This window comes from Paramisgurnus dabryanus, chromosome 8 (assembly GCF_030506205.2).
Source record: "Paramisgurnus dabryanus chromosome 8, PD_genome_1.1, whole genome shotgun sequence".
Classification (NCBI taxonomy): domain Eukaryota; kingdom Metazoa; phylum Chordata; class Actinopteri; order Cypriniformes; family Cobitidae; genus Paramisgurnus; species Paramisgurnus dabryanus.
In genome coordinates, this window is record NC_133344.1 from 38942977 (window position 1) to 39015065 (window position 72089).

At 38.7% G+C, this 72089-nt stretch overlaps 1 protein-coding gene across 1 annotated transcript; it reads left to right on the top strand.

The window, feature by feature from the left end:
* Nucleotides 1-28128: 28128 nt before the first annotated feature.
* On the top strand, nucleotides 28129-34211 carry LOC135770544 (extracellular calcium-sensing receptor-like). Its single transcript, XM_065280206.2, has 7 exons — nucleotides 28129-28147; nucleotides 29935-30172; nucleotides 31385-31676; nucleotides 31841-32635; nucleotides 32704-32931; nucleotides 33101-33224; nucleotides 33316-34211. Exons 1-7 carry the CDS (start codon nucleotides 28129-28131, stop codon nucleotides 34209-34211), a joined length of 2592 nt encoding a protein of 863 aa, XP_065136278.2.
* Nucleotides 34212-72089: the final 37878 nt, after the last annotated feature.

The window sequence follows — 72089 nt, forward strand, 5'->3', positions numbered from 1 at the left end:
GATGAGCAGTTTAAAGTACCTAAGAAAATCTCTTGATTTCAGACAAAACATATAACAGTTATCAGCAAAAAAGCTGTGTTCTCATTTAGTGAAATCTCTCCCTCTCTTTCGACGAGCATTGATAACTAGAACACTAACATAAAATTGAGTGGTGCTTGCAGTGGCAATACTCAGCTCTCAAAATGTTACAGTGTTGTTAATGAGTCAAAAGAGCCCACCCCCGTGTCTCTACGATGTTCTGACGCAGAGTTATAGCTCTTGCAAAACGGTTGATAAGGTATTCTCCTTGGTTGCTAGGGAGTGAATTGGCAGCCACCAGTGATTATAGTCAAAGCCATGAAAGGAATAATCCATGATGACTCATGGTTTTAGATGTGCTGTTGCAGTAGATTTAGGCAAAAATAGCTACTTTCTATCTCCAAACCACTAGGTGGCGCTATGACAGAATCGTGCATGCAACCTCAGGTCATGACTGCGTTACATCTAGCTAGTTTCATGACTATACACTTTAGTTCGGCAAAGAAATAGTTGTATGACCATAGGGCTTGCTTGATATGAAAGATTTTGTTCAATTATAGGGCCACCTAGTGGTTCAGGCATACCAATTTTTTTGTGTGGCCTCAGACTCTGCTCATACATCAGCATATCAAATCTGGTGAAAAAATCTCTTTTTGTTGCGAAGTTATAACCATTTATGTGTAAAAAACACAAAATCTAAAGGTAATTTTTAGTTTTTTGCAATTTTCGGCCATTTCTGATGAAAATTTTAATTTAACGCCAATAGAACTTTTTGTTCAGAAGGTAATGCAATGTTCTTCCTACGGTGTTTTCGAGTCGATCGGAATAACGCTCGCGGAGATATTCGCGCGTGTTTTTTAAGTGCTGTTTTGCTACGCAGGGATAACCGTAAGGCGAAATCTGGCATGTTTGGTATCGTTGTACTCGGCAACTATTCAAGACTCCTAAAAATCAAGTCCCGTCAAAATACGTTGATCACAGCCAAAGTTATAGGTGTTTAAATAATCTGTCTGGCCACTAGGTGGCGCTGCGACGAAACTGTGCATGCACACTCAGTTCATGACTGGCATCACAAGTACCAAGTGTCGTGTCAATAGGCCTAAGTTTGATGAAGATACAGCCTAAAATCAGTTTTTTTGCACTCTACGTAAAATTTGTTGACACGCTATACGACAACGGATTGGTTTATGAAAATTCTTTTAATAACTTTTTGCCGTGAGGGTCTCTAGATGCTACATACCAATTTTCGCGCCAATCGGGTAAAAACTCTAGGACGAGTTCGCAAAAGTAGGTTTTACGAATAATTCAAAATGGCGGAAAAATTTTCATGACGGAAAATGACGTCATAGGGTCCAATCGAATCGTCTTGAGCCAAGGAATCATAGGAAACAAGAATTTTGTTTCTAGGGCTTATGGATCAGAAGTTATAATCAAAAACATAAGTTCAACTTTGGACTGTTGGTGGCGCTAGCGGGTTAGAGATAGAGACTCCAAATTTGCTGTGGGGACACATTGGACTGTCCTATATCAGTGTGCCAAATTTCATAACTTTCCTACTTACGGTTCTATGGGCTGCCATAGACCGCAATGACGGAAGAAGAAGAAGAAGAAGAAGAAGAAGAAGCAGAATAATTATTATAATAATAATAAGAAAACTAACAAATACAATAGGGGTCTTCGCCCCTTCGGGGCTTGACCCCTAAATATAGCTGCAAGCAGCAATCACCGGGGTCAAGCCAAAAAGGGCACAGCAGAAAGTAAAGTTGACTTCGGATGAGCAGTTTAAAGTACCTAGGAAAATCTCTTGATTTCAGACAAAACAATATAACAGTTATCAGCAAAAAAGCTGTTCTCATTTAGTGAAATCTCTCCCTCTCTTTCGACGAGCATTGATAACTAGAACACTGACGTAAAAATGAGTGGTGCTTGCAGTGGCAATACTCAGCTCACAAAATGTTACAGTGGTGTTAATGAGTCAAAAGAGCCCACCCCCGTGTCTCTACGATGTTCTGACGCAGAGATATAGCTCTTGCAAAAACGGTTGATAAGGTATTCTCATTGGTTGCTAGGGAGTGAATTGGCAACCACCAGTGATTATAGTCAAAGCCATGAAAGGAATAATCCATGATGACTCATGGTTTTAGATGTGTTGTTGCAGTAGTTTTAGGCAAAAAATGCCATATTTCTATCTCAAAACCAGTAGGTGGCGCAATGACAAAATTGTGCATGCAACCTCAGGTCATAACTGTGTTACATCTAGCTAGTTTTATGACTATACACTTTATTTTAGGGAAGAAACAGTTGTATGACCATAGGGTGGCTTGATTTCAAAGGTTTTTTTCAATTATAAGGCCAACTAGTGGTGCAAGCATACATTTTTTTTGTGTAACCTCAGACTGTGGTCGTACATCAGCGTATCAAATCTGGTGAAAAAATCTCTTTTCGTTGCGAAGTTATAACCATTTATGTGTAAAAAATGCAAAATTTAAAGGTAATTTTTCGTTTTTTTTGCATTTTTCGGCCATTTCTGATAAAAATTTTAATATAACGCCAATAGAACTTTTTGTTCAGAAGGTAACGCAATGTTCTTCCTATGGTGTTTTCGAGTCGATCGGAATAACGCTCGGCGAGATATTCGCGCATGTTTTTTAAGTGCTATTTTGCTGCACAGGGTTAACCGTATGACGAATCCTGGCATGTTTGGTATCGTTGGACTCGGCGACTACTCAGGACTCCAAAAAATCAAGTCCCGTGAAAATACTTTTATCGCAGTCAAAGTTATAGGCGTATAGAACATTCGTCTGGCCACTAGGTGGCGCTGCAACGAAACTGTGCATGCACCCTCAATTCCTGACTGGCATCTCAAGTACCAAGTGTCGTGTCAAAAGGCTTAAGTTTGGCGAAGATACAGCCTAAACTCTGTTTTTTTGCGCTCTATGTAAAATTCGTTGACGCGCTATACGAGAACGGATTGGTTTATCGAAATTCTTTTAATAACTTTTTGCCTTGAGTGTCTCTAGATGCTGCATACCGATTTTCGTGGCAATCGGGTAAAAACTCTAGGACGAGTTCGCAAAAGTAGGTTTTGCGAATAATTCAAAATGGCGGAAAAATTTTAATGACGGAAAATAACGTCATAGGGTCTAATCGAATCGTCTTGAGCCAAGGAATCAGAGGAAACAAGAATTTCGTTTCTAGGACTTACGGATCAGAAGTTATAAGCAAAAACGTAAGTGCAACTTTGGACTGTTGGTGGCGCTAGCGGGTTTGAGATAGAGACTCCAAATTTGCTATGGGGACACATTGGACTGTCCTTTATCAGTGTGCCAAATTTCATAACTTTCCTAGGTACGGTTCTATGGGCTGCCATAGACCGCAATGGCGGAAGAAGAAGAAGAAGAAGAAGCAGAATAATAATAATAATAAGAAAACTAACAAATACAATAGGGGTCTTCGCCCCTTCGGGGCTTGACCCCTAAATATAGCTGCAAGCAGCGATACCGGGGTCAAGCCGAAAAGGGCACAGAAGGGTGTAAAGTTGAGTTTGGATAAGCAGACCGAAGAACCTAGGTAAACCTAATGATTTCAGATGAAAAAACGCAAAAATAATCAACAAAAATAATCTCTGTTCTTGTCTACTGCAATCGTCGTTCTGTTATTGACAGTCATGGAACATTAGAGCACTGAAGAACATGTGAGTGATATTTGCAGTGGCAAAACATGTGTCTGTCACAACATGTTACAACAAGTTAAATGAGTCAAAATACACCATCCCCATGTGTCTACAATGTTCTGATGCAGAGAAAAAGCTCTTGCAAAAACGGTTGATAAGGTATTCTCATTGGTTGCTAGAGAGTAAATGAACATGCACCAGTGATTATAGTTCAATTCATGAAAGGAATAATCCATGAAGACTCATGGTTTTAGATGTGTTTTTGCAGTAGTTATAGGCAAAAATAGCCATTTTCTATCTCAAAACCACTAGGTGGCGCTATGACAAAACTGTGCATGCAACCTTAGGTCATGACTGTGTTACATCTAGCTAGTTTCATGACTATACACTTTAGTTAAGCAATAAAATAGTTGTATGACCATAGGGCTTGCTTGATATGAAAGATTTTGTTCAATTATAGGGCCACCTAGTGGTGGAGGCATACCATTTTTTTTTTTGTGGCCTCAGACTGTGGTCGTACATCTGCGTATCAAATCTGGTGAAAAAATCTCTTTTCGTTGCGAAGTTATAACCATTTATGTGTAAAAAATGCAAAATTTAAAGGTAATTTTTCGTTTTTTTGCATTTTTCGGCCATTTCTGATGAAAATTTTAATATAACGCCAATAGAACTTTTTGTTCAGAAGGTAATGCAATATTCTTCCTATGGTGTTTTCGTGTCGATCGGAATAACGCTCGCGGAGTTATTCGCGCGTGTTTTTTAAGTGCTATTTTGATGCACAGGGCTAACCGTAAGGCGAATCCTGGCATGTTTGGTATCGTTGGACTCGGCGACTACTCAGGACTCCAAAAAATCAAGTCCCGTGAAAATACTTTTATCGCAGCCAAAGTTATAGGCGTATAGAACATTCGTCTGACCACTAGGTGGCGCTGCAACGAAACTGTGCATGCACCCTCAGTTCCTGACTGGCATCTCGAGTACCAAGTGTCGTGTCAATAGGCCTAAGTTTGGCGAAGATACAGCCTAAAATCAGTTTTTTTGCGCTCTATGTAAAATTCGTTGACGCGCTATATGAGAACGGATTGGTTTATCGAAATTCTTTTAATAACTTTTTGCCTTGAGTGTCTCTAGATGCTGCATACCGATTTTCGTGGCAATCGGGTAAAAACTCTAGGAGGAGTTCGCAAAAGTAGGTTTTACGAATATTTCAAAATGGCGGAAAAATTTTCATGACGGAAAATAACGTCATAGGGTCTAATCGAATCGTCTTGAACCAAGGAATCAGAGGAAACAAGAATTTCGTTTCTAGGACTTACGGATCAGAAGTTATAAGCAAAAACGTAAGTGCAACTTTGGACTGTTGGTGGCGCTAGCGGGTTTGAGATAGAGACTCCAAAATTGCTAGGGATATTATTTGGACTGTCCTCTGTCAGTGTGCCAAATTTCATAACTTTCCTATGTACGGTTCTATGGGCTGCCATAGACCGCAATGGAACAGGAAGAAGAATAATATTTAAAAAGAAAAAGAAAAAGAAAAAGAAAAAGAAAAAGAAAACTAACGGATACAATAGGGGTCTTCGCCCATTCTGGGCTTGACCCCTAATAAATATAGCTGCAAGCAGCAATGCCGGGGTCAAGCCAAAAAGGGCACAGAAGAAAGTAAAGTTGAATTCGGATGATCAGTTTAAAGAACCTAGGAAAATCTCTTGATTTCAGACTAAATAATATAAAAGTTATCAGCAAAAAAGCTGTGTTTTCATTCAGTGTAATCTCTCCCTCTCCTCTCGAGGAGCATTGACAACTAGAACACTGAAGAAAATGTGAGTGGTCCTTGCAGTGGCAATTTTCAGCTCACAAAATGTTACAGTGGTGTTAATGAGTCAAAAGAGACCACCTCCATGTCTCTACGATGTTCTGATGCAGAGATATAGCTCTTGTAAATAGGATTGATCAGATATCCTAATTGGTTGCTAAGGAGTTAATTGTCATGCACCAATGATCTCCAAGCCATGAAAGAATAATACATGATGACCCAAGATTTTAGATGTACTGTTGGAGTAGTTTTAGGCAAAAATACCATATTTCTATCTCAAAACCACTAGGTGGCGCAATGACAAAGTTGTGCATGCAACGTCAGTTCATAACTGTGTTACATCTAGCTAGTTTTATAACTATACACTTTAGTTTAGTGAAGAAATAGTTGTATGACCATAGGGCTTGCTTGATATGAAAGATTTTGTTCAATTATAGGGCCACCTAGTGGTTCAGGCATACCAATTTTTTGTGTGGCCTCAGACTCTGCTCATACATCAGCGTATCAAATCTGGTGAAGAAATGTCTTTTCGTTGCGAAGTTATAACCATTTATGTATAAAAACACAAATTGTAAAAGGTAATTTTTCGTTTTTTGCAATTTTCGACCATTTCTGATGAAAATTTTAATATAATGCCAATAGAACTTTTTGTTCAGAAGGTAATGCAATGTTCTTCCTATGGTGTTTTCGAGTCGATCGGAATAACGCTCGCGGAGATATTCGCGCATGTTTTTTAAGTGCTGTTTTGCTGCGCAGGGCTAACCGTAAGGCGAAATCTGGCATGTTTGGTATCGTTGGACTCGGCGACTATTCAGGACTCCTAAAAATCAAGTCCCGTTAAAATACGTTGATCACAGCCAAAGTTATAGGTGTAAAAAACATCTGTCTGGCCACTAGGTGGCGCTGCGACGAAACTGTGCATGCACACTCAGTTCCTGACTGGCATCACAAGTACCAAGTGTCGTGTCAATAGGCCAAAGTTTGACGAAGATACAGCCTAAAATCAGTTTTTTTGCGCTCTACGTAAAATTTGTTGACGCTCTATACGACAACGGATTGGTTTATCAAAATTCTTTTAATAACTTTTTGCCGTGAGGGTCTCTAGATGCTACATACCAATTTTCGCGGCAATCGGGTAAAAACTCTAGGACGAGTTCGCAAAAGTAGGTTTTACGAATAAATCAAAATGGCGGAAAAATTTTCATGACGGAAAATGACGTCATAGGGTCCAATCGAATCGTCTTGAGCCAAGGAATCAGAGGAAACAAGAATTTCATTTCTAGGACGTACGGATCAGAAGTTATAAGCAAAAACGTAAGTGCAAATTTGGACTGTTGGTGGCGCTAGCGGGTTTGAGATAGAGACTCCAAATTTGCTGTGGGGACACATTGGACTGTCCTTTATCAGTCTGCCAAATTTCATAACTTTCCTACGTACGGTTCTATGGGCTGCCATAGACCGCAATGGCGGAAGAATAATAATAATAATAATAATAATAATAATAATAAGAAAACTAACAAATACAATAGGGGTCTTCGCCCCTTCGGGGCTTGACCCCTAAATATAGCTGCAAGCAGCAATCACCGGGGTCAAGCCAAAAAGGGCACAGTAGAAAGTAAAGTTGACTTCGGATGAGCAGTTTAAAGTACCTAGGAAAATCTCTTGATTTCAGACAAAACAATATAACAGTTATCAGCAAAAAAGCTGTTCTCATTTAGTGAAATCTCTCCCTCTCTTTCGACGAGCATTGATAACTAGAACACTGACGTAAAAATGAGTGGTGCTTGCAGTGGCAATACTCAGCTCACAAAATGTTACAGTGGTGTTAATGAGTCAAAAGAGCCCACCCCCGTGTCTCTACGATGTTCTGACGCAGAGATATAGCTCTTGCAAAAACGGTTGATAAGGTATTCTCATTGGTTGCTAGGGAGTGAATTGGCAACCACCAGTGATTATAGTCAAAGCCATGAAAGGAATAATCCATGATGACTCATGGTTTTAGATGTGTTGTTGCAGTAGTTTTAGGCAAAAAATGCCATATTTCTATCTCAAAACCAGTAGGTGGCGCAATGACAAAATTGTGCATGCAACCTCAGGTCATAACTGTGTTACATCTAGCTAGTTTTATGAATATACACTTTAGTTTAGTGAAGAAACAGTTGTATGACCATAGGGTGGCTTGATTTCAAAGGTTTTGTTCAATTATAAGGCCAACTAGTGGTGCAAGCATAAAATTATTTTTGTGTAGCCTCAGACTGTGGTCGTACATCAGCGTATCAAATCTGGTGAAAAAATCTCTTTTCGTTGCGAAGTTATAGCCATTTATGTGTAAAAAATGCAAAATTTAAGGTAATTTTTCGTTTTTTGCATTTTTCGGCAATTTCTGATAAAAATTTTAATGTAACGCCAATAGAACTTTTTGTTCAGAAGGTAACGCAATGTTCTTCCTATGGTGTTTTCAAGTCGATCGGAAAAACGCTCGCGGAGATATTCACGCGTGTTTTTTAAGCGCTATTTTGCTGCGCAGGGTTAACCGTAAGGCGAATTCTGGCATGTTTGGTATCGTTGGACTCGGCAACTATTCAGAACTCCAAAGAAACAAGTCCCGTGAAAATACGTCAATCTGAGCCAAAGTTATAGGCGTTTAAAACATAAGTCTGGCCACTAGGTGGCGCTGCCACGAAATTGTGCATGCACACTCAGTTCCTCACTGTCATCTCAAGTACCAAGTGTCGTGTCAATAGGCCTAAGTTTGACGAAGATACAGCCTAAAATCTGTTATTTTGCACTCAACGTAAAATTCGTTGACGCGCTATACGACAACGGATTGGTTTATCTAAATTCTTTTAATAACTTTTTGCCTTGAGTGTCTCTAAATGCTGCATACCGATTTTCGTGGCAATCGGGCAAAAACTCTAGGACGAGTTCGCAAAAGTAGGTTTTACGAATAATTCAAAATGGCGGAAAAATTTTCATGACGGAAAATGACGTCATAGGGTCTAATCGAATCGGCTTGAGCCAAGGAATCAGAGGAGACAAGAATTTCGTTTCTAGGACTTACGGATCAGAAGTTATAAGCAAAAACGTAAGTGCAACTTTGGACTGTTGGTGGCGCTAGCGGGCTTGAGATAGAAACTCCAAATTTGCTGTGGATATTATTTGGACTGTCCTCTGTCAGTGTGCCAAATTTCATAACTTTCCTATGTACGGTTCTAGGGGCTGCCATAGACCGCAATGGCGGAGGAATAATAATAATAATAATAATAATAATAAAAAGAAAACTAACGGATACAATAGGGGTCTTCGCCCATTCTGGGCTTGACCCCTAATAATAAATATAGCTGCAAGCAGCAATACCGGGGTCAAGCCGAAAAGGGCCCAAAAGGATGTATAATTGAGATTGGATAAGCAGACTGAAGAACCTAGTTAAACCAAGTTTAATTAGTGAAAAGAGCCCACCCCCGTGTCTCTACGGTGTTCCGATGCAGAGATATAGCTTTTGCAAAAACGATTGATAAGGTATTCTCATTGGTTGCTAGGGAGTGAATTGGCAACCATCAGTGATTATAGTCAAAGCCATGAAAGGAATAATCCATGATGACTCATGGTTTTAGAAGTGTTGTTGCAGTAGTTTTAGGCAAAAAATGCGTTATTCTATCTCAAAACCAGTAGGTGGCGCAATGACAAAATTGTGCATGCAACCTCAGGTCATAACTGTGTTACATCTAGCTAGTTTTATGACTATACACTTTAGTTTAGTGAAGAAACAGTTGTATGACCATAGGGCTGGCTTGATATCAAAGGTTTTGTTCAATTATAGGGCCACCTAGTGGTGCAAGCATACAATTTTTTTTGTGTGGCCTCAAAATATGCTCATACATCAGGGTATCAAATATGGTAAAAAAATCTCTTTGCGTTACGAAGTTATAGCCATTTATGTGTAAAAACACAAAATTTAAAGGTAATTTTTCGTTTTTTGCAATTTTCAGCCATTTCTGATGAAAATTTTAATACAATGCCAATAGAACTTTTTGTTCAGAAGGTAATGCAATATTCTTCCTATGATGTTTTCGAGTCGATCAGAATTACGCTCGCGGAGATATTCGCGCGTGTTTTTTAAGTGCTATTTTGCCGCGCAGGGTTAACCGTAAGGCCAATTCTGGCATGTTTGGTATCGTTGGACTCGGCAACAATTCAGGACTCCAAGGAAACAAGTCCCATGAAAATACGTCGATCACAGCCAAAGTTATAGGTGTGTAAAACCTTCGTCTAACCACTAGGTGGCGCTGCGACGAAACTGGGCATGCGCTCTCAGTTCCTGACTGGCATCACAAGTACCAAGTGTCGTTTCAATAGGCTTAAGTTTGGCGAAGATACAGCCTCAAATCCGTTTTTTTGCACTCTACGTAAAATTTGTTGACGCGGTTTACGCAAACAGATTGGCGAATCGACATGAATTCCATAACTTTTTGCCGTGAGGGTCTGTAGATGCTACATACCGATTTTCGTGGAAATCGGGCAAAAGCTCTAGGACGAGTTCGCAAAAGTAGGTTTTACGAATAATTCAAAATGGCGGAAAAATTTTCATGACGGAAAATGACGTCATAGGGTCCAGTCGAATCGTCTTGAGCCAAGGAATCAGAGGAAACAAGAATTTCGTTTCTAGGACGTACGGGTCAGAAGTTATAAACAAAAACGTAAGTGCAACTTTAGACTGTTGGTGGCGCTAGAGGGTTGGAGTTAGAGACTCCAAATTTGCTGTGGGGACACATTGGACTGTCCTTTATCAGTGTGCCAAATTTCATAACTTTCCTACGTACGGTTCTATGGGCTGCCATAGACCGCAATGGCGGAAGAAGAAGAAGAATAATAATAAATATAGCTGCAAGCAGCAATACCGGGGTCAAGCCGAAAAGGGCCCAAAAGGATGTAAAATTGAGATTGGATAAGCAGACTGAAGAACCTAGTTAAACCAAGTTTAATTAGTCAAAAGAGCCCACCCCCGTGTCTCTACGATGTTCCGATGCAGAGATATAGCTTTTGCAAAACCGGTTGATAAGGTATTCTCATTGGTTGCTAGGGAGTGAATTGGCAACCATCAGTGATTATAGTCAAAGCCATGAAAGGCATAATCCATGATGACTCATGGTTTTAGATGTGTTGTTGCAGTAGTTTTAGGCAAAAAATGCCATCTTCTATCTCAAAACCAGTAGGTGGCGCAATGACAAAATTCGTGCATGCAACCTCAGGTCATAAATGTGTTACATCTAGCTAGTTTTATGACTATACACTTTAGTTTAGTGAAGAAACAGTTGTATGACCATAGGGTGGCTTGATTTCAAAGGTTTTGTTCAATTATAAGGCCAACTAGTGGTGCAACCATACAATTTTTTTTGTGTAGCCTCAGACTGTGGTCGTACATCAGCGTATCAAATATGGTAAAAAAATCTCTTTGCGTTACGAAGTTATAGCCATTTATGTGTAAAAACACAAAATTTAAAGGTAATTTTTCGTTTTTTGCAATTTTCAGCCATTTCTGATGAAAATTTTAATACAATGCCAATAGAACTTTTTGTTCAGAAGGTAATGCAATATTCTTCCTATGATGTTTTCGAGTCGATCAGAATTACGCTCGCGGAGATATTCGCGCGTGTTTTTTAAGTGCTATTTTGCCGCGCAGGGTTAACCGTAAGGCCAATTCTGGCATGTTTGGTATCGTTGGACTCGGCAACAATTCAGGACTCCAAGGAAACAAGTCCCATGAAAATACGTCGATCACAGCCAAAGTTATAGGTGTGTAAAACATTCGTCTTACCACTAGGTGGCGCTGCGACGAAACTGGGCATGCGCTCTCAGTTCCTGACTGGCATCACAAGTACCAAGTGTCGTTTCAATAGGCTTAAGTTTGGCGAAGATACAGCCTCAAATCCGTTTTTTTGCACTCTACGTAAAATTTGTTGACGCGGTTTACGCAAACAGATTGGCGAATCGACATGAATTCCATAACTTTTTGCCGTGAGGGTCTGTAGATGCTACATACCGATTTTCGTGGAAATCGGGCAAAAGCTCTAGGACGAGTTCGCAAAAGTAGGTTTTACGAATAATTCAAAATGGCGGAAAAATTTTCATGACGGAAAATGACGTCATAGGGTCCAGTCGAATCGTCTTGAGCCAAGGAATCAGAGGAAACAAGAATTTCGTTTCTAGGACGTACGGGTCAGAAGTTATAAACAAAAACGTAAGTGCAACTTTAGACTGTTGGTGGCGCTAGAGGGTTGGAGTTAGAGACTCCAAATTTGCTGTGGGGACACATTGGACTGTCCTTTATCAGTGTGCCAAATTTCATAACTTTCCTACGTACGGTTCTATGGGCTGCCATAGACCGCAATGGCGGAAGAAGAAGAAGAATAATAATAATAATAAGAAAACTAACAAATACAATAGGGGTCTTCGCCCCTTCGGGGCTTGACCCCTAATAATAAGAAAACTAACAAATACAATAGGGGTCTTCGCCCCTTCGGGGCTTGACCCCTAATAAATATAGCTGCAAGCAGCGATACCGGGGTCAAGCCAAACATGGCAAAAAATGATTCATACGTGATGACTGTCATGATTTAAGATCTAAGTTTGCATTAGTTGTATGAAAAAAATTGAATTTTTTTGTATCTTGAGACCACTAGGTGGCACTGTTCCGAAACAATAGATGGTGCCTCAAGGTATGACTGTGATGACACATACCAAATTTAGTGTAAATACAATAAAGCGATACGGAGATATAGCCTTAAATGACTTGACCACTAGGGGGCACTGACCAAACAATAAAGCGTGACTCAGGTCTTGATTGTGATGACACCCACCAAATTTGGTGTATATACGATAAAGAGATGCAGAGATATAGCTTGAAATCTCTTGACCACTAGGGGGCACCGAAAAGTTTACAAGTCCTCTCAGAACATGTTGCTGATGAACCATACCAAGTTTCATAACAATACACAATTGCGTTTCTGAAATACTTGAACTTAAAGAAAATGTTCAAAATGGCTGACACACAAAATGGCCGACCAAAAACCATTTGGTATCGTTTGACTCGGCATGCCTCACGAAATCTAACAAGACCACTCTTATAATTTTACATTCAAGTTTGCAGTAGTTATAAGCAAAAATAGACATTTTTTATATCTCGTGACCAGTAGGGGGCAGTGTGACGAAATGGTGCATGCACCCTCAGGTCATCACTGTTATGACATATGCCAAGTCTCATATTAATACGCAAAAGTTTTGCGAAGATACAGGCTCAAACACATTTTGGCTTGCTCGCCCTCGCATTCTTTGATGCGTTATAAGAGAACGGATAGGTCTAACGAAAATCTTTTGATAACTTTTTGTCTAGAGTGTCTCTAGATGATGCATACCAAAAATCAAGCCATTCACACAAGCGCTCTAGGAGGAGTTCGAAAAAGTAGGTCTTCAATATAATTCAAAATGGCCGACAGGAAGTAGGTTTGACTCAGACATACTTGGTACAGTCGGACTCAGCATGAGCCAAGGAATCAATAGAGTGAAGTCTTATGTCATAGTGGCAATTTATTCAAATGATATAAAGATTTTAAACTATTTATTAACATATCCTGACCACTAGGTGGCGCTGTCCTAAAGATTTATAGGTGCGCTCAGAACATGTCACTGATGAACCATGCCAAATTTCGTAGCGATACGCCATTCTGTTTGTGAAATACTGAACTTAATGAGAAAATTCAAAATGGCCGACACCCAAAATGGCCGACCGAAAATGGTTTGGTATCGTTTGACTCGGCATGCCTCAAGGAATCTAATAAGACCAACTTCATGATTTTAGACTCAAGTTTGAAGTAGTTATAAGCGAAAATAGGCATTTTTCGAATCTCGTGACCACTAGGTGGCGCTGTGACGAAACGTTGCAGGCACCCTCAGTTCATGACTGTAATGACATATACCAAGTTTCGTGTCGATACACCAAAGTGTTGCGAAGATACAGCCACACGTCCGTTTTGGCGTGCTCGCCGCCAAATATGTTGTTAATTTATACGAGAACGCATTGGTCTATCAAAAAGCTTTTGATAACTTTTTGTCAGAGGTGTCTCTAGATGCTATATACCAAAGGACATGCAAATCGGACAAACGCTCTAGGAGGAGTTCGAAAAAGTAGGTTTTACGGAAAATTCAAAATGGCGGAAAGATGTGCATGACACAAATGACATCAATGTGTGCAATTGAATCAACATGAGCCAAGGATTCAGAGGAAACAAGAATTTAGTTTATAGGACTCACGGGTCAGAAGTTATGAGCATGAACATAAGTGGACTTTTGGACTGTTGGTGGCGCTAGAGAGTTTGAGTTAGACACACCAAATTTGCTATAGTAACTTCTAAGACTGTCCTGTACATGTGTGCCAAATTTCATAACTTTCCTATGTACGGTTCTATGGGCTGCCATTGACTTCAATGGCGGAAGAGGAAGAATAATAATAATAATAATAAATATAGCTGCAAGCAGCAATCACCGGGGTCAAGCCAAAAAGGCACAGCAGAAAGTAAAGTTGACTTCGGATGAGCAGTTTAAAAAACCTAGGAAAATCTCTTGATTTCAGACAAAACAATATAACAGTTATCAGCAAAAAAGCGGTGTTCTCATTTAGTGACAATTCTCCCTCTCTTTCAACGAGCATTGATAACTAGAACACTGAAGTAAAAATGAGTGGTGCTTGCAGTGGCAATACTCAGCTCTAAAAATGTTACAGTGGTGTTAATGAGTCAAAAGAGCCCACCCCCATGTCTCTACGATGTTCTGACGCAGAGATATAGCTCTTGCAAAAACGGTTGATAAGGTATTCTCATTGGTTGCTAGGGAGTGAATTGGCAACCACAAGTGATTATAGTCAAAGCCATGAAAGGAATAATCCATGATGACTCATGGTTTTAGATGTGTTGTTGCAGTAGTTTTAGGCAAAAAATGCCATATTTCTATCTCAAAACCAGTAGGTGGCGCTATGACAAAATTGTGCATGCAACCTCAGGTCATAACTGTGTTACATCTAGCTAGTTTTATGACTATACACTTTAGTTTAGTGAAAAAACAGTTGTATTACCATAGGGTGGCTTGATTTCAAATGTTTTGTTCAATTATAAGGCCAACTAGTGGTGCAAGCATACATTTTTTTTGTGTAGCCTCAGACTGTGGTCGTACATCAGCGTATCAAATCAGGTGAAAAAATCTCTTTTTGTTGCGAAGTTATAACCATTTATGTGTAAAAAATGCAAAATTTACAGGTAATTTTTCGTTTTTTGCATTTTTCGGCCATTTCTGATGAAAATTTTAATATAACGCCAATATAACTTTTTGTTCAGAAGGTAATGCAATGTTCTTCCTATGGTGTTTTCGAGTCGATCGGAATAACGCTCGCAGAGATATTCGCACGTGTTTTTTAAGTGCTATTTTGCTGCACAGGGCTAACCGTATGACGAAACCTGGCATGTTTGGTATCGTTGGACTCGACGACTACTCAGGACTCCAAAAAATCAAGTCCCGTGAAAATACTTTTATCGCAGCCAAAGTTATAGGCGTATAGAACATTCGTCTGGCCACTAGGTGGCGCTGCAACGAAACTGTGCATGCACCCTCAGTTCCTGACTGGCATCTCAAGTACCAAGTGTCGTGTCAATAGGCCTAAGTTTGGCGAAGATACAGCCTAAAATCTGTTATTGTGCGCTCTACCTAAAATTTGTTGACGCGCTATACGACAACGGATTGGTTTATCGAAATTCTTTTAATAACTTTTTGCCTTGAGTGTCTCTAGATGCTGCATACCAATTTTTAAGGCAAACGGGCAAAAACTCTAGGACAAGTTCGCAAAAGTAGGTTTAACGAATAATTCAAAATGGCGGAAAAATTTTCATGACGGAAAATGACGTCATAGGGTCCTATTGAATCGTCTTGAGCCAAGGAATCAGAGGAAACAAGAATTTCATTTCTGGGACTTACGGTTCAGAAGTTATAAGACAAAACGTAAGTGCAACTTTGGACTGTTGGTGGCGCTAGTGGGCTTGAGATAGAGACTCCAAATTTGCTGTGGATATTATTTGGACTGTCCTCTATCAGTGTGCCAAATTTCATAACTTTCCTACGTACGGTTCTATGGGCTGCCATAGACCGCAATGGCGGAAGAAGAAAAATTTACTAACAGAAACAATTGCCAATATAGCTGCAAGCAGCAATACCGGGGTCAAGCCGAAAAGGGCACAGAAGGATGTAAAGTTGCATTTGGATAAGCAGACTGAAGAACCTAGGTAAACCTAATGATTTCAGATGAAAAAATGCAAAGGTAATCAACAAAAATAATCTATATTCTTGTCTACTGCAACTGTCCTTCGGTTATTGACAATCATGGAACATTAGAGCACTGAAGGACATGTATGTGATGCTTACAGTGGGCAAACATGGGTCACAACATGTTACAACAAGTTAAAAGAGTCAAAAGAGACCATCCCCATGTCTCTGTGATGTTCTGATGCAGAGAAAAAGCTCTTGCAAAAACAGTTGATAACGTATTCTCATTGGTTGCTAGAGAGTAAATGGACATCCTCTAGTGATTATAGTCAAAGCCATGAAAGGAATAATCCATGATGACTCATGGTTTTAGATGTGTTGTTGCAGTAGTTTTAGGCAAAAAATGCCATATTCTATCTCAAAACCAGTAGGTGGCGCAATGACAAAATTCGTGCATGCAACCTCAGGTCATAAATGTGTTACATCTAGCTAGTTTTATGACTATACACTTTAGTTTAGTGAAGAAACAGTTGTATGACCATAGGGTGGCTTGATTTCAAAGGTTTTGTTCAATTATAAGGCCAACTAGTGGTGCAACCATACAATTTTTTTTGTGTAGCCTCAGACTGTGGTCGTACATCAGCGTATCAAATATGGTGAATAAATCTCTTTGCGTTACGAAGTTATAACCATTTATGTGTAAAAACAGAAAATTTAAAGGTAATTTTTCGTTTTTTGCAATTTTCGGCCATTTCTGATGAAAATTTTAATATAGTGCCAATAGAACTTTTTGTTCAGAAGGTAATGCAATATTCTTCCTATGATGTTTTCGAGTCGATCAGAATTACGCTCGCGGAGATATTCGCGCGTGTTTTTTAAGTGCTGTTTTGCTGCGCAGGGCTAACCGTAAGGCGAAATCTGGCATGTTTGGTATCGTTGGACTCGGCGACTATTCAGGACTCCTAAAAATCAAGTCCCGTCAAAATACGTTGATCACAGCCAAAGTTATAGGTGTAAAAAACATCTGTCTGGCCACTAGGTGGCGCTGCGACGAAACTGTGCATGCACACTCAGTTCCTGACTGGCATCACAAGTACCAAGTGTCGTGTCAATAGGCTTAAGTTTGGCGAAGATACAGCCTAAACTCTGTTTTTTTGCGCTCTATGTAAAATTCGTTGACGCGCTATACGAGAACGGATTGGTTTATCGAAATTCTTTTAATAACTTTTTGCCTTGAGTGTCTCTAGATGCTGCATACCGATTTTCGTGGCAATCAGGTAAAAACTCTAGGACGAGTTCGCAAAAGTAGGTTTTACGAATAATTCAAAATGGCGGAAAAATTTTAATGACGGAAAATAACGTCATAGGGTCTAATCGAATCGTCTTGAGCCAAGGAATCAGAGGAAACAAGAATTTCGTTTCTAGGACTTACGGATCAGAAGTTATAAGCAAAAACGTAAGTGCAACTTTGGCCTGTTGGTGGCGCTAGCGAGTTTGAGATAGAGATTCCAAATTTGCTATGGGGACACATTGGACTGTCCTTTATCAGTGTGCCAAATTTCATAACTTTCCTAGGTACGGTTCTATGGGCTGCCATAGACCGCAATGGCGGAAGAAGAAGAAGAAGAAGAAGCAGAATAATAATAATAATAAGAAAACTAACAAATACAATAGGGGTCTTCGCCCCTTCGGGGCTTGACCCCTAAATATAGCTGCAAGCAGCGATACCGGGGTCAAGCCAAACATGGCAAAAAATGATTCATACGTGATGACTGCCAAGATTTGACATCTAAGTTTGCATTAGTTTTATGAAATAAAGCACTTTTTTCGTATCTTGAGACCACTAGGTGGCACTGTGCCGAAAGAATAGTTGGTGCCTCAGGTCATGACTGTGATGACACATACCAAATTTAGTGTAAATACAATAAAGCGATACGGAGATATAGCCTTAAATGACTTGACCACTAGGGGGCACTGACCAAAAAATAAATTGTGACTCAGGTCTTGATTGTGATGACACCCACCAAATTTGGTGTGAATACAATAAAGAGATGCAGAGATATAGCCTTAAATGACTTGACCACTGGGGGGCACTGACCAAAAAATTAATTGTGACTCAGGTCTTGATTGTGATGACACCCACCAAATTTGGTGTAAATACGATAAAGAGATGCAGAGATATAGCTTCAAATCTCTTGACCACTAGGGGGCACCGAAAAGTTTACAAGTCCTCCCAGAACATGTTGCTGATGAACCATGCCAAGTTTCATAACAATACGCAATTGCGTTTCTGAAATACTTGAACTTAAAGAAAAATTCAAAATGGCCGACACACAAAATGGCCGACCAAAAACCATTTGGTATCGTTTGACTCGACATGCCTCACGAATTCTAACAAGACCAGTCTCATAATTTTACATTCAAATTTGCAGTAGTTATAAGCAAAAATAGAATTTTTTTATATCTCCTGACCAGTAGGGGGCAGTGTGACGAAATAGTGCATGCACCCTCAGGTCATCACTGTTATGACATATACCAAGTCTCATATTAATACGCAAAAGTTTTGCGAAGATACAGGCTCAAAGACATTTTGGCGTGCTCGCCCTCGCATTCTTTGATGCGTTATACGACAACGGATAGGTCTACCGAAAATCTTTTGATAACTTTTTGTCTAGAGTGTCTCTAGATGATGCATACCAAAAATCAAGCCAATCACACAAGCGCTCTAGGAGGAGTTCGAAAAAGTAGGTGTTCAATATAATTCAAAATGGCCGACAGGAAGTAGGTTTGACTCAGACATATTTGGTACAGTCAGACTCAGCATGAGCCAAGGAATCAATAGAGTGAAGTCTTATGTCATAGTGGCAATTTAATCAAATGACATAAAGATTTAAATACATTTTTTTACATATCCTGACCACTAGGTGGCGCCATCCTAAAGATTTATAGGTGCGCTCAGAACATGTCACTGATGAACCATGGCAAATTTCGTAGCGATACGCCATTCTGTTTGTGAAATACTGAACTTAATGAGAAAATTCAAAATGGCCGACACCCAAAATGGCCGACCAAAAACCGTTTGGTACCGTTTGACTCGGCATGCCTCAAGGAATCTAACAAGACCACCTTCATGATTTTAGACTCAAGTTTGAAGTAGTTATAAGCGAAAATAGGCATTTTTCGAATCTCGTGACTACTAGGTGGCGCTGTGACGAAACGTTGCAGGCACCCTCAGGTCATGACTGTAATGACATATACCAAGTTTCGTGTCGATACAATAAAGTTTTGCGAAGATAAGGCCTCACGTCCGTTTTGGCGTGCTCGCCGCCATATATGTTGTCAATTTATACGAGAACGCATTGGTCTATCAAAAAGCTTTTGATAACTTTTTGTCTGGGGTGTCTCTAGATGCTACATACCAAAGGACATGCAAATCGGACGAACGCTCTAGGAGGAGTTTGAAAAAGTAGGTTTTACGGAAAATTCAAAATGGCGGAAATATGTGCATGACACAAATGACATCAATGTGTGCAATTGAATCATCATGAGCAAAGGATTCAGAGGAAACAAGAATTTAGTTTCTAGGACTCACGGGCCAAAAGTTATGAGCATGAACCTAAGTGGATTTTTGGACTGCTGGTGGCGCTAGAGGGTTTGAGTCAGACACACCAATGTTGCTATAGTAACTTCTGAGACTGTCCTCTACATGTGTGCCAAATTTCATAACTTTCCTATGTACGGTTCTATGGGCTGCCATTGACTTCAATGGCGGAAGAACTAGGATGAATAATAATAAGAAAACTAACAGATACAATAGGTGTCTACGCCACTTCGTGGCTTGACCCCTAATAATAATTATAAGAAAACTAACGGATACAATAGGGGTCTTCGCCCCTTCGGGGCTTGACCCCTAAATATAGCTGCAAGCAGCAATCACCGGGGTCAAGCCAAAAAGGGCACAGCAGAAAGTAAAGTTGAATTCGGATGAGCAGTTTAAAGAACCTGGGAAAATCTCTTGATTTCAGACTAAATAATATAACAGTTATCAGCTAAAAAGATGTGTTTTCATTCAGTGTCATCTCTCCCTCTCTTTCGTCGAGCATTGATAACTAGAACACTGACGTAAAAATGAGTGGTGCTTCTAGTGGCAATACTCAGCTCACAAAATGTTACAGTGGTGTTAATGAGTCAAAAGAGCCCACCCCCATGTCTCTGCGATGTTCTGATGCAGAGAAAAAGCTCTTGCAAAAACAGTTGATAACGTATTCTCATTGGTTGCTAGAGAGTAAATGGACATCCACTAGTGATTATAGTCAAAGCCATGAAAGGAATAATCCATGATGACTCATGGTTTTAGAAGTGTTGTTGCAGTAGTTTTAGGCAAAAAATGCGTTATTCTATCTCAAAACCAGTAGGTGGCGCAATGACAAAATTGTGCATGCAACCTCAGGTCATAACTGTGTTACATCTAGCTAGTTTTATGACTATACACTTTAGTTTAGTGAAGAAACAGTTGTATGACCATAGGGCTGGCTTGATATCAAAGGTTTTGTTCAATTATAGGGCCACCTAGTGGTGCAAGCATACAATTTTTTTTGTGTGGCCTCAAAATATGCTCATACATCAGGGTATCAAATATGGTAAAAAAATCTCTTTGCGTTACAAAGTTATAGCCATTTATGTGTAAAAACACAAAATTTAAAGGTAATTTTTCGTTTTTTGCAATTTTCAGCCATTTCTGATGAAAATTTTAATACAATGCCAATAGAACTTTTTGTTCAGAAGGTAATGCAATATTCTTCCTATGATGTTTTCGAGTCGATCAGAATTACGCTCGCGGAGATATTCGCGCGTGTTTTTTAAGTGCTATTTTGCCGCGCAGGGTTAACCGTAAGGCCAATTCTGGCATGTTTGGTATCGTTGGACTCGGCAACTATTCAGGACTCCAAGGAAACAAGTCCCATGAAAATACGTCGATCACAGCCAAAGTTATAGGTGTGTAAAACATTCGTCTGACCACTAGGTGGCGCTGCGACGAAACTGGGCATGCGCTCTCAGTTCCTGACTGGCATCACAAGTACCAAGTGTCGTTTCAATAGGCTTAAGTTTGGCGAAGATACAGCCTCAAATCCGTTTTTTTGCACTCTACGTAAAATTTGTTGACGCGGTTTACGCAAACAGATTGGCGAATCGACATGAATTCCATAACTTTTTGCCGTGAGGGTCTGTAGATGCTACATACCGATTTTCGTGGAAATCGGGCAAAAGCTCTAGGACGAGTTCGCAAAAGTAGGTTTTACGAATAATTCAAAATGGCGGAAAAATTTTCATGACGGAAAATGACGTCATAGGGTCCAGTCGAATCGTCTTGAGCCAAGGAATCAGAGGAAACAAGAATTTCGTTTCTAGGACGTACGGGTCAGAAGTTATAAACAAAAACGTAAGTGCAACTTTAGACTGTTGGTGGCGCTAGAGGGTTGGAGTTAGAGACTCCAAATTTGCTGTGGGGACACATTGGATTGTCCTTTATCAGTGCGCCAAATTTCATAACTTTCCTACGTACGGTTCTATGGGCTGCCATAGACCGCAATGGCGGAAGAAGAAGAAGAAGAATAATAATAATAATAATAATAATAAGAAAACTAACAAATACAATAGGGGTCTTCGCCCCTTCGGGGCTTGACCCCTAATAATAATAAGAAAACTAACAAATACAATAGGGGTCTTCGCCCCTTCGGGGCTTGACCCCTAATAATAAGAAAACTAACAAATACAATAGGGGTCTTCGCCCCTTCGGGGCTTGACCCCTAATAATAAGAAAACTAACAAATACAATAGGGGTCTTCGCCCCTTCGGGGCTTGACCCCTAATAAGAAAACTAACAAATACAATAGGGGTCTTCGCCCCATCGGGGCTTGACCCCTAATAATAATTATAATAATAATAAGAAAACTAACAAATACAATAGGGGTCTTCGCCCCTTTGGGGCTTGACCCCTAATAATAATAATAAGAAGAAGAAAACTAACAATCCCAATAGGGGTCTCGCCCATTCTGGGCTTGACCCCTAATAAAACAACGGCTGACAAACAGGCAATCAGCAGGCAGGGTAATTAAACGTGACAAGAACCAATGACAGAACAGAAACAATTAATTATGATGGAAACAGATGGGCAGTGGGTGGAGTATGAATTAATGTCCATGGCAACAAAAAAGGGGGCGGGGCAACAAAGGAACAAGAGGGAAATAGGGCAGACACAGACAGGACTCATGACCTTGGCCGTACCCACCATTGAGGTCCGGACTGTTTTAGTGAGTATCATAGTAAACTACTGATTATGTCTTAATATGTCTTCCAAATGTAAACATTTTATTACATTCTGTCTTAAAGCCTAAAAAACAGTACCTGTTGAAGTCATTAAATTTAAGTTACTTAAATAACAAAAGAAGAGAAAATCACTCACTGGTCCTGACTGTAACTTCGTGAAAAAAGATTAATCCATATTTAATTTTAAATAAATACCTTTTTTTTGCCAACAATCCTTAATGTTGAGCTCTGCTCTTTGAAGTAAGTTGGTTTATTATTGGTTTATTATGCAAGTTCAGCCTTGCATTATGCTTGTATCTTACAGTTAGTATAATGCATGTAGTAATGCATGCAGGGCAAGAAGAATATTTATCTGATATGGGGTATTGTGAAGTATTATAATAATTACACATAGTTTTCTTTCATGGGATATGGACCCCCTAAAGTAGCCTTGGCCACCCCATTTAAAAAATTCTAGTTCTGCCACTGGATTATTGATGTTGTATTTCAGCATATTAATAAGTGTATAATACGTGTGTGCATATTGTGAATTAATTTAATAAACCAATTCTTGATAGCCTTTAGTTAATTCACTAAACTGATCCTATATTCAGTTAGCCTATGTTTACTTTACTGACACAGCAGTGTGCCCAGGATGGTAAAATAATTATTTCAATGTATTACTAATAAACAACACAAGTCTTGTGCATACTGACATGGTTTGAAATCTATAGTTATTCGATTCTGTTTTCTGATGTGTTATAATTCATATATGTAGAGCAGAGAAATAATTTTAAAATATTTATTTCCTGGGGTGCATTCCCTAGAAAAATATATATGGACCTTTGTATTTATAAAATCCTCTGTACGGCCCTGCTCATGACAATAAGAATCCACTCTCAATAGTGTATTACGAGTTGTAGGTTTTTTAATCGGATCCCTATATAAACAATTACGAGCTATCCACAAGTCTAAAAAGCTGAACTGATTTGGGTTAGCATCCAAAGAAAATGTTAAGAAATCAGAACAACTGTTTAGATAATAATACAAAGAATTTAGTTGTTCAGTAACCCGATTCAAAAAGACAGAAATAATCATCCAAATTAGTATATTAGAAGAAAAAGCATGATTTAAATACACATATTTTTCTTCAAAAAAAGGTAATATTTGCAAAAGAGATCGCAAACGTTCTTTCCATAGCCCCACCTCCTGTTTGAATGAAAAATTAGTCTGAAAAATAAAATAATTGGTTTTATGATATTCAATACATTAAAAATGAATGAGACTTTCATCATTTGGTATCTTATTTAAATGTAGGCCTATGTGTGTATTTGCTGCTTGTATTTTTTAATCTACTTATATTGATGGCTTGAAATTTATGAAACTTATATTTTGTTTACTAATGAATCATTGGAATATTGTATGTAATTACATTCATGTGTGTATAATTAGCACTCCCATTTATATTGTTCTCCACTTGGTGAAAATACCTTGATAAAGGCGATTTACCTTGCTGAAACATTGGTGGTAATTAATAAACTCTGCTTCAGTGAGTGTCGGGGCGCCACCTGGTGGGCAGTGCTGAACAGTGCTCGCCATAGCCTACAGGTATACAAATCACTTTCGCCCCATTTATCTCAGAGATATTTGGTGCAAAAGAGAGAGCACACGAAAAAGAGTGTTTGAAACTCGTAGCAGCAGATTCAAGCAGTTGTATTTATGTACTTGTGTTTGGGCTAGAAAATATTTAAAAAATGTAAAAATATTTGTGAAAAAAAATTGTACACACATGCAAGTCTCATCGCACAGATGCACAAACTGATTTTGCGAATGTACAAAATTTGTGTGTGACTTCACATTATTTGATGCAGGCGTTCAAGTAGGTTATGCACCATATTTACTGCAGCAATTGTAGCAAAAAATGTGAGCTTGTGAGTTTCTTAATCTGTGATTTGTAAAATGGGATTTGTGTAGCTGCACTGAAGGATTTGTGAGTGTGTAACTGTTGTGTTGTATTTGAGGGAAATAAAAAAATCTACAAGTTTGCACCTCTTCCTCTGTGACTTCAAATTTACTGATACACATGTGTGGAAAATCTCTACAAATACAAATTCCACTGTCACAGGTGTGCAGTTGTTTTGCACCAAATATACCTTCATACCATTGTAACTTGACAAAGAGAGGAGAGACGTGCGCCCTCTTTGGCTCATTGAAGACCACTCTTGCCGCTGCATTCTGAATCATCTGTAGGGGTTTGGTCGTGCAGGCTGGAAGCCCTGCCAGTAGCGCATTGCAGTAGTCCAGTCTGGACAGGACAAGAGTTTGGACCAGGACCTGTGTAGCATGCTCATCTAGGAAATGTCTAATTTTCCTAATATTGTAGTGGATGAATCTACAAGAGCGAGCGGTGCTGGCAACATGCTCCGTAAAGCTAAGCCTATCATCAATGACCACTCCCAGGTTTTTGGCCATCCTGGAAGGCGTGATGGTCGAGGAACCTAGCTGAATGGAAAGGTTGTGCTGAATCTTTGGTTCAGATGCAATGACAAGCAGTTCTGTCTTCGCAAGGTTAAGCTGGAGATCATGATCCTTCATCCAGAGTGAGATGTCCCTCAGGCATGCCGAGATGCGGGCTTAACCAGTGGGATCATCAGGGTGGAACGACAAGTGGAGTTGAGTGTCGTCTGCATAGCAGTGGTAGGAAAAGCCATGTTTTCGAATGAGCCCATGGATGTCATGTATATCGAAAGGAGCAGCGGTCTAAGCACAGAGCCTTGAGGCGTTTGGAGACGTCACCTCTCCAGGATACCCAAAATGGCCTATCTGAGAGGTACGACTTGAACCATAGGAGCGCTATGTCAGAGACACCCATAGACATGAGGGTTGACAGGAGGATGCGATGATTGACCGTGTCAAAAGCTGCAGATAGATCCAGTAAGATCAGCACAGATGATTTGGAGGCTGCCCTTGCCTGCCTAAGGGCTTCAATGACTGAGAGCAGCGCAGTCTCAGTGGAGTGACCACTTTTGAAACCAGACTGATTGCTATCCAGGAGGTTATTTTGTGTAAAGAAAGATGAGAGGTGGTTGAACACAACGCGTTCAAGTGTCTTGGCAATGAAGGGAAGAAGAGAAACGGGTCTGTAGTTCTCTAGCATAGCAGGATTGAGTGTGGGTTTCTTCAGCAGCGGGGTTATCCGAGCCTCTTTAAAAGCTACGGGGAAGGTGCCAGTGGAAAGGGATGAATTGATAATGTGAGTGAGAGCAGGGATAACTGACGGAGAGATGGCCTGAAGGAGATGGGTGGGTATGGGATCTAGCGGGCAGGTAGTCGGATGGTAAGAAGCCAAGACCTTGGAAACATCCACTTCGGATAGGAGAGAGAAGGAGGGGAGGGAGCATGTCTCAGAGGTTTGAGCATGCGCAAGAAGCGTCGGCTCGGAAAACTGACTGCTAATAGTTTTAGTTTTCTTCACAAAGAAGCAAGCAAAATCATCAGCGGTTAGGTTGGATGAGGGTGGAAGGGCAGGGGGACAAAGAAGGGTAGAGAAGGTCTTGAAGAGAGTGTGAGAGTTAGGTGAGTTGTTAATCTTTGAATGGTAGTATAGGGTCTTAGCAGAGGAGACATCCTTGGAGAAGGAGGCAAGAAGAGACTGATAGAGACAGAGATCAGAAGGATAATTCGATCTGCGCCAGTTCCTCTCTGCAGCCCTGAGTGTGGAGCGATGCTCACAGAGAACCTCAGTTAGCCAAGGAGCAGGTGGTATGACCCGGGCCGGTCCAGATGTCAGAGGGCATAATGTGTCTAAGCAGGATGTAAGAGTGGAACAAAGTGTGTCAGTGGCATTGTCAGTATCTAACAGAGAGAGTTGCCTGGGAGCGGGGAGCGTGGAAGTGATCGCAGAGGATAAGCGGGAGGGAAAGAGCGTGCGCAGGTTGCGCCGGAATGTGGCCAATGGTGGATCGTACAGAGTGACAGGGGGAGTTAGGTCGAGCTCGAGAGTAATGAGGAAGTAATCAGATGTGTGTAGTGGGGTGACCTGGGTGTGGTAAGTGGAACAGCAGCGTGTGTAGATAGGATCTAAAAGATTACTAGACTTGTGTGTTGGTGAAGTAGGGACTCGCTTGAGGTCAAACGACGCCGTCAGGGTGTTGAAGTCAGCTGCCTGTGGTTTCTCCAGGTGGATGTTGAAGTCACCTAGTACTACTAAAGGAGTACCATCCTCTGGGAATGAAGACAAAAGTACATCCAACTCCTCCAAGAAGTGTCCAAGTTGACCTGGGAGGCGATAGATAACTAAAAAATGGATTTTAGTAGGGTGGATAATAGTAACTACGTGCGACTCAAAAGAGCTGCTGTCACATGAGGGGGTTTGCTGTTGGAATTTCCAGTCCTTTGGAATAAGCAGACCAGTTCCTCCACCCCTTCCTGTTGTGCGAGGACTGTGTAAGAAAGTGTAGTTGTTGGAGAGGGCAGCCGGAGTGGCAGTGTCCTCTGGTTTAATCCATGTCTCTGTAAGTGCTAAAACAGAAAGGCCAGAATGTGAAGCAATGGCAGTAATGAAATCTGCTTTGTTGACAGCAGATTGGCAGTTCCATAAGCCAATGGGAAAAGTGAGCAAGGCAATAGTGGAAGGAGGGAGAGTGCAGAGATTATTAATATTTTGCCCGCGGCGACGTGATACAACAAATTTATGAGTTGTAATGAGAGTAGAGATTTGAAAACACATAGTGAAATTATAAGAATAGGAAATGTACAAGAGAGGAAAAAAGAGTGCTAAATAGATAAATATAAAAAGTTAGTACAAAAAGTGCAATACGCAAGTGCCCTGTCGGTGTCCCTGCTCACACGGCGAGATACCCACAAGATCTCATCGTACACACCATACAAGGTAAACCGTTGGGTCGATGTCATATCCGACACTACACCCCCACTGTAACCCGTCATGTTGGATGCTTAAATGTGGAAGAGATGTCTTTTATGGTGCTGGAGGAAACCCCCCTGTCCAGCACTCAGAGGAAACCCCAAAGAATAGCAGTCGTTCCAGAATGTTTTTAGTAAACAACTGGCAACTCAACTTCCCCCACATCGCCATGGAACTGTGCTATCGACCTGCTACATAGAGCTGAAGATCTTTGCCCGAACCCGACGGGACCCGTCGGGACCCGACGGGCTCGGGCGGGTTCGGGCTTCATTTCTAACATTTTACACGGGCTCGGGGCGGGCTCGGGCTTCCGCTCCGGCTTTGTGAGGTAAATGAGCGGTCAAGTTCAAATCAGTAGCGCAGGATCGCGCTGAATTCATTTACAGTGGATTTAATGATTTTCCTCATCAAAAACATGTAGCCTAATCTTGGTGAGTAGGTTTTTCAATGTATAACTAAATATGAATCGAGTCTTACATAATTTAGACAGTGGATATAGACTAATGTTGGCAGTAATGGAGAGAAGTGCCGACGCAAATCCCGCGGAGCCTGCCTCTTAATTTCGTTATTGCCAAATACCCATCTTAATTCAGAATGTATTATCTTAATTTAATTAGTTAAGAAATAGTAATTTTATTGGCATATTTATAGTGTATTGCATAAGCCTATTTAGAATGAGATGTTACAATGTTACAGATTACTTATTTCTTTGTTTCAACTTCCAAGTGGCGTGTAGATTATTAGTCATGAATAAATAATGTTAAAACCTGTGTAAATTTCTCATTCTTGACAAAAGCTGTGTGTGTGCGCACATTTAAATAATGTCGGGCTGTAAACGGGTTCGGGCTTTTAAAAAGCTGTCAATCTAAATGTACGTTCGGGTTCGGGCTGCATTCTGTCGGGCTCCGGACATTTCGGGCCTAACTTTTAAGGCCCGATTACAGCTCTACTGCTACATGGAGCCTCATTACCCAAGGGTCGCATCTACCAGCTGTCTTTCCCCGAACAGAAGGCCATGGAGTGTGTGGAGGAAGCTCTAAAACAACATTTCATCTGACCATCTACTCCCCTCCCACTTCAAGCTTTTTCGTCATGACCAAGAAGGATGAAGGTTGGAGACCCTGCATCAATTATCGACACCTCGATTCACAGACAGTTAAGTTCTGGTACCCCCTTCCTCTGGTCCCAGCTGCTTTGGAGCAACTGTGATGAGCCTCTATCTTCTCTAAGCTGGATTTAAGTGCCTACAATTTAATTTGCATCCGTCGAGGTGATGAATGGAAGACTGCCATTGCGACCCCCTTAGGACACTATGAATACCAAGTCATGCCCTTTGGATTATCCAACTCGCCTTCTGTATTCCACTTCATAGTTTTGTAATGATGAGAGGGATGCAGACCTGTAAGAGAGTTATGAACAGCTGTTAGCATAAATTTTCCACAGAAATACCCTTACATACATAACTGATGGGTAAATACAGTATCACTGATAGCACCACATCCAGATAAACTATCATGTACATAAACTAAATTCAGAACATCTCAGATAAACATCTGCAGTGATTAGTTATATAAAAAGCTGTTTTCAGATGACTGTTTTCAGATGCCAATCCCCTTATCGTCTAGCTTCTGTTTATAACGCTTTTCTGTAAGCGCGTATGAACTTTACACATCACATGTGTCGTCAGTGTGCGCAAGCTCGCGTCTCTGTGTAATCAACACGGCGCTCATAAAAACGGTGTCACATGTAAAGCGCAATGTGTGGAATTGCTTTGCATATAAACAAAATGTAATCATTTAAAGCAGATCCCTCAGTGCTGCATTACTCAAAGTTGCCATGAAGGATCAAAAGTGAATAACTGTGTCTAACACTGTAGAACATGTAACAGATATCCGCCATTACGGGAGGTCACGCATACTGGGTGGACGGCTCTGTAATTGGAAACATCAACTTAGGGATGCAATACTAGCGTCATCAAGTGAAATAAAGACAAAACCTATACTTGCATACTTACAAGTTTCATGAATGGGAGAGTTCAAGTCTGGTCAAAGATATGCTCATATATTATTATGTAACTTGTGTAAATACATTATTTATTTTATATTGTCTTTGTTTTTTGGACAATGTTTGTTTTGTGTCCATGCAGCACATTTGACATATATCTGTTTTTGGATCATTATAATCCATTATATCATTATAAATTTGGTTAAAGTGCATCCTTTATAATAATATGAAACAGCACATTTTGCTTATTTTAAGTATTAAAGTATCTTTTGACATTTTTATTTAATTTAAATATAATAACATGCACACTGTCATATAACTATTGAGGGTAAAATAAAATGTGTGAACTTTTGGCATGTGCATAATAATTTGGAAATTATTGTTCACAACGTGACCTCTCCGTTACCTTCCTTTTCACAGCATAAACAAACTAAAGTCTTAAATCAGTGGATTACTTTAAAGTGATGAAAGTTTCCTTATATTTATTTGAACACTATAATGGAATTTTTAGTAATGTTGCACGGGGGTCATTACTGCATTCAGGGCTTGAGAATCATTAAAAGATCTGACTCAGAAAAATCATTTGTTGACAAACTACTTCACAAAAGACAGGAAAAAATAAAAGATGGTACAGCAGTGAGGTACAACAACACACAAACAACCTTGATAATAATTTGAACGAAACTCGGGATCCCCAAAAAATTAACAGCAGCATTGCTGCAGGAAGATTGTGTAGGAAATTCATTATTTTGTAGTTCAGTTGGTCTTTAGGTGGTTAAATGTTTTCTATAAAACAATATAAAACAATAAAAGCAAACTAGTGTAATGACGCTGATCCCAAATGGAATTTCAAAACATGATAAAGAGTAGATCATTTCCTGTTCTGCCACAAAGGCTCCTGCTCTACCTTCATGGGCATGGCAAAGAAGACAGTGTCACTCCTAATACTGCTGCTATATGGTGCTTGCATCCCAGCCACAGCAGACGTCTGCAAAATGCTTAGCCAGCCATTCCCACCACTGCTTTCTGCAGAAAGAGAAATCAACATTGGGGGGATTTTGTCAATTCATAAAACTGTTGTGCAAAAGTTGCATCCTTTCACTTCCAAACCAGAACCACCTACATGTGTCAGGTCTGTATGAGAATAACATTGCATTATGAATTCTGTAGTATTATGAATATTACTACTGGGAAAGTTCACTCAAAAAGAAAAAATTCTGTCATTATTTACTTATCATCAAGTTGTTCCATACCTGCATGAATTTCTTTGTTCTGCAAAATTTTTGTAACCAAGCAGACCTGGAACACCATTGAGTTATATAAAAGGAAAAATAAAACTGTTAATAATATCTTAATTTGTGATTGTGCAACTTAAAAGCAAACCACACTATGAAATTGTTACTTTTGGACTGTATGATGCTTCTTTTCAGAGGGATGGAAAGTTTAGTTGTAAATATGACTTTAATTTTGTGGGCAATACATTTTAAACAGGTAAAAAATTGTGGGTGACTTTAAAAAGAGAAAACTGCTACTGTATGTTCTGGATAATTTTGCATGTAAAAATGTCTGAAAGTCTAGATTAAAATGTATAGGGGATGCTTTCGGTGGTAGGGCTCTTCTTTATCCATTTTTAAGTTTCTTTTAAAAACACACTGTTTGATCTGACCTATTATCATTCCATTTGTATTATACTGTAATTGGTCTTTGTTTAGCTGTCATTTTGGTTCACTCTAAGAAAGGGTGTGTTAATTTTTAACACATTGTTTTGTGTTATTCTATAAAACACATTATGTGTTATAAAAGGGACTTAATAAGATACAACATGTGTTGTTTTAACACATTAGTTTTAAAATCTTTTTTTTTTTACATTTTGTTTTATGCATTTACGGTTTGATTTTTATGTTCAGCACTTTGTTCAGTTTTTCGCCTGTTTTTAAATGTGCTCTATATGAACTGTATAAATAAACAGGTAATTCTAAAATTGGCAAGCTGCAATATTTGTTGCAAGTGTCTGTGTGCAGTGAGAGATGTCCTGGTACTAGAAAGGCTGTGTAGAAAGAAAAACCTATATGTTGTTATGACTATATACCATGTACAGAAGGTGAAATCAGTAAAATTACTGGTAAAATAAATCTGAATAATTATATTTATAAAGATGGATAAAATATTGGTAGCACAAAGCAAAACAAATAAATGTATAGAGGTTAAGAACAACTTGAGGGTCAGTAAATTACCGAATTTTCAATTTTGGGTAAACTACACATTTAAAAGTTGTACTATAACAATACCGTAATGATTATTTGCAGAATGAAGTGTATCACTTGACTCATGTTTATTGTCACAGCTTTAACTTGCGTGAGTTTAAAGTGGCTCAGACACTGATTTTTGCCATAGAGGAGATAAACAACAGCACACAGCTGTTGCCTGGTGTCACTTTGGGCTATAAAATATATGATGCATGTGGGACAATAAATCAGGCTATTCTGTCGAGCATGGCTTTGATAAATGGCATTAAAGAGACTTTGCATGATGAGTCCTGTTCTAGACCACCATTTGTTCAAGCCATTGTTGGAGAGACAAGCTCTTCTTCCACCATTGCCATCGCCTCTTTACTAAGCCCTTTCAGTTTCCCTGTGGTAAGAACTCTCTTATTAATTTGCCACATGTTCTTATGATAAATCAATGCATAATGAACCACTGCAAGATGCCCCAATGCCCTTAAAAAATAATGAAAACAATTGGTGTAAAAATTTTCTTAATACTTTGATTTTTTAAATTATTTTTGTTTTTGTTTTTGTAGATCAGTCATTTTGCCACATGTGCATGCTTGAGTGACAGAAAAAAGTTTTCATCCTTCTTCAGAACGATAGCCAGTGATTATTATCAAAGCCGAGCACTCGCTCAACTTGTCAAGCACTTTGGCTGGACTTGGGTTGGAACGATCAGCAGTCGCAGTGATTATGGTACCTATGGAATCTCAACATTTGAAAAGACTGCACAACAATTAGGGATTTGTGTTGAATACTCAGCGACCGTATCAAGAACCGATACACAAGAGCAGCTCCTAAAGACACTGGAAGTGATTAAAAGATCAACAGCCAAGGTGGTGGTATCTTTTACATCTTCTTCAGATTTTATCCCACTCCTGCAATTAATTGCGCAACAGAACATCACTGGGCTTCAGTGGCTCGGTAGCGAATCCTGGATCACTTCTCGAATTATTGCAGAAACAAAGGAATACAGTTTCCTCACAGGAGCCGTGGGCTTTGCGGTAGCGAATGTCCAGCTCGATGGCCTGCGAGAGTTTCTTTTGACTGTGCACCCTGATCAAGAACCAAAAAATGAACTTTTGAAAGATTTCTGGGAAACAGCTTTTCAGTGCTCTTTCAGAAACACCGGAGGTAGCGCAGGTGGCTGTACTGGCTCAGAACGCTTAGCAGAAGTGCAAAATGAATATACTGATGCATTAGAGATGCGCATAGCAAATAAAGTGTACACAGCAACTTATGCTGTCGCACATGCACTGCATAATTTGATAAAAGATGTCAATTCCTCCACCAACAGCAGCAAAGTAGAGATGCCCATGCCGAGAAAGGTGATCAAGAAGACAGATTAAAAGATTAAAGTAAAACTGAAACCAATTATGTTTGTGTTTATTCTCAGGTGCTGGAGTATATGAGAGATGTCAGTTTCACTGCCAAAACAGGTGAGAAAATATTTTTTGATGCAAGTGGGGATCCTGTGGCGAAATATGATCTGGTCAACTGGCAGCCTGCTAAAGATGGAAGTATGCAGTATAAACTGGTTGGTGCGTATGACCACTCACTGCCTCCAGAGCAACGTCTTAAAATTAATCAGGAACTTGTGGTATGGGCAGAGAACAGCAGACAGGTACGTCAAAAATAAATTTAAGAGGGCAAATTATAGGTGCATGATAAATGACTTGGCAATATGACAAAAAATATAAAAGCTGACTAGACAAACTATCGCTTTAAGGTCAAGCAATTGACATGGCTTGAAATCATTATTTGGGCCTTACATGGCACTTCTCTTTTCACAGCTGCCAGTGTCCGTGTGCACTGATAGTTGTCCTCCAGGCACTAGGAAGGCTGCACAGAAAGGAAGACCTATCTGCTGTTTTGACTGTATTCAATGTGCTCATGGAGAAATCAGTAATGAGACAGGTAATAAGTACTAGCTCATGCTTTAATACTATACAATGGCCAGAGACCTTGAAATGTGGTTTGTGTTCATATTTCTTTAATTCCTTCACAGATTCTAGTGACTGCATTCCTTGTGATTTGGAGTATTGGTCAAATGAAAACAAAGACAGATGTGTTTTAAAAGTGATTGAATTCCTTTCCTATACAGAAAACATGGGGATTGTGCTTTCTCTTTGTTCTCTCATTGGAGCATTATTTTCATCAATTGTATTTTTTGTGTTTTATCTTCATAGAGAAACACCTATTGTAAGAGCCAACAATTCAGAGCTGAGCTTTCTGTTGCTCTTCTCATTGACTCTGTGCTTTCTCTGTTCACTTACTTTCATTGGTCGGCCCACAGAGTTGTCCTGTATGTTGCGTCACACAGCGTTTGGGATCACTTTTGTCCTCTGTACCTCCTGTGTTCTGGGGAAAACAATAGTGGTGTTAATGGCATTCAAGGCCACACTTCCAGGAAGTAATGTCATGAAATGGTTTGGGCCTCCTCAACAAAGACTTAGTGTTGTTATCCTTACATTAATACAGGTCCTAATTTGTGTGCTTTGGCTAACAATATCACCTCCTTTTCCATATAAGAACATGCATTATTACAAAGATAAGATCATTCTAGAATGTCATTTAGGTTCAGCTGTTGGTTTCTGGGCTGTTCTTGCTTATATTGGCTTGCTTTCAGTCTTGTGTTTTATTTTAGCTTTTCTGGCTCGTAAGCTCCCTGATAACTTCAATGAAGCTAAATTCATCACATTCAGTATGCTCATATTCTGTGCTGTATGGATCACATTTTTCCTAGCTTATGTCAGTACACCTGGAAAATTTACTGTAGCCTTGGAGATATTTGCTATTTTAGCTTCAAGCTTTGCTTTACTATTTTGCATATTTTCCCCAAAATGCTACATAATTTTGTTAAAACCAGAACAAAATACAAAGAAACATATGATTGGGAAATAGACATTAAAAAAACTCAAGGATGAAAATCTAAATGGACAACAGTGTGATGTAGTAAGTAAACAACAATTGACAACCAAACAAAAAAACATTGCCATGTAATAAAAAGCATGCATTTCCACTGGAGTTGTCTTTACCATGTATGGGGCTCAACGTCGTCGCAGTGCCTTGCTGCTAGTGCCTTCATAAAAAGTCTGCATTCCTTTTTCTATGCACAGCATTCAGTTTGGCAATTACAAGCTGCACGGTAAATACATTAATAAATTAACCCCTTTGTGACTACATGCAGTCCTGTCTCCATTTTCCATGCATACATTGTTTTGTTTACTGTTGGTTACTAGGTTACCCAATTCCACCGTCATGCGGTTAAACAACTTGATGGAAATGCACCTAATTCACATTTCTTTGTTTTTCTTTTTTTGCGAATTTTGAAAAGATTTACATCATGTTTGGATGGAAACCCAGCTACTGATCATCTTCATCACTGCCATTTTCTGGACCTACATTGTGTTCTGCCTAATAAGAAATGACATTGACTTTCTGCACTTAATAAATAATGTAAATTCAATTTAACAGCCTGTATTACTTACATTAAATTAAAAAAATGAATGCATTTATTTGGGTTATTATTTACACAACAGTTCTTTCTGGTTCTCAAATCTGATTGGCTAAGAGCCCTCCCAGCCGTGCAATATATTTCTGATAACATAACAGTAACATTCTAGTCATTTTAGAATTAGTGGGGGAGGTTTATTTAAACACTTAAGCAATACAGTAATCTCTGATTGGAAAAAGTTGTCACCAGAGCGGACACACACATCCCCAAGCTCAAACGCTGTTTTAAACACTTTCTGAGTGTCTCAATAAGTTCCCTAGCTCATTAATCAGTCTGTGAATCCCAATCAAAGTGATTATCCTTATGCCCTAATCTCTTTGAAGATCAGAGCTATATTACACTCCTACTCTAGCCTTATTCCTTAAGTACACATCTTGTTATTGTGTGAAGTTTCATACAGTAAATATCATCTGTCATAACTAATACAAGTCAAATTTGGTGATTTGGATTCCAATTACACTAAGTTATATTGCAACAATACACAAAACAAAAACAAATCTAAAAGAATTACGAAAACCTCCTAAAGAAACATTAAACTAAATAAAGATTACATACAACAAACCCATAAGCTTCACATAAATCTGGAGTAACTAACAAAAAATAGCAACCAGAGTAGGCTTTCAGTCTTTGGGGCATTTCACATGGGATGTGGCAAGTGCTGCATTTGTCATGTGGCTGTTGTTTTTCTCATATAGTGGAAGTGCTTGGTGCAGTATTGTAGGCAGTACTGGCATCGCAGTGGACAATGCAATTGTTATAGTCAGCAATATCATGTTTAATGACTGTCTTTTCATTTAATAATATTTTTCGCTTGGCTCAATTATGGCCCAAATGATTCACCTACACTGTAAAAAAAATCTGTAATTTTACGTAATTTTTACCGTTTTATTTTACAGATTTTCCACGAAAATTTATTTTTGAAATACAGATAAAAATAAATAAAATAGGTAAAACTACAGAAATATACTGCAAATTTACATATCTACTGTAAAATCACATGGAAAAACACATCAAGTGCATAACACCCCCATTTTTTTTTTTTTTTTTTTTGAAGATTTTTTCATTAAAAATTATTTATATACATTATAACATTACAAATGAGCTTAATTTATCGACATAGAATGTTGAGGTTTCATCATTTATTCAATGTAATAAATGATTATTTTTTTCTTAATGAAATCATAAACAGAGCTTCATTAACTCTTGAACTAAGCACCTGACTTAATGTCAGCTTAATTGTTTTTGGTTTATGAGATTGTAATGTTGATTAAGATACGTTTATTTTTATATTATCAATAAAATAACTGTTTGCATATGTATGTCATCGCGTGTTTGTGTAAAAGAACCGGTGAATCAGTGGTGAATGAATTTTTGAATCGGTTCGTTGAAACGTCCTATCCGAAAGAATCAATTTGAGCAGAATCATTTTCCATTACTACTGCTATTGACCACATCTCCTTCCGCTTATCAAGTAGTTCTGCTCCGTTTAGTTTTTTGTTACGCATTTATTCCCATACTATCGTTTTATAAAATGATATAATAACACAATGATATTTAAATGACAAATATAAAGATTTTAAATGTTCAAACTGTCCCGCCCAGGCACAAGGATACTTTGCGTTCTTTAAGCACACAGTGAGGCTGCTGCGCGCGTGAATCATAGGCGTGAATCTGCGCGCCCAACAACTTTCAGCTTTCCCTTCAATCCTGGATGTGAGGAGAAAATAAACAGGTAAATGTACATCTTATTTGGTCATTACTATGCTTCTTCTATTTAAGATTAAGCACTTGCAATGTTTACCTTTTTAAATCGTTAAACCAGTGTGTGTGTTTTAAACTCGGGCGCTGACCAGTAAATGAAACGTTATTACCGTTATTACGTTATAATTTAAAATCTTAATCGTTTGAGGTTTCATTGGACGGTAAGTAAAAGTATAACGTTGGTTTTGTTCTTTTTGTAAGATTTTATCCAAGTCTTAACGTTGGTTTTGTTCTTTTTGTAATATTTTATCCGTGTTTTAACGTTGCTAAATGTAAAAGTTTGTTACCAAGTAAGTCAACGTTCAGTTATTCAGTTATTGGTTGTCCCTGAGGAAAACCCCAAACAGACGTCGACGCAGTAAGGTTGGCAAACAGTAACGTTAGACATTTATAAATGTACGTTATTTTCTCCATGGTTGAAAAAATTGGTTGTAGTTATTGATTCTGGAAATTGGAATAGTGAATATTGCCACCTAACGTTATATCAAACTTCGACGCATGGTGGCATATTTTTAGAAGATTTTATATACATCATCGTTTGCGTCGTCTACTGATTCCTTTTTTTTCTTATGCATTACAACAGGAAGTTCCCCTTTGACCGCAGAGAACTTTGTTTTCTGTCCACCAAATCATAGTTAACAGCCACATCACCATCTTCAGCGATGCTCTGAAGTTGATGTTTGCATCTTACTACTGCCTGAACATTTCATACCCAGGAGACCAAGGAGCAACGCTAGAGTTCATGCAAAGGTAAAAACAGCACACACAGAATCATACACTTAGGGTGGGTTGCACCAACAAGGATTAAATTAAGCAGAGTTTAGAGCTCATCTAGGGTTTGTTGATCTCAGTTTAATTTTAATTCGAATTGTGTTGCACCACTTAAATTTAAACACAGATTAACAAATCTTAGATTAAAACTTTAAACTAAACCCTTCATCTGCAATTTATTTTGTCCACCATGTTAAATTTTCCGGTGTAATTAAACAGCAACAATGTTAACGTTGTCATTCAAAAAGGAAATAAACCGTTTATGCAAGCAAAGGTAATGTAATTTTTGTAGTATAAATCACCTACATACACCGGTAGGCTAATCTAAAGGTCTAATTCAAATAAAAACATTTGACAATCTTTTAAAACAATTGTATTGATTAACAGATCAGAAAATATTGTGACAGGAAAAATCACAAAACTCAGATATGTAAGGGATAATGTAGAGGCAGCCGGTAGTTATTGGGAAATAAGCCCCGACAGTGTGATCAGGACCCAACGCGAAGCGGAGGGTCTTGTATCACACTGAAGGGGCTTATTTCCCAATAACTACCGGCTGCCTCTACATTATCCAGCTTATTACACGGCTACTTGCCACATAAGAAAAAAAACTGGACATGAATATGAATTTGAAACATTTTATTGGCATATTTGTTTTAAATTAACATTTTTATCCTTCCGCGAAACTTTGCACAGATGCATAAAATGATCGTAATACCTTATTAAGATCCGCTGCTTCATACTTGTCTGTCTCCATTTTTTCTCTTTTAGCCAGTCTTTGAGAAGTTTTAATCACAATATTTTTGTGTGTGTTGGCTTCGTAGCTGTCATGCTCTATTTTGTCAAGTTCAGTCTCAGTAAGCCGTCTGTCTCTTGTCGTGGTTGTCGAGTGTTTGTCACAAGATGGCGCCAAACAGACAGTAATCTTTATTGATCTTTATTGGCGCGGAGCGATTTTACTCGTGCAAGTAGTCCGGCTATGCGTTATTAATTTGGAGCGGTTATTATTTGAAAAGAACGAACCTGCAAATGTCTCAACTGACCAATCAGAATCAAGCATTCCAGAGAGCCGTGTAATAATGTGATATAATGAACAAAATGTGTGGACGCATTTGTCATGAAGCGCCACCGTGTGTCCGTTCATTCACTGTCTTTCGTCTGACTGGAGCGCGCGTGACAGAGGAGAAGCACATACGAGCATCGGTAGCTCTAACCGGTGCTGTTAATAATCTTTTTGAGCCGGCAAACTCACTTTGTTGAGACGTTATAATAAACGCATCTTTGAATAGCGCCACCACGCTCGTGGTATGTGTTTCTAATCATTTAGCCAGACATTTAATTGTAAAAAAACATATTTAAACTCCTCATATGCAAGTTTAAAGTTAATCCCTCATTGAGATTTAAAACAGAGTTTCAAGTAATGGAGCAACAGGATTAAAGATAATCTAGGTTTACTGTAAAATTTAAACTTGGATCAAAATGGCAGTTTGAATGAAAGCTTGATTATTTTAAAACAGGTTTAAAGTTTGGTGCAACAGAATTATTAAATAAGCTTTGATTTAAACCAGATTTAGGCCAAATCCTGGTTGGTGCAACCCACCCCTACTCTTACACACACATTCTCACTCTCACATACACTCAATTTCATTCATTCTCACATACAGTCTCTCACACACATCCTTGCTCTCACATACACTCACTTTCACATACACTCACTCTCACAAACACTTACTCTCACAGACACTTTTTCAACACACTCACACATGCATACACTCACTCCCACATATCACACATCTTCACTCTCATATACACACACTTTCACACACACATCTTGACTCTCATATACACACACTTTCACACACACACACACACACACACACACACACACACACACACACACACACACACACACACACACACACACACACACACACACACACACACACACACACACACACACACACACACACACACACACACACACACACATCTTAACTCTAACATACACACTTTCACACACACATCTTCACTGTAACATACACACTTTCAAACACACATCTTCACTCTCATATACACACTTTCACACACACATCTTCACTCTCATATACACACTTTCAAACACACATGTTGACTCTCATATACACACTTTCACACACATCTCTTCACTCTCATATACACACTTTCAAACACACATCTTGACTCTTATATACACACTTTTCACACACATCTCTTCACTCTCATATACACACTTTCACACACATCTCTTCACTCTCATATACACACTTTCAAACACACATCTTGACTCTTATGTACACACTTTTCACACACATCTCTTCACTCTCATATACACACTTTCAAACACACATCTTGACTCTCATATACACACTTTCACACACAAATCTTGACTCTCATATACACACTTTCACACACATCTCTTCACTCTCATATACACACTTTCACACACAAATCTTGACTCTCATATACACACTTTCACACACATCTCTTCACTCTCATATTCACACTTTCACACACACACACACACACACACACACACACACTAGGGCTGTGCGATTTAGGGAAAAAATCAAATTGCGCTTTTTCTGCCAGGAATTGCGATTGCGATTCGATTTGCGATTAAATTTTGTAGCAGATGCAATGTGCAACTGCCTCTTTAGATCGTTAGATCTTACTGATACTGCTTATGGGTCTGGTGATTTAACTGTATTCTTATGTTTTTTGTTTTTGTTTTGTTTGTTTTTTTGTGAAAATAAGGAAACAAAAACAAAGAAATTAAGAATATAATTAACACTTCTTATTGTATCAAATGTAAAATGATCTTTAGCTTGGACTAACACTGTAACAGTATTTAAATAAGTGGGTTCATTATAGCTGCAACTTTAACAACAATATTGGGTGACTGAGTTTTACTGAAAAGATTCGAATGCATGTTTGTTTGTTTGTGTAAACAAAGAACTGTAATACTCAACTTCATAACTATCAAAATATTAAAAAGCTACATTTGGGATTTTTAAAATGAATATAAAATCCAAATGCGTTCAATGTCATGTCATTTCATTCAAGTGACATTAGCAACCCAGTAAAATGGTATTTTAGTTTGTTTTAAATAAGGAGCCGGGCTTGTAAGCATTGTTGGGCGTGTGTGTGTGTAAAACGCATCATCCGTTTTGAGAGACGCGGGCGTGAAGTCTTGTGATGCGGACTTGCGGAGACAGGCGTGAGTATTTAATAAGCATAGAGACACAGGCTGCGCATGTGTGTCAAGTTTAAACACCTTGTCTGTTGTGGAAGACGCACGCGCAAAGTCTTGCAATAGGGAAACGGGCGCGAGTATTTAACAAGCATTGAGAGACACAGACTGCGCGCATGCTTTAAATTGAAACCCCTCGTCAGTTTAGGAGATGCGCTGTTTTGGTTGACGTGCCTCTCACGGAGAAAGCACAGACATACTTGCGCTCGCTCAATTGGTTAAACTGTCACAAAGCCTCTCTGCATATTTCTCAAATCGCATCCTTTCGCGATTTGCTAATCGCAACGTTGCACATCGCGATTGCGGGTTCGATTTCGATTAATCGCCCAGCCCACACACACACACACACACACACACACACACACACACACACACACACACACACACACACACACACACACACACACACACACACACACACAGGTTTTCATGTTTTGTGGGGACATTCCATAGACGTAATGCATTTTATACCACACAAACTGTATATTCTATTCCCCTAACCTACCCCATTCCCTAACCCCAACCATCACAGAAACCTTTCTGCTACTTCACATTTTCAATAAACATCATTCTGTTTGATTTATAAGCATGTTTCCTAGGCTTGCCGCGATAGTCGGTGAAACAGTGATAACCGGTACTTCAGCCTCTCACCGGTTAGATCACTTGCCCACCGCGACCCCGTTCACCGTCGTTTATATACACACTTTCACACACACACATCTTGACTCTCATATACACACTTTCAAACACACATCTTGACTCTCATATACACACTTTCACACACACATCTTGACTCTCATATACACACTTTCACACACATCTTGACTCTCATATACACACTTTCACACACACATCTTGACTCTCATATACACACTTTCACACACATCTTGACTCTCATATAAACACTTTTTCACACGCACACATACCCACTCTAACACACATGCACACATACACACTCTAACATAATCTCTCTCTCTCGCACACGCACACACATCCTCTCTCACGCACGCACACACCCACTCTTACATTCACACAGATACAGACATCCTCATTCTCAAATACACTCCCTCACTCACTCACTCACTCACTCACTCACTCAGCTTCATATACACACCCAAACACAAACAACATTCTTACACTATCACAATCTTCTCATACTATTTCAAACACAACATCCTCTCACAAACATCTCTATGTAGCAAAAGTCCACTATAAGCATGTCATGTGCAAATTCTTATTATTCTGCTTAATTTACTTTAAAATTTAAAGCATATGTTATAGTCCATGTTTTATCACTAACAATTATTTCAATTCAACAGATGCATTTTTAAGATGAACCCCGATAAGGAGTCAAAAGTGGAGAAGACCTCATCAAAAAAGCAACCGTCAGTGAGTCCAAAGGTTCTTTCACTTATTAAAGGACAAGTTCGGTATTTTACACTTAAAGCCCTGTTTTCAGATTGTTTATGATGAAATAAAACGGTTTCGACTGAAACTTAGACATATGCGGCTGCCCCGAGAATTTTCGGGTGTTTGTTGTTTCACCTCCCACCTCTATAATGGGTTTATAGGTGCACTGGAACAATCCTTCCTAAAATGCATTAAACTTTCGTTTACAAAGACGTGAAACTAACCGAGTGGTCAGGGGTGTTCCAATATATATATATATATATATATATATATATATATATATATATATATATATATATCTGTATCGGCGTATAAGCCGCAGATATGCAGCCGATATGAAGTTCCTTACAGAAAACATTAAATGCTTTTGAAAGATGTAAGTACTTGTTTGTCCAGCAGAGCACGCCTTATTGGTTGCTAATGGCGACCCAGGTCACTCACTGTAGTGACACCAGCCAATCCCCCACCCCCTTCACTTCAGTCAGTCTCTCAGTTCAGGTGGCGGCAGTCACGTGTTTTTTTTTCCACAACATTTTACACCTGGTATTAAGACGCCCTTTGGTCGATTGGATTATAAGTGGGCGAGAGAGACACATTCCCGTTTAGATTTGGTGTTTTTAATCCGTCTCTTTTGTCAACTTGCGAGTTGTTTAAAACGCAAGCGGGAGAAATAACGCGAAAGGACGCGTTTAAACTGACGCGCAGTCTGTCCAAGTACAGCTGCTTCTGCTGTTACTAAACATGCTCATTTCAAAACGATTGATTAAATAAGCTCGCGCAACTTTACACCCTTGCTAAATAAAAGGCGTGGAGAGCAGACGCTTTAGTTTTATAAAAGTTTAAAGTCCCGGCAGAACACTGTGGGTTCGCGTCATAAAAACGTTGTGCAGTACATTAAACATAACCCTACATCAGTACAGGTATGTTGTCAGTAAGTCAAGGATTGTCGTCTTAACGGTAAGTTTCTAATTAATTTGTGAAGTACATAACTTACTGTAAAGCTAATAAACAATGACTTTATAAGTTTCCATTTTTTTTAAAAAATAAGCCCAATATAACATTATTCTCATCAAAACTGACAATGATTTAAGTTATATGTATTTTGTTTTGTTTGTGTTTTAAAGTTATTTATAATAAGTCAAGTTTACTGTTTTGGGCACTTATATCAAAATCATTTTGGATAATAAAGTTTATTGTTAACTTGTAAATCACACCTGCCTATATTACATATCTTTGTCACGTCATTTTAAGTGTTTGATCACCACATTTGTGGTGTGATCATAGAGTGATCATTGCAAAAAAGTATGTATATATAGTATATCCTGTTAATGTATATAGTGTATTATATGTACAGTAGGCTACTGTAGTATAATATACTGTAATATATGTGTACTGTACTATAATATGCACATAAAGATTATCGGCCGATATATTGTTATCGATCTTTTTTACTCCCTAATATCTGTATCGGCATCGGCCCCAAAAATTGCATATCGGTCGGGCTCTACTATAAACCCATTATAGAGGTGGGAGGTGATACAAGAAACACCCAAAAATTCTCGGGCCAGCATCATATGTCCAAATTTCAGTCAAAACTGTTGTATTTCATCATAGACAATCTGAAAACAGGGCTTTAAGTGTAAAATACCGAACTTGTCCTTTAACAAAATTGCAGACTTAAAATGAATGGAGTAAAACTTGTCCGATCTTTATCCAATTATTATTATTATTGTTATTATTATTATTATTATTTCATGTTTCATCGGTTGTCATGATGAATTATTCTATTCACTGTTCAGTTTTAAAGGACATTTTAATAATTACTTGTTTACCAAACTGCTATATTGTTGTAGTTTTAAATGTAATTGAATTTTAACTTTTAGACATTTTCTTATTAAAATTTAATACCACTGCAGTTATGAACAATTATTTGAAGAGTTTGGTTCCAAAACGCAATAAATCCATTTTGACAAATTTCGGTAAACACGTGTTTTCTATACCAAGAAAGTGACAAGATGAAAACCACTATTTTTTGTTACAAACTTTCACATAGCATCTTTAGGTTATAAAAACATAAAAAATTCAAATCCATAACTTGATTTTCAAAGATTTATTATAAAAAATATTATTTAATAATTATATTTTCCACAAAATGCAATAAATCCATGACAAGTTTTTATTCAAAATGCTATACATCTATTGAATCAATCGCCTATATAAATGTGCATTCATCTTTGCCATGTTATATTTATTTAGTTGACTAGTTGTACACACTAATTAAAAATATAAACATTAATGTCATTAATCAAAACACTTACTTTGTCATATTAAGAACACTGCGGTTATACTTGACGTCGTCGCTTAACGTTTTTCACAGCGATCAGCTGTAAAATATTATGGTCCTGCTTAATTTTCGTTGACTTTGAGTAAAATTATGAAAGTTTTTCATAAGATCCCCTGGGGTCAATGTGTTAGCATGACAGAAACTTGATGCTGTCGGCCCGGGCAAACAAGCACCCGTCTCCCGAGTGCCTCTTGCGTAAATTATTAGATGTTGATGGCTTACGTTTCTTTCCCGTCACAGAAAACCATCACAGGTTTATCAATGCTAAGTATTATTTTGTTTTTGTTTGTTTGTTGGTGATCACAAAGTACACAGTAGATGAGGAAAACTAGGATTTCGTGTACTCAACGCGCCGCCATTGTTTGTTTACATTGCGTGGAATGGTGCGCTGTAATCTGTGGAGTGGAGTTATGGCTTTTTGTAGAAAAGAGGAGCGGCATTTATTGCATTTTGGGGAAAAAAGGCAGAAAAGATGACAGAATAACACGGCGGATATCGAATTTTGCGTAAAATTAAGAATTTACTTTTTAATACTGACCTGATATAATACTGATTCTGGCAGTAACTTAAAAAAATGGCGTTTATTGCGTTTTGGAACCAAACTCTTCATTTGTTATATTGTAATATATATTTGTAATATTGTAATATTGTAATATTGTTGTGGTTGTAATGAATGTTTAATTGTTATACAGTTATGAGCAAACTGTTGCATCTGCCTACAATCTTTATACCTGTATATTGTTGCATTTTTGAACAACTTTTATTGGTATATTTTTGCAGATGGTTAATAAATTTTTGAAATACATTTTGCATTTATGGCTGATTTATTCAAATTACAGCAGTGTTTACACTTTTTAGGGTTTTTACTTAACTTAACACAATATTCAAGTAAAGTTCATTATTGAACATATTGTACATATTGAACACAAAACATTAAAAATACAGAAAATTTCTGTAATTTATTGTGCCCGTTATTTAACGGTATTTTTCCGGCACCCCAGCTGCCGGAATTTTACCGTTTTTTTACAGATTTTTCGTTTACATTATAATGTAAAATTACAGAAAAAAACTGTATTTTTGTATTACGGAAAATGTCTGTAATTTATTATGCCCGTTATTTTACGGTATTTTTCCGGCACCCCAGCTGCCGGAATTTTACAGTTTTTTTACGGATTTTTTTTTTACAGTGTAAATTTTTATCACTTTTCAAGTATGCTCTTAATTTTTTATTTATATCTCTGTATGCAAGTTCTGAAGTCATAGCTTTGGAAATTAAATTACTTTCAAAACAATTTTTGCCTCAATCTGTCAACACTCCACTTTGTGGTCAGTAATATGTTCTGTGATTGGTTGTTAATAATCTGTTCAACTTTTTGTTAAAACCTACGTGGTTGCTGTTGCGGCTTACAAAAAGATACAAATATTTTGTCCTCAGTTATGCCTGCCACTAAAGGCCATGCCCGTGGAAGCCTTCGGATTTTGGGTCAAAGAGTAACAATAAGGCTGTAAAACTGACCACATTTTGCCGTTTTCTCTGTGTGTCATACTGAAAATATAAGAGACACTCATTTGTTGAGGCAGCGCAATGCCTTTTATCTTGGGGATCGCAAATAGGGCTAGCTGAGGTGTCTGAGATGGCTTTAGTCGTTTCCCAGACCTCGCTGTTCGTTTGCCCCCGGGGGAGGTCAGGAAAGCCCACACAGCGATCTCTTCCGCCTCGCCCAGGAGTTCGATAAAAGCTCAGAGAAGTTAGACATTGTTAGTTTCCATGAAGAAACACAATTTAAACACATATATCAGGAATTAATTGAGGTTGTCACCCAGGCTGTTGATAAATTAAACATTGAATGGCCAACAGAGAAAATTGAAACTACATCCACAAGTGAATTTGATGAGAAGAAATGGGTGCATCCCAGAGGCAGACTGGCCATCTGTGTGATCTGGAGAAATCTAGAACGGCCGGTACTCCAGGCCCACCACCCGCAACACATGCAGTCATCACCTGTTTTTTCCCCGGCTAATCTGTTTCACACTTCAGTACGGCATAAGTATATAAGTCGTTATAGTAATGCTGTTATTCGTGTCTCTGGAGACTAATGTCTTTTTCGTCCTTCCCAGCACGAATTTCTATTTTATATTTTGTTTTCTCATTGTTGTTTTCTATTTTTTGACCATTGTCGCTTGGGGTTTAGGTTAGAATCATTTTCTGAGACTTCCTAACCCCAACTCTAACCCCAACTCCAGGCGAGAATACCAATGCATAAAATTACATCCTTAAGCAAACCCAGAATCTAACCTTAACCCCAAGCGACAATGATTTAAAAATAGGAAAGAACGATGAGTAAAAGAAAGTCGTGCCACAGACACGAACAGCCATTTATAGAAATTTGTGCTGGGATTTACGAAAAAGACATTCGTCGAGACACAAAAAACAGCGGAAATTTGTGTCATAAAACACAAATAAATTAATCAAAATTTTCGTTACTATAACACGACTTGCCTTGAGACTGTGTTGAGTACGGTATGTGACAGCAATGCACCTTTAAGTTGGATGCCAGCTGCCGTGGCCGCCAAGTGAGGTTAGGAAGAAGTGGAAGGGGAGGAAGAAACCAACAGCAAAGACGTTAGATAAAAGCATAGAAACAAACAAACAATATGCATAACGCGGCCGCAGGTAAAATACGAAAAGAAAAGGGTGGGACTATGAAGGCGAGACAAAATGCATACAAAAATTTAGATACTGAAGCCGCTAAATGTTGCAAAATAACTGAAATATTTGGCAGCACAGCCAGCAGCACCACCTCACAGTTAAATATTAGCAGCAAAACTCATTATCATAACTCATACAGTGCTATGTGTTGTGTGTTTCAGATACCTGTTTTGTATCGGTTCAGCCAGAGGGACTGCAGTGTGTTGAGACCTCCATTTCTATGTGACTATTCAAGTTAAGCTAGAATACTATGCTTTTAATATAACATCTAGTCAATATCAGTGTTATTGCTATAATTTGGATGGTATGGTATCATGAGCCACAATTAAAGGGACACTCCACTTTTGTTGAAATACACTCATTTTCCAGTTCCTTTGCAGTTAAACATTTTTATTTTTACCTTTTTGGAATCCATTCAGCTGATCTCTGGGTCTTGCGGTACCACTTTTAGCATAGCTTAGCATAATCAATTGAATCTGATTTATCCATTAGCATCACATTAAAAAATAACCAAAGAGTTTCAATATTTTTTCTATTTAAAACTTGACTCTTCTGTAGTTACATTGTGTACTACCAAGACCGACAGAAAATTAAAAGTAGCGATTTTCTAGGCTGATATGGCTAGGAACTGTAGTCTCATTCTGGGGCCGTATTCACAAAGAATTTTAAGGCTAAAAGTAGCTCCTAACTGGCGAATTTAGGAGCAACTCCTAAAAATACTGGGTGTGTCACTCCTAAATTTAGGACTCCTAATTTTTTTCACTAAGAGTAATTCACAAAGCATTTTAGCCCTAAAAGTAGCACCTAAGTCTGGGACAGCTTAAAAGAAGTCGAGAGGACTCCTAACTCACTAAGACCTATTCACAAAGGATCTTAAAATGTCTTAGATGCTGATCCTCCTTAACATGGACAGTTTCACCAACTCAAAAGCATTGCACATACTTAAAAGCACACTTTAATGTAAGCATATTGTTTATAGCATTTGTTTCATAATTCATTACATTCATGGCAAGCAGGAAGTTTTTTAGAATTACATGAAACAATAATGAAATTAAATATTTAATATTATAGGCATACCTGTTGCCATGCTAGTCTGTTTAAAGGCTGCAATCTCGACCCTCTACTGCGATTGTAATGCATACCACCGCCTTTCGCAGTCGTCCGGGGTCCGCGACACGCGGGAATGCTGCATTGATCTGCAACAAATCCTCTCCCATCAGTAATGCGCGGGTTGATCCAAATTGAGTGGATGCCTGAGGTCACCCGCGGATTTTTTGCGGTCCGACTTGCGGGCGGGTTAGTTGAAAACGTTGGTCGGGTGCCGGTTGTTTTGTACATTGACCCGCGTATCATTGTCTCGCATGTCTCACGCTTAGTTTTGCTTGATATATCAGTGCCGAATTTCCCTTTTATTACGTTTCTTTTTTCCAGCACCAACTGGAACAGCAGCAGTAACTGATCCTGCATCCAGTTGGGCTTTCTTTTCCGTTTTGGCGAGTTCATAATCCACCGTCATTTATTTATTACATTAGGATTCTTCAATATGGGCAACATTTCCTTGCTTTAAGTAGTCTATTTAGGCTAATAGGATGTCAATTAATCAAGCAAGTGTTAATGTAATGTCGTTTTTTATTATTAGGCAATTGGCGGTTTTCATTTGGGTATTAGGCTATACCTTGATTTAATTTAATTTGATTCACGACTTTTCTTTAATATATGCATTTTGATGGCATTACTATTATTATTTTGTGTAGGACACAGACATATTTCAATGTTGTAATTCCATGATTTGGTGCGTCTGTGTTATGTTACGCATGACAGCTGTCATCTAACAACCAATCACCGTGGTCATTGCGAGGCAGCTCGTGCATGAGAACTGACGTCATCCGTAGCAACGAAGACTCACTCTTAGTTTAGGAGTTATCATTTTTCCTTACTAAAAGTAGGTCTGAAAGGCGTTGTGAATAACTTTTAAGAGAAAACTCTTAGCTAAAATCTTTTAGTGCGATTTAGGAGTACTCTTAGTGATAAGATAAAATGCTTTGTGAATACGGCCCCTGGTGTAATAATCAAGGACATTGGTGCTGTAACATGGCCGCATGAGATGCACAATATTACGCAGCAGCCAAAAAATAGTTCCCTTAGTAACTTTCAATGGCAGGGGACTATTTTCGGGCACTGCGTAATATCATTGCGCCTCCTGCAGCCATATTACGGCAGAAAAGTATTGACTATTAGAATGAGAGTATAGTTCCTAGCCATATCTGTCTAGAAAATCGCAATTTTAAATTTTCTGTCGGTCTTAGTTCACAGCCATTAAAAAAGATATTCATACCGACAACAACAAAAGGAGAGCGTGGCGTCTCAAGCCCCAGAGCTTAGGGGCAGAGACAAGTGTCACAAAATATGAAATGCGAGGATAAAGCTGACATCAAATCTGTCATCATCATGAATCGCAAAGTGACATCTAAGAGATCCTGATGATTTATCAGTGCTTCAGGGGTGCCCTCCTTTATGAGACAGACAACGTCGGTCCTCACGGAGACCCCTTGAGAAAATATTACATTAACCCTGCCTTTTATAAAGCTTCAGGGCATGTTAATCTCTGAATCACAGGTTCATCAGTCTTAACCCATAATGTCACGGTATAATTTAAGGAGAACCCAAACGCAGACAAGATATAAAATAACCTGAAAGTTTATTTAAATAAACAACACAAAAACCCACGAGGGGGTAAAACAGATGATAAATAAAGATGATATAAACACAAGACCGGGAAACAAACACGGGAACAAAATAACAAAGACTCTGACACTGAGATTCAGGGAACACGAAAGACGAACTAACCCACTGAATCTAGTCGAACGAACGAGCACAAGACAGAGAACGAGAGGGCATTATAAAGACAACACAAATGGGGAACAGGTTAACATGATTAATTAATCAGGACAAGAGCACATAAGGGAGTAAGGTAAAAGTGACAAGACACTGGGAACACGTGACACCAACACATGATGTGACTACACGTGTCCCCACACAAAACACAATGCTGCCATGATCTTGCCCTCTGAAATCAGACCTGAATCTCACACAAAGGTCTGGCAAGACCATGACAGCGACAAGACACTGGGAACACGTGGAAGCCACATACACAATATAACTCCACGTGTCCCCACACAGAACATAGTACTGTCATGGTCTTGCCAACTGAACTCAGACCTGAATCTAGCACCAAGGTCTGGCAAGACCATGACAGTACCCCCTCCTTAAAAGGCGGATACCAGACGCCACAAGGGAAACACTAAACACGAGGGACGATAGACTGTACAGAGATCACCCATGACAAAACTACAATAAACATTAATGGAAGACAAACATATGTAACAAAAGGGTTAGGGTGATTTAACAAAAATAACAAACAAGGGAGGGGGGGTGGGGCAACAACAGGATGTGAGTACTGTCCGGGGGGGAAAAAATGAGTACCAAAATTATAATGTCCCGGCGGTGCAGAAAACCGCAGTGATTCAGTCCTTGAAGGTGGCTGAAGAGGTGCAGGTTGCACCGGCGGCTGACGAGGTGCAGGCTGCGCCGGCGGCTGAAGAGGTGCAGGCTGCGCCGGCGGCTGACGAGGTGCAGACTGCGCCGGCGGCTGACGAGGTGCAGGCTGCGCCGGCGGATGACATGGCTCTGGCTGCGCCGGCAGCTGACGTGGCTCTGGTTGCGCAGGCGGCTTACGTGGCTCTGGCTGCGCAATGCTGCCATGATCTTGCCCTCTGAAATCAGACCTGAATCTCACACAAAGGTCTGGCAAGACCATGACAGCGACAAGACACTGGGAACACGTGGAAGCCACATACACAATATAACTCCACGTGTCCCCACACAGAACATAGTACTGTCATGGTCTTGCCAACTAAACTCAGACCTGAATCTAGCACCAAGGTCTGGCAAGACCATGACACATAAAGGCTTTAGAGCAGAGTTGTTTTTGCCCTGCCATCAGTCACTTCAGGGAAAGAAACTCAGACATCTCACATCAGAACCAAGCCTTGAGAGGCTGGGCACATTTGAGAGGCTATCACATTTACTCCATGAGTGGAGGAAATGACAGAATCCAACACAATGGCTTCTTCTCACTATAGAGAAAGTTTACAGGATTTAGTTCCCTGTTCATCATCCTACATTCAAATGGTTTTATCCACTGAGGTGGACCCCATGCAAGTGAGGGTGTTAGAAAAAGAGGTTTTAACTCTCCTGGAAAAGGGGACCTTAAGTGTGTTCCCCCTAGAGATTCACACTGGGTTTTACAGACTGTATTTTAAAGTTCCCAAAAAGGATGGAGGGATCTCAATCAGTCACTAAGGAAATAGAAGTTTAAAATGGTAACTATCCTGGGTATTGGGCTGCAATCAGATCAGAATAGCGTATTTTCCACATCTTCATTCTTCCACAAAATCAGAGGCTTCTGAGGTTTGCTTTTGGGGCCAAAACCTACCAATTTTGAGTACTTCCATTCAGTCTAGCTTTCTCTCCAATTGGTTTTACAAAGGGGTTGCAGCTCAAAGCGTCTGCTACCACAATGGCTTTTCCAAGTCAAACGTGTAAGAAGCAAGTTTTGAAACCCATCTCAACTCGTATGCATCCAGTTTTGGCTTAGTTAGGAGTTAAGTAAGAGGGTTGTTATTAGTCTTTTGTGACCTTTTTGCCAATGGCTGAACTTCTCACATACACTCCATTTCAAAGCCATAAATTCCAGTCTGTGAGCTGGATATTTGCACTGTGATGCACTGAGGGTCTTGCTTGAAAAAGCAAATGGTCTGGCTCTGAGTTCACCCTTGGGTACTTGCGACAATAACGCCCCTAAGCTGGCCAACGACGCATCGACAGAAAGAATGAAGTGCTCAATAAAGTCAGGAAAAGCAAGCATGACACTCTCCAACAAGGTAGTCTTGAGTTGATTAACCCTTAAACAGGCAACGTGCACCACGGGATACGCTTTCTTCAGTGTCTAGATTGGGGCATGAAAAGATTTTTCATTTAACCTCTCGAAGCGCACTAGCTCGGGGACGGAAAGACGTCAGTTTTTTTAACCCTCTGGGGTCTAAGGGGTTTTTAGGGCCCTGGGGAAGTTTTGACATGCACTGACATTTGTGCTTTTTTCAGTTGCTTATTTCAGTAGTCTAGAGTTTTTTCTTCAAAATGATGTGAAAATCATATGGCCTACTCAATCACATAAAGCAAGACATTTATTTACAATTTCTAAGACACTTTTGCTTGGGAAAGGCTGTATGCGTGGAGGCGGGAGTGCTCCTGAATAATCAGTGATTGACAGCTGAGAGACAAAAGAGTTGAATAATGAGCCACATAATGAGTCTTGTGGGGATGTTCAACAGGAATGTAACTTCCTCTGTAGTAAAACCATGATAAGGTTTACTTTTCAATATAATGTAAATACACACACACACATTATATATATATTTCTATTGAAATATTTTCTATTCATTTCACGAGTATAAGTTACCTTTTAAAATCCATAGTAGCCTAATCATGGTAAAGATACTGTTTGGCCATCATAAAATGAACACACTTCAACACAGGGTTAGTGTTTGGTTGGCCAGCGAGAGGTTTACTTTTGTGCAGTAAAAAGCTCAAAAGAACAACTGCCTATCGTTGTCTGGACTCTTATTTGTGTTTTTGTAATCATTATAGTAGAAACACAACAAGGGACACGCGTGGTAAACTTATCAATGTTTGTTTACAGCCGCCGCCATTACCTCACGTGTTGATCATGAATGCAGTGAACGTGTGCACACGCGAGTGATCCTGTGTTTAATAAACTTGCTGTGCGGAGATATGCGCTTAGACGCAACTAAATAAGGATTGTACTGTTTGCAATCGTGTATTTTATAAGAATACCAAAAAGCGCGTCGAGTTTCCTGACTCGCGTGTTTGTGTATGTGCGTTCCAATCGCGTGAACTGTTTGACGGTAGAACAAAGACAACACTCGCGTCTGGAGATACTGACACACATACGCAAGGAAATAAGGATTTAGATGTCATGTTTGGTGCAATCGGATGGAAATGCAAGGAATGGAGAGACTGGATTGTGGATTGCATATCCATTGACTGCAGGAGGCACGAGTCATGAATATGGATGTTTCTGCTTGTTCACTTCAATGGCGCGGGGGTGTGGCAATCTCTTCTCATTACAGATAATGAGGTAACTGGAGAAATACGTTACTTTTCCTCCTTCTCATACAGCAGGGGTCGGCAACAGCAAAATTTTCTGGCCCGCCGGATTATTTTGGAAGTCCGTTTTTTTTCAGACTATTTTTATTTTACAATAACAGTTTACAAATATGGCTCCTATAATTCCTTCATTCATTTTTTTAAATTTAAACCAAAAAGAAAATAAAGAAAAACGACTTGTTTTTCTATTATTTATTTTCTGAACTAAAATGAAAAAAACAAATAGGCCTAACGACTCGTTTTCCGATTTTCTGATTGTGCGCTCAGATCAAAAATAGAAAAAATTAATGAAACGGGTTAAGACTCATTTTTATTTAACACCTTAGCAGACATATACCAATTAAATCATTTTAAACAGATCAGGTACTATTGTGGTAACAGATTACAGCCGTTTTAATGAATAGCAACCATGCGCCAGTTTTATTCTATTACAGTCCGACTTTTGAACTTTTTTCATTATTATTTATTCGTAATAAATAATATGTATTACCTGATAAAACATATTTGCACTAAATGCTGCACAAAACTCTTCCACTAGCCTACTTGAGAAAAGCCGTAGACGCGCGGCGATTTCCTCGCTGCATACTGTATGAAACGCCCAAAAGGATTCATGCGGCGCATGATGAAATTTTAAAGTATAAAGACGGTAGCGGAACTCTGGGGTACCTGTACTTTGGACGGAGCGGGTGGTCTGACTGACAATAGCCCTCCTGTGACAGCGTATCCACACTTCATTCTGACCACCTGTACAGCTTTAGGAGCTGTTTGGTACTGAAACCATTGTCAGCCAACAACATTATTTTTGTGCAATTATGTTTGAAATAGTTTGGCAGAAAATAGCTTACTTCATTTGTAAGTAGGGCAATATGGTTTCCGTTTATGTTGGTTAGATATTTGAGTGATAGGCTTTGTCCTATTTAATTTATATTATTTATATTTCTTTTTTTTTCTGTGACATTTTTTCTCTGCTGACAGTACAATGTTAAAATAATATTTATATTGACACAAACACAATTTTTGTATAGCATTTATAATTGTTATAGGCTACTTAATCTCTCTCTTTCAGTTAGAGACATTTGAATTTGAGATTCTGGAAACGAGATTTAGGTTTTGCGGACCCGTCAGGTCGGGAAATAAAGCGTGTGAACACAGAGTGTATTTTAAGCGTTGCTGAATAGAAACTTGTGGGAGCTGGACAAAAAAACAGTCCCGCGCAGACCTCCTTAAACCTTAGGTGTGTATGTGTGTGTCCCGAATAAATGATAATTAAAAATGGAATAAAGTTCAAAAGCCGGACTGTAAGAGACTTTTATGGGAGCATAAATGCCTGTAAAATGTTACCACTATTACTTGATCTGCTTAAAATGGTTTCATTGATATATGCCTATAAAGGTGTTAAGTTCAGGAATAAATAATGGAAAAACAAGTTGTTGTTTTTTTTTATTTTTTTATTTTTGTTTTTTCAAATTAAAAACAAAAATTAAAAAATTAAAAAAAACAACAACTTGTTTTTCCATTATTTATTCCTGAACTTAACACCTTTATAGGCATATATCAATGAAACCATTTTAAGCAGATCAAGTAATAGTGGTAACATTTTACAGGCATTTATGCTCCCATAAAAGTTTATTAACAAAAATTAACAAAAATTCAGCTGGCCCGCCATCTACTGGCTAAAAAAATATTGGCCCGCGGCCAAAGTTACTTGCCGACCCCTGTCATACAGTTTACACCGAATGACAATATCTGTTTTCAATATCACTTACATCATTTTAAAGGAGACATTCCAAGCATTATGTAGACATTTATCTTTTGTTTCTACGACAAGTATGTGTTAAGTTACAGTTTATTTTTCTGACGCGTTTCTGAAAGGACTTCACTGAGGGAGAGAGAACAGAACGTGCATCATGTTTATTTTCTTAATTTTGCGAAAAGCACAACATTCTGTTTTTATTGGGAGTGGACAGAAAAAAACTAGACACTTTAACGTTTTAAATGATGTATAAATCATATCTGTATGTCAAAAATCAGCAGAGTAATTTAAGTCTCTTTGCGGAGTGACTGAAAAATAAAGAGTTTGCGGCGCCTGCGATCCCAGAGTGTTAAGCATTGTAGTAAATCCACTACAGACTGGCTTAAGAAAAACAAAATGTGCCATTTGGAGTGGCCTAGTCAAAGCCCAGACCTTAACCTGTGGAATGACCTCAAGAGAGCGGTTCACACCAGACATCCTACAAATGTGTATGAGTTAAAGTGAGTTTGTAAAGGGGAATTAGCAAAAATTGCTTCTGAACGATGCGCAGTTCTGATTCAGAACTACTGAAAGCGCTTGCTTGCTCCAAGGCTTCACTTACATTTTCCTCCAGCACTATGAATGTTTAATGGGGGTTGTCAAAAAAGACACAAGAAACTAGAATTATTTGTGTGTTGTCACCTTTGTGACATTTGTGCGCATTGTGTTTGGCTATTGTTGTGACCTAGATGAGGATCAGATCACATTGTATGGCAAATCACAGTAGAAAACCAGTTTATTCCTAGGGGTTCACATACTTTTTCTTGCCACTGTAAGTATTTGTGTAGCATTTTATTAAAATAACATACAACCACATTTTATGACAGAATAAGCCGTTATGGTTTCTTTTAATGACTTATTTATGTATTAAAGGGACAATGTGTAGTTTAAGTATTTTATTAGTCAAAATCAATGTCTTTATTCATAATGTCCTCATTGGTGTAAAATGATATCTGTCAATGATCAGATTTTTCTTTATAAGCTTAGAATTTCTTCTCTTTATTTACATTGAATTGGTAAGTCCAAGAAAACTTCCATGTCATTCTGCCATAAAACTATAATAGCAGAGAGGGACAAAAAGCACTAGCCTAACGCAACGCGTTTCCACAACGCGTTTTCGTTCAGAACATGTGAACCAGCTGAAATGGACAAGGGGATCAGTGAGTACATAACGGCCACCATAGTTGCAACACACATTTGGAAAAGCGAGGCGCTAGAGAGCACTATTTGTTTGAATGCAAAATACAATTTCACCACTAGATGGGGGAAAATTCTACCTACTGTCCCTTTAAAATTCTGCCATTTCTTTTAGTTTCTAAAGCACCTGAGGTACGATTCAAATAAAAAAAAGATGAGGTGGTTTACTTTGATGAGAATGGAGAGGCAGTGGCAAAATATGTAATAATAAATTGGAGGAAATGCTATTGTATGGGCAAATAATAAAACAAAGGTGAGATTCTGACACATTTAAGTATATTGTGTGACCATAGTGTAATGCAATAATACATGTAACAGCATTATAAGAGTTTAAATCTGTGGGTGGCAGGTGCCTGTGTCTGTGTGCAGTGAGAGATGTCCTCCTGGCACTAGAAAGGCTGTGCAGACAGGAAAACCTATAGAAGGTGAAACTGTAACACTACAGGTAAAAACATGCAATGAGGACTTTTGGTCAAATCTGCAAAACAATAAATGTGTTCAGAAGGAGACTGAATATTTATCTTATGAGAATTTTGCTCACCACTATGTCTATTGTTGGTGTATTTATAACAATGATAATTACAGTCATATTCTTGAGATATAAAAACACTCCAATAGTAAAAGCCACCCACTCAGAACTGAGGTTCCTGCCTCTGTTTTCACTAATGCTGTGTTTTCTATGTTCACTTACTTTTATTTGTCACCCCTCTGAGTGGTCATGTATGTGTTACACAGCCCTGTATGTGCACGTCATTTTGAGGAGGGGTAGGTTTCCTGAACAATGGAGAGTTACTGAAGGAGTTTGTATTCCAAAGGAGGAGAACTCCAAGAAGATAGACCAGTTTCGCATCATCTCCTTGTATTGAAGCCAAGATTTTTTTCAGCACTGTCTCCAACCGACTGAGCACATTCCTCTCAAAGAACAGGATTATCGACACATCAGTCCAGAAGGGTGGAGTCGCAGGAATACGTGGGTGCTTGGAACACATAGGAGTGAAAACAGCTGGTGCAGCTCACTCTGTTAAAACATCATGTCCCCAGCAGGGTCAGAGATAGGGTGACCAGACGTCACATTTTTCCCGGGACAGTCCCGTATTTGAACTCTAATTTTAGTGTCCCGACTTACTATGAAAAAATCATATTTTGTCCCATTGTAATGATCAACCCTATCAGCTGAGTTACAAATAGTTAAAATGGGTCAGATCTTACTGTGTGAGGTTAAAACAATGTTAAAAGGTTGACAATCCGGAGCTTGTGTCGAGCAAAAAGGGGCGTTCCAGATGAAGCCCCGATTCGAGGCTTATATCGTTTCCGTGAAAATCACGTGACGATGACAAACGAGGCCTCGTTTTCTGTTGAATACGTCATTGCTTCATTCTGAGTATCGCTTCCGGATAAAAATGGTTCGAAACTCGCGCCCTCTTGTGGGTTTTGCAGTAGGCGTTTGCATTGGTGTTGAGGAGTTGGTTGTACGTAGTAGCGAGTTGTAGCGAGTTTGTAGTGAGTTTGTAGTGAGTTGTAGTGAGTTTGTAGTATAGTTATCTTTATATACCATAGCCTGTACTATATATTATATTACACTCAGTTTAGTAGATAAATTAGCATATATCTAGTATAATACTTATAATACGTAATTATATATATATATATATATATATATATATATATATATATATAGCTTATATTATTAGTATTGTTATTAATATATATTATTATATATATAGCCTATATTAGTATTAGTATTATTATATATAGTATTGCAGTTATTATTATTATAAGACTAGACTGTATTATGGATAGCCTAGAACGTTAGTGTAGTGCAAACGTTGGCAAACCTAGAGGCCTTTTTGTCTTTATAATGGAGCCAGCAAGAAAGAGGAGAACTTCTCCTGTCTGGGAGCATTTTGAATTGGTTGCTTATAACAAAGTTTGTATGCTGCTTGCTGCAAATATGATTGCCTGTGTCAGGGCATTAAATATTAGGCATGCCATATGCATTGCACATGCATTAAATTTAATTGTCAGAAAGTCTTTTGACGATGTACCAGCCTTAAATCAGCTTCGCACCAAATGTAGGAAGCTTGTTACCTACTTCAGGACCAGCACAACAGACAAAGAAAGACTGGTGCAGATGGGGAGACCAACTCTAAAAATTATTATTGAGGTGGACACCCGTTGGAACAGCACATACAGCATGCTGGCCTCTTTAAGGACAGATGTTAGCCCTCCTACTTCATTGGAATGTGACACCATGAAAGATGCTCTTGAAACACTGGCCCCATTCCACCAGGCCACAGTAGAGCTTTCTGCAGAGAAAATAGTGTCAGCATCAAAGGTTATTCCCCTACTGAAGATGCTAAACCACACCATTGGAACAAAATCAGAGGGCTTAACATCAAATATGGCAAGGCAGCTGGCTGACAACCTTGTCCGTCACATCAGAGAGCATGCATTGCAAATGGAACCCATAAGTGTGATGACAATGCCTACATTGCTGGACCCTAGGTTAAAAAAACTAGGCTTCCTAGGTCCAGGGAAGCTACATGATGCAATCACAAGACTAAAGTCAGAATGTGTGAATATGATAAGAAATTCTGATACCCCACCCCCAGCTCAGCTGCCTGCCTCACAAGCTGGGCAATCTACAACCTGTGGTAAGTAGTCTATGTCTTATGTGAATGTTCACACTTGTAATGACATGTAATCTGAACCATTGAGAAGTGAGCTTTTTTTCCTTTTTATAATTATAGGTGACCTTTGGCACCTGCTGGACACCACAGTGGATAACAGCAGACAGAGCTCCAGTGTGACCGCAGATGCAACAATTGAAGTCGATCGTTATTTGTAAGAGACAAATCTGGCAAGGATTGAGGATCCATTGGGATATTGGAACAAACAGAAGCTCCAATATCCCAATTTATATAAGCTGGCACTGACCTTCCTGTGTTGTCCAGCATCACCGGTGCCCTGTGAAAGGGTGTTTTCTAAGGCTGGAGAGGTGGTTTCTAAAAAGAGAAACCGCCTCAATCCAAATACTGTGAAAAAACTTTTGTTTTTAAATAAAAACCAGCAAACACTGTTCCGTGTTGCATTTTGCTTTTCCACACTTCCAGTCAGCACTGCACTATTGCACCCCCAGTTCCATAAGCACTATATTATTGCATCCCAGTCCCATAAACACTCCACTATTGCACCCCCAGTTCCATAAGCACTATATTATTGCATCCCAGTCCCATAAGCACTCCACTATTGCACTCCCAGTCCCATAAGCACTCCACTTTTGCATTCCCAGTCAGCACTGCACTCATAATAATTTCTTTATACTCAGTGGGGCATTCACTGTTATCACTAACCCAAAGACCTACTGAATAGTTGAACACAAAGTTGTGTATGTGTGAGTTGTGTGTACATAGGTTAACACAAGCAGAGTAAAATACTTAATTTAATACACAGGCAATAGAAAAAGCCCACACCATGACAATTTGGTTGCTCAGGATGAATAGATTTGTGTGTGATACATTGCTTTGCACAGCAGGTGTCACTAGAGAGCACACTGTTTCATGAGGCTTCGGGTAAATTAACCTTTTGGCGAACCAATAGGCTGGAAAGCCTCAGTGGTTCAGGAAGCCTCATTTGGCCATCCCTAAAGGAAAGTCCAATAAAAGCAACTCCACTGACCAGCAACAGTTTGGTTGAGCTTTAGCATTAGCTCTCCATGTGCGCTTTGCTACTTCCTTTTATAGTGTTACTTCCTGTTTCCTGTCATGTGATCACTCAAAATAAAAGACATACACACAAATTAAAAGTAAGAGATAAAATGGCTAAGACTACATGTAAAACCTATTCAAAACTCAAATTTACACAAAATCATAAAATATATATTGAGCGGTTAAAACATGAATCTTGTGTGGCAGTGTCACACCATATTTAAATGTTCATTTTTTATTTATTTATTTATTTTGCTGAGTGATAGCGTGAGTACTGGTAGTCTCCTCTCATATGAAAATAGCCCAATAAAATAAGCATATCGTTTTATTTTTTAGAAAATAAAAGTACCATCCAATCACATTTCCCTCAATAAACTTGCTGTTAGTGAAAGTGGAATCTGACGTCACAGTTAACTGTAGTAGAGAGCATGGAGGAGCTTAACTCGGGTGCAAAGATGCGTGCGTGTACATTTAATGAGGATCTTCAAAAAGAGTTTAAATTTCTCAAAAGAGAGTCACTATTAGATGCAAGTAAATTAAGATGCAACATTTGCAGGGCTCGCTTTTCCATTGCTCACGGAGGCCGCGCAGAAATTACGCAGCATACCCTGTATGCACACAAAAAACACATGGACGCTGCTAAAAGTGTGTTACTCCAAGTGTCAGTTAATTTTTGGTGAAGCAAAGTGGCGAATCTGATAAAGTTCATGCAAGTGAAGGACTGTTTGCATATCATTCTGTTATTCATGGCCACAGTTTTGGGTCAGGTCAGCTGACTGCACTGCAAAATAATTAAGAAATTGTATGATCCGAAATTTTCTTCTGTTCGCACTAAATCTGAGACTATGATATTGAACATTCTTGGTCCTTTGTCAGAGGATAGTGATGGTCAACCCGGATCTTTTTAAGGATTCGGGTTAATCTGAGTCACTCACTAATATGATACGGGTTGTGCGAGTCACTCGAGTCACTTGAGTCACTTGGTCAAAATCTCCCAATTCCAATCGCTAAGTCATACTAATGCCAACCAAGCAACTCAGATCACGCATGCATGCAGCAACAAGTCTACGACTCCTCAGTCTACGACGATTCTCACTCAGAGCCGGAAACATTGCAAACTCGAGAGACATGCAAATCTGCTCTGACTCGAGAATCTCTCAACTCGTACCCGGCCAACACAGTCTCACACCCATGGCGTCAATATTTGACGACACTTGACCATGCGTCAATATGTTGACGCGGAGGGTATACCTTTCGCGTCACTTTTTGACGAACTGGGGACTTCAATACTATTAGGTACGCGAAATTAAACAGTTGTCAACTGACATTGGGGTTAGGGATAGGTTTGGGTAGGGATGTCATTATGTAAATCTAACCCTAAACCGACGCGAAAATGGTAGAAAATGGTAAGAAAATAGGAAAGAGAATTTCGCGTACCTGATAGTATTGAAGTCCCCAGTTCGTCAAAAAGTGACGCGAAAGGTATACCCTCCGCGTCAACATATTGACGCATGGTCAAGTGTCGTCAAATATTGACGCCATGGGGTGAGACTGGGTTGACCCGGCTGATCCGTAACCAGCTGATCCGCCGGCTGATCCATAACCGGCTGATCTGTGCGAATTCTCTCCGGCTCTGGGGGTTACATAAGCAGGACACAGTTTTTTCTATATTTTCTCTATATTATTAGGGTATTGTTATTAGGCTTATTTTTTAAATGGTCGACCATACACACCAAACCTAAAACCTATAAGCATGTTTCAGAAGTGAAAGGCTTTTGTTGTGGATTTGCTTTTGAGGAGACTTCAGTCGCTGTATAGATCCACTAAGCGTAGAGCGAGTCTCATGTCCATGGTCTGCGAGTCTGCAATGTTTCCTGCTCTGAGAATCTTGAGTCGCGTGGATCAGCCAGTTACAAGTGGGTATGTACTGAGTTTCCTTGGCAATTTAGCAATACTGACTCAAGTGACTCACACAACCCGGATCACTTTATTGAGTGACTCACAATAACCCGGATCCTTAAAAGGAATCGAGTTTGCCAGGCCTAGTTTAGATGTCAGGCTTTGTTGACTTGGAAGTGAGGGGAATGTGTCCTGTTTCAGATTGACTTAAAAAATCCACAATAGGCTTCGGTTAATGCAGCCACACAGTCACTCATCCGCCCAAAAACATGATCTTGTGAGTGAGTCCCCGACAGAGCCGCCCGCTCCTGCACGGGTCCTGTGAGTGCACAAATGTTTAAACAATTTAAATGCAAGGACTGCTGCAGCAGTGCTGCTGGAAAGATCCGCCACCGACGGACGTACACTCAATCAACAAGAGGAGCCGTGTACGTCCGTCGGTGGCGGATCTTTCCAGCGGCACTGCTGCAGCAGTCCTCGTATTTAAATTTTTTAAACATTTGCAGCTTCTACCCAAAACATTGTGCTAGTTAAATATTGCAACAGATTAGCCTCAGTGGGTTAATAACACGAGCAAGTCTCATTCCTAGTCCAGGATTCAAGCTGAGTTGAGTCAATCTCTGTGTGAATCCCCGATCCGCTGACCAACTCATTGTCGTGCACACGCATCCCTTTGGACTCGGAGCTGCAGGAAATTACGATCCGGAATAGCAACTTTTGGCTCACTCGGTACCCCCGGTCGACAATTGGTGATGTAAATTAACTTGTTGTTGCAAGTTATAGAACCTATGGCAGCTTATGTAAAGTTATTTGTTGTAATTCTGTTGTAAACATTGGAAGAGCTTTGTGTTTGATACAATTTCTCATTTTTAATGCAAAATCTGAGAGGAATCAAATGACTTGGGTAAATGGTCACTAAGGACTCATGACTCGCTCATCACTATCAGAGGAAGACGTTCAGCATGATTTGGAAAAGTTCTCCTTTGTCACTTTAATTGTGGATGCCTCCAACCACAAATACATTAAATTGTTTCCTGTGCTTGTGTGATACTTCAAGCCACTAAAGCAGTGGTTCTCAACCCCGGTTCCGCCCCCCCCCAGAATATTTTAGATGTCTCTTTATATGAAACACCTGAATCCACTCATCAGGCTCCTGCCAGAATGTTTAAAACGTTTTCTTAATTAACACACTAACAAGCTGATGAACTGAATCAGGTTTTTATATATGGAGACATCTACAATGTTCTGGGATGGGTGCCCAAGTACTGGAGTTGAGAACCACTGCACTAGAGGGTTTAAAGGGCAAGATAATTTAATTTTCATCTCTGCCAGGTGAGACAGGTGATTTGCAAATTGACCACATTTCCCATGTCATTGAAAAACATGGCCTTGTGCAGAAAATAGTTTAACTTTTTTATAGGGCTGCACGATCACAGGAAAAATTATGATCACGATTGTTTTGCTCAAACTTTTGATCACGATTAAAAATACGATCATTCTTTTAGTGAAGAACTTCTATTTACTTCAGTATTTATATTACACTTTACAGCCATGTATATAATATTATTTACATTTTATAGGCCTATATTATAAAATATTTTATTGTTTTGTAATATCCACAGCTCCCATTCTCTTAGATCTTCTTAAAACATTTAAAATAATTGCGCAAAATTCCGCATAGATTTTGCAAAAGAAATCCGCAGAAATAACAAAAATAAGTCCTTACACAGATTCCTTACAGCTGTTTGACTATTGCAGCAATTAAAACAGTTCAGTTTTAACTGTCAAAATTATAAAATATCTTTTATTTATTTTAGAGCCTTTTTTGTTTGTTAAATTAAGGTTTTTGATACTGACCAAGTGGTTAGCGGCCGACAGCTAACGTCATGTTGACGACTTGGTTGATCAAATGAGCCTCTCAAATCATTAATTCACTTGCCTACAATAACATCTATATAAAATATATATTTTCAGCATATAACAATGTTAGTTTAAATGTTTATTATCAACACACTATTTTTTTAAAAGCGGAGGGGGGCTGCTTTGTTGCTCGCAGACGTGCAGAAAAATAATGAATCAAAACAAAACGAAATAAACATGAAACGAAATAAACATGCAGGTTGTTTTACCTTACACATTCGCTTTGCATCAATTAAAATTCAAGGCTTTACACCGCATTTTTTACATGACTACCGAAAGTCGTCTTTTATAGATTATGCACAGTATTTAAGGTTTTTATTCAGTTCTTCATATTCCCCGATGCACTGAAGGTCCTGCTGCTGGTGGAGACGCTAAACACCGTTGCAACAGGTGCATTCTAAATGTGCGTAGTGGACTCGTGCGATAGGTTAAACGTCTTTCTTTTACAATTTATCAATGTCTCAACGTTTTTTTTAATTAAATTATTATATATAAAGGTGTAAAATCCAGAGGCCTGGCCGCATATCAACTGTGATGCTAAAATTGGTCTGAAACCCGACCCAATGGGCGTAAAAAGGCTGAAATGCAGGGCTCTAATATGTATTTTTATCAAATTAGAATTAAACTAAAATAAAAACAAAACATTTTTTAATAAAAAATGCCCAAGATATGCCTTTTATGTGGCAATATTTTTTTAAACCCCTTGCTGCTCACGGTGCTTATTGGACACATATCCTTGGCTAACTTACATGATACGCGATCCATTATTGTTGTCTGTGTCGTGGATGGTCGGGGATTTTTTATGGTTGCGGCTTGTCTTCAGCTTTTGAAATTCTTGATATTTCATGTTTGGATGGAACAGGAGCACAGTTTGCACAAGACTCGTGACTTACCTGATCAACATCACTTTCCTCAAATCCGAAATATCCAAACAATGGAGTAGGCCTATATGACCCTTTTTGGGAATTAAACATACATATTTCTGCACTTTCTTCTTGTTGCTCTGCCATTATGTTCGAATGACTGTAAATCTCATGATGCTAACGTATTTCTACCTTAACACAGACTGCACTTGCAAAGAAACACTCCATTTACTCTGACTCCGCCCATAACAAACACTTTGCTTGATTCTAGACCGTGTGTTTTGTGCTTGGTCTTTGCACATTAATCGCGACGATTGCCATTAATTAATCGTGGGGCACGCATATCGTTATCATGATAAAAATACGATTAATCGTGCAGCCCTACTTTTTTAACACAAATTTGGCAGTGTTAAAAGAGCTGGTAAAGGCAATATCTGGAGAAAGATGCAAATGCAGCTAGGAAGGGATATTCTTGGCATTGGCTGTAATGCACACATAATTCACAATAACCTACAAACAGCAGTGGATTGCTTACCATTGGCGGTTCGATCGGTGGTGTGGAGCTGAGATGGCAGGAAATGATGTGGAGTCAGGAAGTGAGGAGGAGATGGAAGGAGAAGACGTGGGAAAAACGAACAATAGTGACGTTGAATGGCAAATGATGCGAAAGAGCAAGAGAAAGAAAAAACATTCTCAAAGTTCTTATGATTCAGATGTGAGTAGTGTTATTAATTTGAACAAAACGGAAGAGATAAAGGTAAAGCTTCAATTTGATTATCCCGGTTCTATCAATCCATTGAAGGTGACTAAAGCACTACATGAAAGTGTAGGAGTAGTTAATGTTAAACCACTGAGAGATGGCAGTCTATTGATTATTTGTACTAACACTAAACAGCGAGATCGCCTGATTAAACTTAAGTCCTTTAACGGAAAGAAAATGAAATTTTTTGCACGGAAAGGAAAGAAAACTGTACAAGGATTAATCACAGGGGTATCAACAGATATATCAGTTGAAGACATCTTAAATAATGTAGGAGTTAAAGTAGAGAAGCCAAAACGACTACTGTATACTTAAAATGGGAGCAAGCAGGAGAGTTTGTCTGTTTTGTTACATTTCACTGAGGAAGTGTCACCGGTACGAGTAAAAGTAGGATATTTGAGTTACTAAGTGCGACTATACATTCCACCACCATTGAGGTGTTTCAAATGTCAGAAATTTGGGCATGTGGCAGCAGTGTGCAGAGGTAAACAGCGGTGTGGCAAATGTGGAGGAGAGGATCATGAATATGGCAATTGTCCTGAAGGTACAAATGCAAAATTTTGTAACTGTGGAGGTGAACATAGTGCAGCATATAAAGGATGTGGAGCACACAAACGAGCAGCTGAGGTACAGAAGGTTAAAGTAGAAGAGAAGCTCACATATGCTGAGGCTATCAAAAAGGTCAGTACTAAGAGAAATCTAGAACACCAACTACCAATGAGGAAAGTGCTTGAACAGAGACCCAATTGGATTGAATATAAGGGAAGAAATGATTGTGATACAGCAAATAAGATAAAGTTTGTGACATTTCTTGCTGAGATAATTAATTGCTCAGCTCAAACACAGAGTAGAACAAAGAGGATTAAAATCATAATAAGGGCAGCAGAATAATATCTTGATGTGGGAGAGATATCAGTTGAGTTAATAAATGAAACACTTAATGCAGGGATACAAGACACACAGTCATCATGTACTGGTACATAATGGTCCTTATGATTCTGCAATGGAATGCCTGTAGTCTTTACTCTAATGGGCAGGAGTTTAAGAGTTTTATTGAAGGAATGGATAAGAAACCACAAGTTATGTGTGCAAGAAACTTGGCTCAAGTCACATCTAGACTTTGTAATATATAGGTATTTAGCTGTTCGGAGGGACAGGGAAGTTGGTACTGGAGGTGGGATAGCAACCTTTATTCAGGACGGACTGGGGTACAGGATTATAAGTATAAATAAAGAATCAGAAGCAATTGTAGTGGCGGTATGGATAGGCAATACAAATATAAGGATAGTGAATTTTTATAATCCATGTGGGAAATTAAGCAGAGAGACCTTTGAAAATATAATTGGACAAGAGGTGAATAAGACAGTATGGTGTGGGGATTTGGTATGTTTAAATGATGGAAGGGGGACTAGAATAGATGTAGGGAGAGGATTGGTATCTTCTATAGAACTGACTTTGGTGTCTGAACAAATAGCCAGCGTCTCAGAATGGGATGTTATTGAGAAAACCACAATAGGTAGTGATCACTACCCAATAATAAGTAACAATGGAGTAAGACCAGTTCAGTTGGAGGAAGTAGGTTTTCCCAGACGGAAGTTAAGAAATGCTAATTGGGCAGAATATAATATTATTTATTTATTTATTTATTTATGGATAGCCCCTTGAGATGCAACATCTCATTTTCAAGAGGGTCCAATACACATAACATAAAACAACAACCACAACAGCAACAACAACAAGAACAAAAACACAATTGCTCAAAACAAATAAGTTACTAGGCAGCCTACACCAACACCCTGAACCTATAACACAGCATATCCCTGACATGTTTTTAACTATCACAATAAACACATCACCTTTACCTCAATACTCAATTGCCTCAGTACACAAATAGACCACATACTACATGAAATTCAAAAAAAAAAAAAAAAAAAAGAAAGGCTCCACAAAAGAAAGCCAAAGATTAAGTCCACCCAAGTTATTTAGGCGAATAAAACAGCTGCATAAAAAAAAATAATAATAATAAAGTCAAATAAAAAGGGTTAAAAGCAACTATTCAGTCTAACATCAATAACATACACACACATTGTTTAGGTATTGAAATAAAGACAGCTTAAATCTACGAAAAGATGAAATGGACCTCAAGAACATAGGAAGATTATTCCAATCACTGGAAGCTTTATAATTAAAAGCTTTACGACCTGCTGCTGAAAAAATACCTGGTACGTTAAAGATAACGGACTGCATATCTCTAAGAGGATATAAAGAGCTACGCGGTACCAAGAGTTCTCTCAGGTATGGAGGACAGTCAAAATACACACATTTAAAAATAAAAATGAACCAATGTAAATCCCTTCTTGCGTATGGCTGAAGCCAATTTAATGCAGCATACATTACGCAATGATGTGTTTTAAAAGGACATCTAAGAATAAATCTACATAAAGAGTTCAAAACAACATTTAGTGGCCTAAGAACAGCATCACTAGTGGTCATATAAATGATGTCAGCATAGTCAATAATGGGCAGAATCAATTGAGAAATTAACTTCTTTCTGACTTCAAGTGTAAAGCAGTTTACCGATCTATAAAGTGTTCTAAGACAACCATATATTCTCTTAGTAATATAGTCAATATGAGGTTTAAAAGTCAGCTCAGAATCCATCCACAGTCCAAGATATTTAAATTTGTCCAATATGACCATAGAAGAACCATCAGCAAAATACAGTTGTAAGTTAAGTGCACATGGTCTTCTGTGCCTCGTCCCAAAGAGCATACAGCAAGACTTTTCCATATTTAACATTAGGTTGTTACTATGAAGCCATTTTTGAATTATGAAAAAGTCAGTTTGCAAACTCTTCTGGATCAGATGAATATCAGAGTCAGCAGTATAAATAACGGTATCATCCGCATATAGATGTATATTACACATGGTGCAAATATTTGATAAATCATTGATAAAAATCGAGAACAAAAGGGGTCCTAAAGTAGAGCCTTGAGGAACACCCTTATCAACCAATAAATAATCTGACAATAAACCTTTAAAAGCAACACACTGCCGTCTATTATGAAGATAGGAATTAAACCACAATAAAGGATTTTGATTCAAACCTATTGCCTGAAGCTTATCTAAAAGAATATAGTGATCAACCATGTCAAAGGCTTTTGAGAGATCAATAAAAATAGCACCAGTTAGATGTCCCTTATCACAGGCAGAGAAAATATCATTGGTGAACTTTAATAAGGCTGTGGTAGTTGAAAAATTGGGCCTAAAGCCAGATTGAAATGGACATAAGATATTATTCCTAATAATAAAATTGGATAATTGATTAAAAATAATTTTCTCAAATATTTTGGCAATGGTACAGATAATAGAAATAGGACGGTAATTATTCATAATAGAAACATCGCCAGATTTAAATAAAGGGATAACTTTTGCACATTTCCAGGTACCAGGAACAGTACAAGTATTCAAAGACAGATTAAACAGGTCCGCAAGTGGAAAAATCAATACCTGATCAGCGAGTTTAATATACCTAGCCTCAATCCCATCCGGACCAGCACTACTATATTCCTTTAGATTAGCTATAGCATTAAATACGTCATTGGGCATGATTTTGTTAAATGTAAATGAGCCAGGTGTAAAAGAGAAAGTTGAGGCATGATCATTAATAGAAGAAATAACATGATTAGAATCACCAATTTCAGTAAAATGCTGATTGAAAGCATGAGCAATAAGGGATGGATCAGAGATTGAAACATCATTCACTTTTATTTCGTTAACAGAGGTTTTACTATTCCTATTGAGAACTCGATTCAAATGGTCCCAGAACTGTCTAGGATTTTTAAAATCCTTAAGAAAACAGTCATTGTAGTAACTTGATTTAGCATTCCTAGTTTGAGTCTTACACTGATTCCTAAGAGATTTATAATGATTCCAATCAGGGACAGATTTAGTACAACGATATTTACTCCAAGCCTTATCTCTTTCCTTAAAAAGACTGATTAAATGAGAGCTGATCCAGGGTGAATGCTTCCCTTTGACTCTAATAGTTCTAAACGGAAAATGCTTATCAATTACTTTAATAAGTTCAGAGTGAAAAAAAGTCCACGCATCTTCCACAAAAGGAATTAGCTGAAACCTATCCCAATTAATAAAAGTTAAGTCCTGTATAAAACAGTCAACATTGGTATTCTTACTTTGCCGTATTTTAATATATTTTGGAGGAAAATTAGCTAGTTTAATTTTCCAAACACAATAGATGACAGAGTGATCACTAAAACAATCGGATAAGACACCAGATTTAACTATCCTTTCCGGGTTTGAGACCAATATCAAGTCAAGCAAAGAAGAGGACTTGCTATCCACTCTAGTGGGATCTTTAATAAGTTGTGTGAGGTTAACACTACTAAATAAGTTTTTATCCCCATCGGAAGAACGATTCAACCAGTTGGAGTTAAAGTCACCAAGAATAATCAGTTCTTTATGTCTGCATAATGAATTAAGGGTAGACAAAATGCACTGTGTGGAATCTGATGGAGCAGATGGAGGCCTATAAATATTACCAATAATTAAATGTTTATTTTCATGAAAGATAATATTAATAAAAATACATTCAAAATTAACTGAATCAACTTCAGGGATAATACGCTCAGAGCTAAGATTTACATCAACATATGTGGCCACCCCACCTCCTCTAGATAACCTATCAGCTCTGTACAATAGATAACCATTAATTTCAATATCACTGTCAGAAATTATACTATTTAGCCAAGTTTCTGAAATGGTAATAATGGAAGGTTTGTACTGAGAAACCCAGACTCTGAGATAATCAATTTTTGAAGCAAGGCTTCTGATATTAATGTGAACAACCTTTAAACCTTTAATAGATTCCATTGAAGATGAAAAGAGAGGTACATGTCATATAGTGAAAAGTGAGAAGGGGGAGGGTGTAAACAGCCGTTGTAGAAAACACAACAAAACACAACAAAACAAAACAAAACACACATTTAAACATTCGCCACAGCGACATAACGGAGCATAATTGCTCAGTGGTCATTAATCTTAAAAAGTAAATAACTCGGGGAATCTATAATCCCACATACCTAAGAATAACTAATCTTTTTTAACTTTATTCTTTAATATATTCATAGTAGGCTATATCAACGCTCAAGGCAGCAACTAAATAAATAAACAAGGTTATAAATAGCCCAATGTCAAAAACAAAACTCACAATAGCTACGTATAAACCAGACACATCAGCTAACATACTGAGACATAGGACTAAAATATTCGGCTGTCAGCAAGAAAAAAGCCAAACACAGTAATTAATGCAGTTGCGTAGCCAAATTAAATCAAACAGCATCGCAGGCTGCAAAGCCCAGTAACGTAAACACCAAAAAATTCTACTTAGTAGAAAGGAGTAATGCAGCATAGTCTCTGGCTTCATCAGCTGAGGAAAACATTTTCCTACCTCCATTCACCGCATTGATGGAAAGTCTTGCAGGAAACAACAGCGCAGGTTTTAGTCCAAGTTTATAGAAGTCCGACATAACTTCACGACAGGGGCGAAAATCTCATCTAAATGTTGGGGGGGACAATAAACATAAAATTTTTCAAGAACAATTTTTGAAGGGGACACCAATAATACAGGCAAAATTGTACTTGCAAGGAAATGGGTACAGATAGAAAACGTTTCTCTTTCTCTATGAACGGACGCAAATTTAATTTTAATACATATGAATGCAGAGGTGAAAAGAGTAATACAATTTTCTACTTAAGTAATAGTAAAGTTACTTTAATAATATTTTACTTAAGTAAAAGTAAAGTTACTGGTCTAAAAATCTACTCAAGTAAAAAGTCATTTTAATTTTAAGAGTTACTTTTTTACAGCGGGGAGAGGTTTCTAGTATAGTTCACAAAGGAAGGATATATACATCTCAAACTATGTTTTTAATTGTAAACATCTCTACAATTAAAGTGCAATAACAAATGTTAATAAAATAAAAAGCTTTTTATAACTAAGAAACATTTATGGAATTATTTAATGATTTTTACAGGTGAGTTATGCACTTTTGAAGCAAAAATAATATGAGGTCAGCAGCTAGTAAATACAATCATTATATGAAGGTTGTAATTGATGTATTGCTGGTAACATACATTGTTATTAAACTATATACATAAATGAACATATAATGAGATGAGTGCCATGGCTATACACTATACATCCTTTACACGTTTATTAGCTCCCAGACCTGTGTACCTGATGTCTTTCAATCTATCTCTCTCGCGCTCTCTCTCTCTCTGCAATGTCTAATGATCTGCGCATTCTCGAGGACGTTCTCAAGTTGTTTGACTTGACGCGAAGCTGCTAGACCTCGGAAGATAATGCGCATGTATTAAAAATGCATCGTGCAAATTAGCGGTTAAACACGGTCGGCAATTCTCAAACTCCGTACTCAAGAGCATGAACCCTACCTGAATGAAACAATCGCTTTGCGTCAATGGCCAGGGGTTTCTTTCGTAAGAATTGAATTGAGGGTCTGCATTAGCCTGCGCCTGTCTCGTCCCTCTCCATGGTTCTTTTTGCGCGTTCCCCCGCCCATCAATCAATCATC

What these genes read in the sequence shown, in the direction of transcription:
- LOC135770544 (XM_065280206.2), top strand. An exon ending in GCCCTTTCAGTTTCCCTGTG is followed by an intron (nt 31,677 to 31,840) that starts GTAAGAACTCTC and finishes TTGTTTTTGTAG; the next exon opens with ATCAGTCATTTTGCCACATG. An exon ending in GGGCAGAGAACAGCAGACAG is followed by an intron (nt 32,932 to 33,100) that starts GTACGTCAAAAA and finishes CTCTTTTCACAG; the next exon opens with CTGCCAGTGTCCGTGTGCAC.